Genomic DNA, 72,089 nt, shown 5'->3' on the forward strand with positions numbered 1-72,089 from the left:
GTCATCGAGAATTTCTCACTTATAAATAATTAAATTAATAAATACTGGACCGGGCAGGGATTATACATGATATAAATATTTTAATTGTGTTGGAAATTAAGCCTTTTGGTAACCCAGGAGATAATAAGTTTGAGGGTCATATTCAAGAAAATAAAATTACGGTAGAATTAGAACGAGTATAGCGTTTTATTTATCATAGATTAAATAGTAAGAGTAAGTAGCGCGAAAATCCCGTCTCAACTTTCTAATATAATAAACATTTAAATTTTAGTGACAGCCTGTGAATGTCCTACTGCTGGGCTAAGGCCTTCTCTCCTTTTGAGGAGAAGGTTTGGAGCTTATTCCACCACGCTGCTCCAATGCGGCTTGGTAGAATACACATGTGGCAGAATTTCAATGAAATCAGACACATGCAGGTTTCCTCATGATGTTTTCCTTCACCGTCAAGCACGAGATGAATTATAAACACAAACTAAGCACATGAAAATTCAGTGGTGCTTGCCCGGGTTTGAACCCACGACCATCGGTGAAGATTCACGCGTTCTAACCTCTAGGCCATCTCAGCTTGCTACTGTTACTGTTAAATTTTTGTTCAGGTCGGATTATTCTATTCCATAATTCCATTTTAATTCTGCTAACAGAGCTACCTGTAAACAGACTATGTTAGAATAATGTTTGTTTGTATAAATTTTTATATTACTCTTTATACAATTTTTGTAAAATAAATCATTTCGAGTTATGAAAAATTCAATAAAATATATATTTTAAATATTAAACTATATTTCAAGAACTATTTTCCAGTAATTCAATTTGTCTTTTATAAAAGAAGTTGTTAGTTGTTAATAACCAAAGTTCGTTTTAAAGGCATTGCGAGGGAAGCAAAGAAGGGACGCGTTTGAATTACGGTTCTGCAATTATAAAGAAATAAATTAAAGTTGAGTACGTGTGTATTTTATTACGATGGACTCTTAAATACACATAAATTCTGAAATGGAAACCTCTGGAGTATCGACGACATACATAATATCTATTGGAATTATACATATGTACATATATTTAAATCGTTAGGTAACAGCAGTAGTGTAAAGTAAAGAAACTGGCTGGTAACTCGCAAATATCCATATTGACTAAAAAGAGTGTAATTATTTTAAAATCGCAGACGAACACTTAAATTTTATTTAAATGTATAGATTTGAACTCATCCTATTATCGTGTGGTCAACAGTTAGTTTTGTCCCGATTTCGCAGTCGTATTACAGTTAAAAACGTCACTTTCTGGAGGAATTCTTGTCAATGAATTTGTAACTAAGTGTAATTTTTTTTTATAGAATAGGAAGACGGACGAGCATATGGGCCATCTGATGGTAAGTGGTCAACAAACGCCCTTAGACATTGGCATTGTAAGAAATGTTAACCATCGCTTACATCACCAACGCGCCACCAACCTTGGGAACTAAGATGTTATGTCCCTTGTGCCTGTAATTACACTGGCTCACTCACCCTTCAAACCGGAACACAACATTACCAAGTACTGCTGTTTTGCGGTAGAATATCTGATGAGTGGGTGGTACCTACCCAGACGAGCTTGCACAAAGCTCTACCACCAGTAAAAATTAATATTTCTGAAATCAAAAAGATACCAATCCACTGTCGTTTTTCATTCACGCATACTTCGTTTTAGTTTTGGTAGTGTGTTCGTAACATGTTAAAAAAGGTCTTTCTGTATTTTGATGCGTATATTATTAAAACACATGTACATATTACTAATGTAGTCAAAACTAAAATATGATTTATTGATAAAAATTAAAGCATTTCAAACTAGTTTCAAAGGCCCCTGTACTAGGCTTAACGTTGAGGTATCCATAAATATGTACCCATGTTACTGGATACCTTGATAATAGTCAATTTCGTATATCGCTTCTAAACATTACACGATCGAAATCTACGGCAAGTTTGAAATTTGTTTGATACATGTACGTCATCAACTAAATATTACGTCCCGTTTGTTCACAGATTTCTATCGAAATGAATTTTAATTCTTGAAAGCAAATAATAGTATCGAACTCAAACTAATATTATCCAACGTATAATGGCGTTATTCAATAACTTTTAAAATAAATTAGTATTGTCGCTGTAGGGCTGAAAATGGATCGATGGTGATTGATCAATTTTTTTCTTGAAAGAACGAGAGGTCAAAACCACAACCATTCCATTTTTTAACAGAAACACCCTTATAGTCAAGAATTTTTTTTAAATATGAATTTGAGTGCAATATTATTTACATATAATCTTTAAGCCGAACGCTTATAATACAAAGCTTTTTTTAAACATTAACAACTTTTCAAGTATATTTGTACTAAGCCGGGGTGGCTTAGTACAAAAATAGGTAGGCCGAAAATTCATCGTTATCTTTATATAGGTACACCTATAACAAAATATCGTAAAAACAAATACAATAAGCCTTAGAGATGTACAAAAGCATTCTGTTATTCATGAAAATGGCCCTCGTTCCAGTATCGCCAGTTACCCTTCAGGGCTTCTTTTTTACGACACATTACGCAGATTAGCGAAGTGTATTAGTTTTTATGTGAAAAACATTTGACACGTGTTTTTTTGACACGACAAAAATCTGTATTATAAATAGTAAAAACGTGGATTTTTAAATATAGAACAGGAAAGCAACCGCAAATGGACTAGCTGATATTATTGTTCAGCTCTGTCGTATGAATTATATAAATTCATAGACAGAGTCTGCATCGGCGACCATGGAATGGGCAATGGACGGGTAATATGCATTAACTCTCGATAATGTAATTACACTGGCCCACTGTCCCTTCAAATAATAAAACAAATAAGTATAAAATATTCACTATTGTCGATGGAATAACTGATGAATGGGTCGTACCTATCCAGACGACGAAGCAAAAAGCACTCCGCCAATAGAACATGAGTTTGGTTTATCGACTTCAAGAAAGAAAGAGATTGTCGGTGTCGGTGACGGTGCCGGGTAGGGTTGACCAATGAAGAAACGCCCGTTTCCGATTCGGATGATTTTTTCCTTTATAATATGCAAAATCTATGCCGATTGTGAACAGAGTTGCTATTCTTAACTTACTTCATATCTCGTTCGTGTAATTTTGAAAACTGACTTACAATTATGTTAAAAGTATTATTACTTTTCTAACATTTCGCTTTCTGATATTTAGAAAATCTTACGTAGAACATCTCTACTTTTCTCTTGATATAAATTATCTTGTCTGAATCATTTCGACTGATTCCAAAACGAATTAGGCCAATGATGTAATGAAATGAAGTAAACTAATTTCTGTCATTTATACTGAAGTCTCTTTGAACGGTCAGCGTAATAAGGGTTCATACTGCGAAAGCAAAACTACTGAGACGTAAAAGAGAAATATTATTACGATAAGATGTATAGGCTCGAACACACCGATCTACTAGACGAGAAAATTGGAAAGCCACCACTACTAATTTTTTGTCTATACAATTATAATAAATGCGAGTTACTTTGATTTTGATATTTGATTTGATGCTTATATAAGATTCAAGTAAGGGCATACTTTTTTATTTCACTCCTCGAGGGGTTATAATAGGGAATGAAGGTTTATATTTCATTAATTATTTAATTTGAAATATATAAATAAATATGATTATTATATAGTAAAAGAGTACTAGATGTGTAGATCCATTGTTTACGTAAAGTTCTAAGTAAAACAACACTACGCGATTTTTAAGGTTTTTGCTAACTTCAACCTAAAATAAACAGATAACATATAAAGATCTAATCCTTACTTCAATGTCACGGTGGCAACAATATCTAAATACTAATAAAATATCAGCCCTGTTCATAAGCTGGCCGATTGCTGGGCTCAGGTCTCTATTCAATATAAGAAGAGTTAGGCCACAGTGTACGCTAACTCAATGCGGTTGAAAGCAGTAAAGGTTTGCTAAATCAAATTTCATATATCTTCGAAAACTCTCAGACGTTCATGTTGTCTTGAGCCGCTTTTCTTCACGACTAAAGATAGCGTAAAATTACTAATTAATCCGGATGAAAAGTCACAAGTGTGTGTCGTGCCGTAATCAAACTTTCGCGTTGCAGCAGAACGTTCTCACATCGCACCTATCATCGCTTACTAATAAAAACAGCTGATAAAGCATTTTTGTCACAAAAAAAATTCCACGCGGGAGAAGCCGCTCCTTCAGCTTATATATACTTCTAAAATAGGCTTCAATATTAATCTCTTAAAGGATTAATCTTTTCCAAGTTGGTGAACACAAAACTTTGATATTTTCTTAAAGTTCTTTAGAACTCAAGGACGAAACGAAGAATGAAACAGTTAGCAAAAATATTTAATATTAAGTGGTTGTTTTAACACAACAGTGTAGAATATGATTACGTAAATTTTTGTGCACCGTTAAATCTTTTTACATAAAACCTTGCTTAAATTTGCAAATAACCCTTTTTAAGGAGGCATGACGTCAAATACGGTTATTAAAATGAAACTTAATACCGAGGCCGCTAAATGAGTTTTATTACTTTTAAGGCTATGTTAGACATTTCAATACAGTCTATTGTTGTCTGAAATATGAATATTTCTTTTTATTTATTTATCAATTCGAGTAACAAAACAAGTACTTAAATTATAATAGCAACTAAAAACTACTATGGCTTAATAGTTTATGTTTTAATTTGACATATTATTGAAAAGATCTGTAGGTATTAATTATAAGTAGCCAAAATGGTCCAGCGGCTACATCATTAGAATCTTAACCAAATCAAAATCAATCAATCAATCAACAGCCAATCGTAGTCCACTGCTGAACATAGGCCTCTCCCAAGGTGCGCCAAAGCTCCCTGTCCACCGCCTTCCGCATCCAGTTGGTGCCCGCCACCTTCTTAAGGTCGTCGGTCCACCTGGCTGGAGGGCGCCCTACGCTGCGCTTGCCGATTCGCGGTCTCCACTCTAGGACTCGTCTGCTCCAACGGCCATCGGTCCTACGACATACGTGACCAGCCCACTGCCACTTCAGCCTGCTAATTTTGCAAGCTATGTCGGTGACTCCGGTTCTTTTCCGGATAATCTCATTTCTGATCTTATCCTTCAAAGATACTCCGAGCATAGCTCGCTCCATAGCACGCTGAGCGACTTTGAATTTGTGGACTAGTCCCGCAGTTAGTGTCCACGTTTCGGCACCGTATGTCATGGCAGGTAAGACGCATTGGTTGAAGACTTTCGTCTTCAAACAATGCGGTATAGACGACTTGAGGACTTGACGAAGGTTGCCAAATGCTGCCCATCCCAAGCGAATTCTTCGATCGGCTTCCTTCTCGAAGTTGTTCCTACCGACTTGTATTATCTGTCCTAGGTAGGTATATTCACTAACAACTTCGAGAGGTTTCCCCTCGACGTATATCGGTCCCGGCACGACATGCCTATTGAACATGACCTTGGTCTTGTCCAAGTTTATACCGAGACCGACACACCGGGAAGACTCGCCTAGGCTACGCAGCATTTCGGTGAGTTGTTCCAGCGACTCTGCTATGATGACGATATCGTCGGCAAATCGAAGGTGTGAGATGTACTCGCCGTTTACATTGACTCCATACTTAGTCCAATCCAGCGTCTTGAAAACGTCTTCCAACGCGTTGGTGAACAGTTTCGGGGATATTACATCCCCCAGTCTCACCCCTCTGCGCAGTTGGATCGCCTTCGTCTTACAGTCCTGGATGTGGACAGTCATTGTAGCGGCGTTGTACAGACATCTCAGTACCTCGATATATCTCCAATCTATATGACAACTCTGCAATGAGTCGAGCACTGCCCAGGTTTCGATGGAGTCGAAGGCTTTCTCGTAGTCCACAAATGCCATACACAGCGGCTGATTGTACTCTTCGGTCTTCTGCACAATCTGCCGAACAGTATGGATGTGGTCCACGGTGCTGTAGCCTGATCGAAAGCCGGCTTGCTCTGGGGGCTGGAACTCGTCAAGTCGTCTGGCGAGACGGTTCGTGACGACTCTTGAGAACAGCTTATACACGTGACTCAGGAGGGAGATTGGTCTGTAGTTTTTCAAGAGGGTTTTATCACCTTTCTTGAAAAATAGTACCACCTCACTCCCGCTCCACGTTTCCGGGGTCTTGCCATGTTGGATGACGGAATTAAAGAGGCTTGCTAGCTCTTTCAGGACCGGAGTCCCGCCTGCCAAATACTGAGGGTAAACCCCAGGCGACGAATTAAATTAATACAAATTAAGCACTAATACCTTATTTGTATATATAATTAATCTTTATTCATGTATTTAATTAATAAAATATCAACTTAAACACTTTTGTATTTATCAGTGTATGTTCTAATACTGAAAAATATAAAAGAGTCTTTTATCATAGAATTACATAAACCAAGTGTCTTCTTAATTACAGGTGTTGCAAAATATGAGTACACAAATAGAGTTGACATTTATGAATACCTAATTTTATAATAAATAAATTTTAAATGACTTACAAATGAATATCTGCACAATTCAAATTTGCAAAAATATTAATTAGAATAAAAATATTACTAACTATTAATCTTGGGCGTAAGTCGCCTGTGATTTGAATAGTCTGCATGAGTCGAATAAAAGCATTGGAACAGCGTTTTGGAATAAGCTCCATTATATTTTCTCCTTATCAAGGAAGCCTTTTGTTTGTTTTTGAGATATGCAGACTGTTTTCTTGAATCCTTCCTATCACATACGTAAAGCTTCTCATTCTGAGACGAGGAGGTCTTTGACGGTCAGTACGATATTTACATGCTATTTTCTTGACTATTACAAATGTGCTTTTTAAAATTAACAAAAAATGAAAGTAATTCGATAGAAAATACAACATTTAATATGTGACAGTTTGACCATAGAATACACGACCATAGAGTAAACGGAAGTTATATTGTATTTTTTATGCTCATCCAATAAATGAATTCCAACTTTGTTTTGAGGCAAATATGCATTTGGTTGAGATAAAAAAAGCATAACTTATACATTTTGTTTGTAATTTATAGGGATGCTATTAACAAATCGAGATTACGCCTTAGACGGCGTCCTAATTGGGAGCGATCGTGCGATGGCGCGATGCGTTTTTCATCTCACGATCAAAGTGGTCGTGCGATGACCTAACAGGTGTCCTAATAGATCGCGCGATGTCCATCGTGTGATGCCGTCGCTCGATGGCTAGCGCTCACGCCACTTTAACGATGGCTCTTTACAGAGATGCACAGTTTTTGCTGTCGGGCAATATTGCTTTAAAAATTGCAAATGACATTGAAAAAAGGAAACGTAGACAACATAAAATACTTTATAGATCCAGGAATCTGCGCAGTGAATTTTTCAACCTTTATTTTGATGTACGAAATAGCAAAGAAGACTTTTACGATTATTTGTCCATGTCAAAAGAAACATTTGACTACATCTGCAATGGAATACGTAGCGATTGTAATCATAGAGTGACCTTTAAGTAACTTTAAAAAACCCATTATTTGATTACATGATCGCACGATCAAACGCATCGTACGATCGTTATTAAGCATTTCATGTGCTCGCACGATTACTTGCGAGGTTCAAATAGGACACTCTGATGAAATCTGTATGTTTGAACTCATCGCACGACGAGAACGCATTGTGTCATCGTGCGATCTTCGCCAATTAGGACAACGCCTTAATCGTAAACCATTGCAACATTGGTAAATTTAGAAGCTAGTTTATAGAATCGATTTAAATTTATTCCAGACAATTCAACTCAAATTTACAAGATGTTAAGCAATAATAATGACCTACGACAATAAAAACAGGGGATTTGCATTGAGCGTTAACTTTCCAACAAACCCGTTTTATGACAAAACTCCATGAAATAATAGCACATAAATTTTATAGTTAAAACTAGGCAACTTAGTAGTACTCACTTCCTTTAATTGAGAACGAATTGATCTGCATATAAGGAACCAATCAATGTGTTTTTTAGTTAATTATTGTGTTATATATATATGCATTATCCTTATGATGCTATTAAACAGGAAGAAAAAAAAGTTAAAAATTTAGTTTTTAAAAATTGAAGTAGGTTGCAGAGCTTTGTACAAGCTCGTCTGGGTAGACCCACTTATCATATATTCTACCGCTAAACAGCAATCTATAATATTTTCCAATAACTATTGTAATATAAATTTCGTTTTTAGACGTCGCGACATATATTTTTACTTATTGTTTTGTTAAATATATACTAAGTCGATTAGTTGATAATAAATATATTTTTTAAATATTATTAAACAACTTTATTGCACACTCACAAGGAAAAAAAACCGGATACCGGTCCTAAAATACACAGATTTACATTTTTAAAAGGACAAAATTTCCTATGAAGTATAGCTTGCAGTCACAATAAATAAAGCACTGGGAAAGACATTTATGTGTATCGGAATAGATTTAAGGGAATGCTGTTTTTCTCATGGCAAATGGTTTGTTGCCCTATGTAGATCCGGGTGCGGCGAAAACCAATAAATGCTAAAAAAGAAAATATAACTTATAATGTTGTATATACTTAAATATTATAAATCTGCTCTTAGTAAATATTGTTACATTCCGGTTTGAAGGATGAGTGGTTAACACCTACGCAGACAATAATATACAAAGCCCTACCACCAAATATATATATATATATATATATATATATATATATATATATATTATACAAAATCATACAATTCTATGAAAATTAAACTAAAAACGCGAAGAAAAACACCGTGAGGAAACCTACATGTGCTTAATTAAACTGAAATTCTACATGTGTACCCACCAAGACGCCTTAGCCCAGCAGTGGGACATTAACAGGCTCTTACCAATATATCCAAGGCATTGGTGCTATTGGTTCACAATTATTACTTTTTTAATATACGTCAATAATAATTATTACTTTTTAATGTACTGACTGTAATATAATAAAAACAATATAATTATACTCACATCAACACAAATGTGAAAACGAAACGATAAAGTATCATAATACTAGGTAGGACTAGGTGTGGTTCTATGTTTGAGTAGCGCTAATTAGGCTCGCCTTGAAAGCAAACAACTACAAGCATGAATATACACTAAATACCTAAACTATCTTTGATATGACTAAAAATTACTGTAAGTAAATAAGATCAAGTTATAGGAGTGGAACAAAATTAACCAAGTGAAAAGGACACGTGGAACTTAACAAATCCAAAGTTTTTTTATTTATTTATAATTTGTCTCGTACGTGATAATGTCGACAACATTGGTACACTCGGGGATCAATTCTTCTAATTTATAACGTTCCCGATTCTATCCCAAAATAACTTCGACCAAAGCACAACTGAATCGTTACATTAGTAGGAAAGAAAAAAGGTTAAACAACAATTGCGATAAAGTGACAATTTATGTGGAATAAGATAAAAAAACTTATCGTTAAGTAGAAAGAAAATTATAAAATATAGTTAAACTAAAAAAAAAACTGTACCTTAATTCAAAGACAGGAACTCTGAATCCTTTACAATTTTCAATATATGAAATACTGTAGACGTTTTATTCCCAAGGTGCACTATCATCTATAAACTAACTGATAATGTAACAATAGCTTTTAGCACACAAACGTTTAGCGTTAGTGGCAGTCTTGATATTTTCTAGGAATCTGCTATACCGTATATCCATAAAAGATTTGCTGGCTATGGCGTCAATTAAGAGACGTTTTAAGTCGATATTTGTTCTTGATACTTTTAACTTCACCACATATTACAAAACAAAGTGCCTCCACCACGTCAGTATGTCTGTCTTGTTCTTTCCGGTCGTATCGGATTATGAGAGTTAGGGAATAGAGAGTGCACTTGTGTTTACGCACACACTTGTGCATTACAATATCTCCTGCGCAGTTGACTTATCTCTCTTGAGATTGGCCGCCGTTGCCGAAATCGGTCTGGAGGACATTATTATTATGTCTGTCTATCTGATCTCGATAAACTCAAAAACTACTGAACGGGTTTTCATACGGTATTCACCAATGGACGAAGTGATTCATGAGGAAGTTATAGGTGTATAATTATACATATTAATGAATTTATTAAAGTTGCCGGAATAAATTTTGACTACTGTGAGCTTTACTGGCGTGCACCATGTAAAAAAAAAGTATATATGGATATATATATATATATTTCGTAATATTATAATATTACGAAATTAACGTCTATGTAAACCCTTATTTAAACCATGCGAAGCCGGGACGAGTAGCTAGTGTATAATAATTTAGCAAGCAATTTAGGCTAAATTCAAATACTGACTTTGACATTGACTTTATACATAATTGGTTATAAGTGGCAATATAAATTTTGTAAATAAATACCACCTTTTCATCAATTAATCTCCAGCTAAGTATTTACTTTAGCTCAATATCATAAACGTTATTTATACAAATTTATTGAAACGATAATGATATGAAATAATAAATAACGTGACGACTTTTTTATGAATTTTTTTTTTTTTTTATAGAATAGGAAGGCGGACGAGCATATGGGCCACCTGATGGTAAGTGGTCACCAACGCTCTTAGACATTAGCATTGTAAGAAATGTCAACCATCGCTTACATATCCAATGCGCCACCAACCTTGGGAACTAAGATTTTATGTCCCTTGTGCCTGTAATTACACTGGCTCACTCACCCTTCAAACCGGAACACAACAATATCAAGTATTGCTGTTTTGCGGTAGAATATCTGATGAGTGGGTGGTACCTACCCAGACGAGCTTGCACAAAGCCCTACCACCAGTAAATTTAACAATATTTTAACAATACAGTTAACAAAATAATTACAATTGTTACAGTGATCTATCTAACATAAAATATAATATATGTCAACAGAAATTCAAGAAAAATTATAATTACTCACTAATCTACATAATAGATAACTATGTAAATTTGATTAATGATCTTTTTTTTAAATCAAATTTGAAACAGTACCTCCCGATCCGCACCCGACGTACCCATAATGCAGGTCGCATTTCCACGCTGTATGGAATTGACAACCTTTGTGCCAAGTAAGACCCAGAGCGTCTGTCAAATCCCCTCTCTCTAAGGCGACAGCCAATCTCCCTGATATTTACAAATTGGGATATTTGTATTAAATAATCAACTGTTATTCTACGTTTATTGTTATTAAATTTATCTTATTAATTCTCGGTCCACCTGATCCACCTAATCCACCTGAGTGGGCCAGATTTCTAGGGTATCCTTAATATCCTTCAATACTGACAGTGAATATTTTTAACATATATTATCGCTTAACAGAAGCGTTTATGGGTTAATTCTAATAATACATTTTGTTAAATATCGCAAAAAAAATCCAAAAAAAATCAATAACTGATAAAATAATAAATCTTTATTAAATTTCATTTATTTCAAAAATACTTCGTTTACTTATTATTAAAAAGGCTGGAATAAATGCTTAAAGAATAAATGCTAGTTAAATTTGTAATTTATTAATTGAACTATTCAATTATTTCTCAAGATAACAGTGATTGTATTACTCAAGGACCCTCAGGCCCATTGAGATCCAAAGCCCTGAAGCGTTCTCTTAATTTGCCTAGGAAAGACAATACATCAATAAATAAATAGACAGTAACCTAAACAAGTCAATTATGCTACGTACCATGTTAAGATTTATTATTGGAAATAACTGGAATTCATTTCAATATTAAATTTAAAAAAAAGCAAAGAGATCAGAAAACAAATGAATATTTAAAGTCTAAAGTGTGATACAAGGAATACGATATCGTATTTGAATATGGAATGCCAAATGAATATAAAAAAACGAGCTTCAAAGTCCGTATAACTTTTTGTTTATAAACCGAATTTTAATAGTTATTTTTGCGATATAATTTGGTATTGGACAATGTTAAGCATTTTTTTAAAAAAGGTAGGCGAACGGGCCATTTGCCTAGTAAGTGGTCACCATATACATTTGTAAGAAATATTAACGAATACTTATATTGCCAATGCCAATCATGGAAACTAAGATGTTCCCATGTGCCTCTAGATACACTGGCACACTATTTGTACGATTTCTGGAAGCGATCTTTTATTGGAGATAAAACATTCTTTGTAAATCATTTAATTTCATTGTATGTAATTGTTAAAGTTATGTATATATGCTATTTTTATGTATACATTTGATGGTAAAAGTAACAATAAAATTATCAATTCAAATACATTTTTATATCAAAAAATGTTCTACAGTTTTACATTTTTGTCAAAGCTCTACGATTAAGTAAAGTTGTTTTGATTCTTACCCCCATTTTACCACTTTACACCGAAATCACAAGCTATAAAAACATAAAATTGCCAGTAACTATACAACTTCATGCCGTTACGAGTCCATTTCTTAATTGCTTTTTTATTAGGTTATGGCCATTACAAAATATAATAATCGATGAACCAAGAATTTCATTTATTTGCCAATACGATAAAAATCCTTTATATAAGGTACTAGCTGGCCGTTCCGACTTGTGTGCGGGTATAAACAATTTGTATTTTTCTTTTTAAAAAAACGTGGAACGCGCAGTGCCGCCTAACAGATCCAATCTAAAATACCCATGGATTCAAATACGCACAAAAAAATCATCAAAATCGGCCAGCATATAAGGATATACTTTGTAATATAAAGAAAAAACATTTGTTTGTTTGTAATCGATAATCTCTAAATCGATTATAACATTATTTTACAATTAAAAAAAAACTTTATCTTGATATACCATAGACAATTTTTTTTTCAGTAATAATAAGAACGAAAAATATATATAAAACGCAAAACTAATTTACTTGCAGTTAATATCATAAAAAAGAGAGTCGACATGAGCACGGACTAAAAATATGAGGCGCTTGATTCTATCAGCGTTATTAACTAACAGGACCTAGTAAATTTTTTACAAGAATGTTATCTCGAAATCATATATTTCTGCGTCACATTGCTTATACCAAGATTTTTAATTGAATTAAGATCTTGGAAGCATAATCTACGTATATAATCATCAATTAAAAACAACTATTGCGTGAGTTGCTAGAATACAAGAAAAGGGGAATGAATGAATTTCTCGTTATTCATTTCGATTGTGATGATTATATTGATTGATTGAATAAATAAATGTCACCATATAAGTGTGTGTCGACACTTGTTTCATCCAAGGTTAAGGGAATCTAAGGTTGTTGCTCAAATGAGACTATTAACCCATATATAATAGTATATGTATAATGTAATCATAATTTTTGACAAGAATAAAACCATTAAACTGGCTCAAAAAAATCACCTGCTTGTACACTTTGACTTGGACTTAAAATTAGGTATTGTTTGTATGTATGTATATATTTAAAAAACAATAATTTTAAAAGTTTTTCTAATTTTATTCATGTAATTAAGAATGTGTATAAGATTTACATATATTATTATATTGCTTGTTGAATATAACATACAAGACACTTTATTTACATGATTTGATGAAGCAGTTATTTGAAATGAATAGTAGAATGATCGCCTAATTTCGTATGAATAAACTTGATTCTTATCTCGAAAAACTCGTACACAAAATTCTAAAGAACGAATTAGAATAACGTCTGTAATCGACCCAATTGGTCAAATTGACGTCTATATTTTGGACACAATTAGATTGCTTTCTAAGTATTACTCTTGGGAAAAAATATACAACAGTTTGAGTTCATTTTAGTATTGTTAAAAAGGAAAAACCAAAGAAAAAAGTTAGTTTATGTGTATCAATAGAACTAGCCTAATAATGCACAAATGTGTACACGAAAACAGTTGCACTCGCTATTCTCTCACATTCAAAATCGTCATATTGGGATAGCAATGCGACTCGGTCGGAGAGAGATAGATAGAGAAGGACGTGTGTTGTGGTCGTGACACTGGTAATCTCCCAATTCAGTGCTGGTACTGGGATTTTTTTATCAACAACAATAAATTATTTTATTATTCCTGGTACTAGAATTAGAAAAAAATGGCATCCATATAAACTAGCATCTAACCAGCAAAATAAGGTTAAACAAGTTATAACAAAAAATAATTCAACCCCAAAGAAGGAAAAATTTAATCTGATTAAATAAGATTGTCAAAAGTTTTCAATGTGCAAATTCGTATAAAGAGTTAACAGGAAAATGTGGGGTATTTTATAAATTTATTTTTATTTTTGCCAATATTTTTGAGTGAATTATAAGCTGCTTAGCATGACCCTTATATTTTTTACTGTTGTCAATCCACGTCTGTGTTTAGATGATAAATTATACAATTAAAAATAAATAAGAAGGTAAGACTTCTTTTTTCATTTATAGACGTGGTATGAAAATGAATGCTGTTACATAATTTAATGAAAATTTGTTACATTTCTCTCTTCCTACTATAAAATAAAAAAATATTTTTATTTCTTTTATTATAACCGTAAGTATTTATTTAAAATTTTTCAGTTTTAGCATCATCCAATCTCGAGCACGTTAAAATAAAACCTCAGTCGCACTAAATTGTTAAATAATAACAAAAATCATTCGTCCAGAAACATCATTAACATATTCAAAATCACGTCTCAACAATTACATAGCATATTCCTAACATAAACACGATCCGGCTTTATTTAAAAACAACAGTATGTAATTAAATTATGTTTTATATCTGATTGAACGTGTTGGCGCATAGTGTAAGTTGTCAGTATTGTAGCAGCAGCTGTTTTTATACCAGTTTTTAATTGCCATCCCGAAATTCCAATTAGCCGCTAAAGCTAAAGTTAAATTTGCTGTTAAAAGTAAATGTGTACGTAATCCCAAACTTACATCAAAAATTGTGAATCTTTTATTTATAATGCTTTTATTGTGTAAATGAATTTCTGCAATAAATATCAAACATATTTATTTATCAAAGAATTATAAGTATATCTTGCTTTGTAATTTAATAGTAAAATGTATATTGTGACTTGTACCTTTATAACGCCTTTGTAATGCCTTTTAATATTTAATTTAATAGTTAATTTTTTTATAGAATAGGAAGGCGGACTGATGGTAAGTGGTCACTAACGCCCATGGACATTGGCATTGTAAGAAATTTTAACCATCGCTTACATCACCAATGCGCCACCAACCTTGGGAACTAAGATGTTAGAGAGAGTTGGTACATCCTGGCTGGCCTAGGCCAGTCTGGGTACGGGCCTCGGGGTTGCCCCCTTTACCCGGGCTGTTCCTCCTCGACGGTTTTGACCGTCGCGTCTTTTCATTCTGGCCCAAAGGGCCAGGGTCTCAATGACCCAGTGTCTGTTAAAAGTGAAATGAAAGAAAGTCCATTCTCCGCGTCTGTCTGTATGTCTGAACTCTCTAAAGTCAAAAAAAGTGGTTCATGAAAGTAGGTGTGTATTTTTTGTTTATATATTAGGTATAAAAAATAGGCATATGGGCCACCTGATGGTAAGTGGTCACCAACGCCCATAGACATTGGTATTGTAAGAAATGTTAATCATCGCTTAGATCCGTGATTTATCCGTGCAGTGACGGAGAAAGAATACATTTCACTGCCCCTCTCTTTCCCATGGGTGTCGTAAGAGGCGACTAAGGGATATCTGAGCGACCATCTGCTCATGTGGTGGTAGGATGCTAACATCCGCCTGGCTTGTTACCACCGTACGCATGGTGAAAAACTCGTGAAGTGGCTTGCAGCCGCGTTTCGAGGTCAGCCAGCGTACAGCCAGTGCCCGAGCGAGTATTGCCGCGATGGGTGTTGGTCCAGTGGAGACGGCTGTTGAACCAATGCCGGGGGAAACTGTATTGACCTGCCGGACAGGGAGACCCGAAGAAACGGCTGTTCCGCTGGCCGCCCGTGGCATAGTACAGGGGCCCGAGCGTGCCTAACCAGCTCGCGAGGCTGCCCCACCAGGCCACGCATAATCTCGGGGTGGACCGTCGTGCCGGTTGGTGACCGGAAGGTGGGGTCCCGGCGGCTACTTCCGGGGGGGTTCGGGGGCCCTTCCGTCCGGCGGATCAGTATATTTTCCTTTTTGGCAAACATTTGGGAAAACACGCCTCCATACTTTGCCCATCCCTATCGTGGCAATACGTCGCTCGCTTCACGTCTCTTTTCCTAACTTTTCCAAATGGTAGCGCAAATAAGAAATAACGGTCGTTCAGCGGTGCACACCCCCACCATACCCTCGCTGTTTGAGGTCGAGTTCTCTAACATCCGAGGACTCCACGCTAACCTCAACGCTGTCCACCATCTCCATCTCGAGACAGCACGGCCAGCAATGTTGTTTCTCACGGAGACGCAAATACTCCGCCCTGCCGACACCAGCTACCTTAACTATCCCGGCTACATGTTTGAAGAATCTTTTAAAGCGAAAGCCGGAGTATGCTTGTTCGTCAGGGCGGATGTTTGTTGTCACCGATTGCGCTGCTTGGAGGACCCCTCCTTCTCCATGTTGGTGGTACGTGTGGACCTGGTTCGTCAGAGTCGAGTCTACGTGTGCCTCTACAGATCCCACAATGGTGACTTGGAGACAAGCCGATTATTCGACCATCTTAGTCGGGTGGCAGATGCTGCGCAAGAGCAGTTTCCTAACGCGGAATTGGTGTTTTTGGGGGATTTTAATGCTCACCATGAATCATGGTTGAAATCCCTCAAATCTGACCATGCTGGAAGAACTGCTCATGCTTTTGCTCTCACACACGACTTGACCCAACTGGTTGATCAGCCCACCAGGATCCCAGACATTGATGGGCAAGCGCCTTCTCTACTGGATCTTCTGCTGACTTCTCACCCGGTGGAATATCAGGTCGTGGTTCAAGCTCCACTTGGTTCTTCGGATCACGGCCTTATATCTACCAAAGTGCCACAGGCCAAGCTGCCGCCATCAGCGGTATGCAAACGTCGCGTTTGGCACTATAAGTCGGCAGATTGGGACGGTATGCGCGATTACTATGCGTCAGTCCCTTGGAAGGAACGTTGCTTCAGTGGGAATGACCCGACAGCTAGTGCCGCTGCTGTTGCTGATGAGATCATGTTAGGAATGGAATACTACATTCCTAGCTCAGATCTCATCAATAGGGGTACGCGTAACCGTTGGTTCACGCGTGAATGTGCCGACGCTGTATCATCTAAGCAGGCGGCATATCGCGCGTGGATCAACGGCTGCATTAGCGGGGCATCTGATATTGACTCACTGAAAGCAAACTACAATAAAAATTCCAAGTCCTGTAGGAAGGCATGCACAGCGCATTGTACAGATTGGTCATGACCTTATTTCGCATCCTAGGGGCTCCCGTAGCTTCTGGCGTCTGACCAAGTCTGTGCAAAACAATTTCTGCCAACCTTCGCTGCCACCGCTCAGAAATCCGGACGGATCGCTAGCTCACAGTCCGCAGGAGAAAGCCGACCTCCTGGCTTAACTCTTTGCCGACACCTCTGTGATCGATGATTGTAGTGCGCAGCCACCAACAATACCTTCATGTGGCCACACGATGCCTGACATCAAAATCAGGCAACGTGATGTGCGTGCGGAGCTGCAATCACTCGATATACGGAAAGCTAGCGGTCCCGATGGAATACCAGCCATTGTGCTGAAGAAGTGCGCGGCGGAGCTGTCTCCTGTGTTAACGCGCCTGTTCCAACTTTCTCTCTCTTCGGGATGTGTGCCGGAGGCTTGGAGAAGAGCTAATGTGCAAGCGGTTCCCAAAAAAGGGGATCGGTCTGACCCGGCAAATTATCGGCCAATAGCTATCACCTCAGTACTTTGTAAGGTGATGGAACGGATTCTAAACAACCAACTGATCCATTACCTAGAAGATCACTGTCTAATTAATGATCGTCAGTACGGGTTTCGACCAAAACGGTCCACAGGTGATCTTCTAGCGTACGTAACGCACCTCTGGGGTGAAGCTATCGACAAGCATGGAGAATCGTTGGCTGTCAGCCTCGATATCTCCAAAGCTTTCGACAGGGTCTGGCACAGAAGTCTTCTCTCCAAGCTACCGGCATATGGTCTGCCTGCTCAGCTATGCACCTGGATTGCCAGCTTCCTACACAAGCGTAGCCTTCGTGTTTTAGTAGATGGTTGCGCTTCACAATTCTATGTAGTGAATGCAGGCGTCCCCCAGGGATCTGTGCTATCTCCCACACTCTTTCTTTTGCATATCAATGATATGCTCTCTCTTGGGAACATACATTGCTATGCAGATGATAGTACAGTGCATGGTGGATACCACGGACGCGCAGTGCCTGGGCGGGCGGAAACTGAGGAGAGGCGGGAGAATCTTGTTATTGAACTCGATAGGACATTAGAGCTCATCGCCAAATGGGGTTCTGATAATCTTGTTGAGTTTAATGCCAAGAAAACACAGGTGTGCGCTCTCACAGCGAAAAAGTCACCATTTTACCCTCATCCCTCCCTCTGTGGCACACCGCTGATGATACAAAGCAAAATCGCCATGCTGGGGATGGACGTTCGCTGCGACCTTAGTCCAAGGGATTACATCGAGGCTATTATAAAAACAGCTTCACGGAAACTCGGAGTTCTGAACAAGGTGCGGCGTTTTTTCACGCCACAACAACTGTGCCTGTTATACAAAACACAGGTACGGTCTTGCGTTGAATATTGCTCGCACCTTTGGGATGGCTCCGCTAAGTACCTACTGGAGGCCTTGGATCGGTTGCAGCGACGTGCAGTACGCATTATTGGCGACGTAAAGGTCACAAACACCCTTGAACCTTTACAATTGCGTCGCGAGATAGCAGCACTGAGCGCTTTCTATCGTCTGTATAACGGCGAGTGCTCTGAGGAATTATTCTCTCTAATTCCTGCTTCCCCCTTCCTTCTTAAGTCCACGCGACATCAATTCCATCGCGCACAATGAAATTTGGCAACTCCTTTCTTTGTCGCACTACCAAAAAATGGAATTCCTTACCAGCTCACGTGTTCCCCTCCTCTTACAACCCGGGTTCCTTCAAACGAGGCGTGAAGAGGCATCTTGCGGGCTGGCAAGGCGGGGACGGCTAGTACAGAACATTCTTCCCGACTGTACTGGCCGCCGTCGCGTTTGGACTCTACTACCACTTACGTGGTGGTGGAGTAGAGTCATTTGCCATCCCGGGGCATATAAAAAAAAAAAAAAAAAAGATCGCCAATGCACCACCAACCTTGGGAATTAAGATGTTATGTCCCTTGTGCCTGTAATTACACTGGCTCACTGACCATTCAAACTGGAACACAACAATACCAAGTACTGCTGTTTTGCGGTAGAATATCTGATGAGTGGGTGGTACCTACCCAGACGAGCTTGCACAAAGCTCTACCACCAATAAAATTAGTTAATATTAGTTAAAATATTTGCATGTCATAAACATAGTGACTAAACATGTACGTGTTTAAAGCAAATAAATTGAATTGCATTAAAATTTATAAATAAATAACCGATATATGTGACCGATACAAATCGTAGACCGATTATACTAATGAGGCTCTCGCTTATGTATTGCTAGAAATTTCATAGAAATTCTCATAATCGTTTTTGCGATACTAAGTTATTAAATATACAAATATAATGTGTACTTATTTTATTATTTAGTAGATAAGTGTCGTGAACAATGTTTTAGTGATAATAATGTACCTTACAAAGTTATATCTCGTTAGCGAATTAATTGATAATTTGTAACATTGTGTTACATGCCTAGTTCGAACCAAGCGACCTAGTTAATTAACTATTAATTAACAACTCGTGTATGCTCTTTACTTATCTTTACAATATATATGTTACCATATATATATAGTACTAGATATTACAGTATAAATAGAGGCCTCACACTTTTGAAAATCAGAGAAAACTGATTTTTAAGCCAATAATTTCCTTGATGGTAACGTTAGTTGGAATCCCCTCGCATGAAAGAATCTAACGAATCTCATTCTAAAGTATTTAATTCCAGCTCTTTAAGATCTCTGAGGCCTTGTCTAAATATACTCAGACAAATTTCGAAAGGACGGCGGCACTTTGGACATGCATAGAAGATTAATTTGTATATAATATAGATAAGAGCCTAACAGTAAGTAAATTAAATTAACAGCGCCTTGCCCAGCAGTGGGCTAAGGCCTCCTCTCCTTTTTGAAGTGAAAATTTGAGGCCACCACGCCACTTCAATGTTGGTTGGTGGATACAAAAATATTTAATATTTGTTAATTCAAATATATTATGTATAACGTCACCAGCGTAATAGTTTTCGGGCCGCCTAGCGATGTAAAAGTTGCTGGTTCGATCCTGACCTCTTAGGCTTTTGTCGTCCCCACTCCGTACGCTTAATTGGAGGTATAAATAGGAATATTAATAATTCCTTAAAAACGGTGATTGCTGGTATTATGTTTACTACCTATAAAATTAATTTGTTTATTAAATAATATTTTTCACGACAGATGTTTCGTTAATTTTACGCTCTACATATCTTAATCACCACGTTCCATAATCTTCTTCTTAATGAGACGCGATGCGAAAAATATTCACATTAATTTCGGTCCATTTCTTTGTTAGATAGAAATTATGCAGACTTGCTTTTAACGTTAGTATGAATATGCAAGTAATGGTACATTATGATATGGCTAAGTAGACAATACGACACTTGTATACATACACTTACAGTTACATTATTACTAAAAGTGTTTTCTACATAAAATTTCACAATATTTGAATTTTCTTGAAAAGAAAATATTTGTAATCAGAACTAAGAAATAAAAAATTATGTAAAATAATATATTTTTTAATGTCATTTTTATATAATACAAATGTTGCTTATGTCAACATTCTTCATGCGAATGTCCTGTAACTTTAGAATGTATATATTATTTACTTTATTCAGCCATTCCGGCTGTTTTATTATATAATATTACCACTAAGAGATTTTAATGAAAGGAACATCAAAGGTATTACAGTCCTTAACAATTTGTCTATTTCATCTGTTGAGAAATTGTCATGAAATTTAATTAAATACAAATTAAATATATTTCAAGAATATTGCGATTAAAAGAATATAATACAAGTGGTACAATATTTAAATAATTACTATTTTGATTTAGAACGTTCTACTTTTTCTTTATTCTCAATAGCATTGAAAATTAAAGTACACCTACACCAAAGTACATAACGGCTACACTTCTAATCTGGAGGTATTAAACCTTCAGCAATCATTTTTTGTCTCTTTGCTTCATCTTTAGCTCGTTTTTCTGCCTCTTTCTTTTCCTGTTCCTCACGTTCCTCTTGAGCCTTCTTTATTGCCATCGCAGCCAGTGTTTTCTGATCCAACTTAAAGTAATTAATTGGCTCTTGAATATATTTTTCATCTTTGGCGTTCATATTCTCAATAAACTTTACGTAAGCCAATGTTCCGTCTTCAGGATTATACGTTTTATCCTTAATGGCTAGTCGAAGCCAATCGACAAATTCTACCTCTAATAATGGTTCTCCCCAAGTCATGAGCTCTTCACGTAAAAGTTCCAAATCAACATGACCAGTTTCATCATCGTCATGACCTAATACAACAAAAGCTTTAGTTACTGCTAATTCAAAGTCATCACCCCAATTCATCTTTGCTTCAATCATGAATAACCATTCATGATATTCCACTGTATCGACAAGATCGTCTTCAAGAAATAACCGGAAAAGTTCTTTTATTTCTGCTCCTTTCGGATTGAAACCGAGTTTTCGTAACATTAACGGAATCGCTTCCAATTTAACCTGCAAATTGTTAATTAATAAAATGTTTCAGTTTGTAACATCGAATAATACTTAAAAATACTTTTTAAAGTACAATATAAAAATTCTTAGCACCCCCTGCTCTGCCGATACCGCGACCGCTACCTTGGTCAGGCCTAGCGGGGCTTGCTGGTAACTGGGGGCCTTTTTTTGGACGCATCTGCCATTAAGGAGGGTTTGCCCATACTCGCCGCGCTGTTGGCGAGCGCAGGGGGGGTAAGTTGTTTATGGGGGGGGGACGCTGGTGCCCATCCCCCCTTTTCCCCGTCCCTCAGTCGCCTCTTACGACACCCACGGGATGAGATTGGGGGAGTACTATTCTAAGCCGGTACTCCACGGCGTCCTGTCTTACAAATTACAAATCCTGCCATGGCATACGGTGCCGAAACGTGGACACTAACTGCGGGACTAGTCCACAAATTCAAAGTCGCTCAGCGTGCTATGGAGCGAGCTATGCTCGGAGTATCTTTAAAGGATAAGATCAGAAATGAGATTGTCCGGAAAAGAACCAGAGGCACCGACATAGCTTGCAAAATTAGCAGGTTGAAGTGGCAGTGGGCTGGTCACGTATGTCGAAGGACCGATGGCCGTTGGAGCAGATGAGTCCTAGAGTGGAGACCGCGAATCGGCAAGCGCAGCGTAGGGCGCCCTCCAGCCAGGTGGACCGACGACCTTAAGAAGGTGGCGGGCACCAACTGGATGCGGAAGGCGGAGGACAGTGAGCTTTGGCGCACCTTGGGGGAGGCATATGTTCAGCAGTGGACAACGATTGGCTGTTGATTGATTGAATATAAAAATATTTAAACAAAATAAATAAATAATTAAAGGTCATTAACATATTAAAAAAGCTATTGAACAAAGTTATTATAGTTTCTCTGACGTCTTTTAGCCACCATTCTCACCAAACACTAAGCCAAATGCTCAGGAATTATTATTATATTAAAATAAAAAGTCAGTAACACAACAATATAGCTAAAGCTAGCTAGACTATCAAGCCAATAAAATCAGCGAAGGCAAGTTCAGAAAACAATATATGTAGGCAAATTATACATACTTTGTCAATATTTTCTTCGTCATGAGCCTTGAACAATTCTTTAAATTTAGCTAAATCTTCAGGACTAAAGCAAGCAGGTGGAGGTGGAGGTTTCTTTGGTTTTGGTGGAGGTCCCATTGTAGCTTTCGCTGGGGCTGGTGGCTCTTTGCCTTTCTTTGGTGGCATGTTGATATTAAATAAAAAATAAAACCTAATATAATTAGAAAAAATATATATAATTTACATTTCCAAATATTTGTTTGCACGTAACCTATAACATTTTTATGTTATATATTTCGTCAAGACTGATGGATGTGACTTTAAGATTTCACTGTACAGATTATTTAGAAAATCAATATACCAAAGAGAATATATTATATCAAAGATTGACAAGTTATTTTTGCTTTTTCCGAACTATTCGGAAATAGCATTTTTTAAGTGTTCTTTATTACCTATATAACCCTATTGACATTTTAATAGTTTTATTTGCTTTGTTATGCACCAAGAAGTATTTTTTTCCAATTTAAAATTCGAATCTAACTGGTCTAATTCAAACGTTCCACATCGAAATAACAATCACATTAGACTAGCGCGTCAAACCACGGGGCCGATCCAACAAACAGCCCAACTGGAAAATAGTGCTGGTCATTCCCAACAAATCTAAATGACCACTTTACTGAGAGCTCTAATTGTCCACAAACCTTATGTATTAGTCGGCTTAGGCAAATTGGAAACGTTGGGATTGGCGCGGTTCTTTAATTTGATTATCGTGGATCGTGGCTATAACATCTCATTTTGCTTGAGGTCAATGTGTAATTATAGTGAATAAGGCTTAATAAATTGGTAGGTAAGTCCAGTGGGTAGCTAAACTGTCTTACTGACAAAACTAATAGTAGTTTGTGGGGCATACATTACATGGACTAGTTATTATTAAAAGGTTAAGTACTATTAATACATTATTGGATTTTTTTCTATCGTTAGCAGTTATTACCGTCTACTAGATATTTATCGAATAAAATAATTGACGCATCGATAGAATGTCGATAGTCGACTGAAATTGATTAGATTTGAGTAAATTTGAATTGTATAATTAATTATCAGAGAATCGGTAACCAAAGGATTTTAAACCACGAAACTAATCGGACATAACTGTTATTAAAAAACCTCCTTCGTTTCATATACAATTTTACATTGATCTACTATGTGTATTATTTTAGATGGATGAAAAATTATAAAAAACTTGCGGGTAAAGCTGGTCTTTCAGTCGACGTTTCGGATTTGGCTATCATTAATTTAATCTATATTTATAGGTTCAGTCTGAAAAATTAAAAATATATGTGTTTATTCAATATTTCGCCCCAAGCAAACTGACTAAAACCAGACAAGTAAGTGAAAGCTGCAACTGCAACTCAATAAAACAGAATATGGAAGATGTGACAGCGATCTCATGCAGGCAAGAGTCACGGATTGTTACATGACATAAATAAACAAATAAAGACGCAGGATGATAAAAAAATTTTTTTCTATATACTTTTGTAAATAAATATAATTTAATGAAATATATAAAAAGAGAGCAAAATGGAGCTTCATTAATATCTTAAACGAAGCAAATAACAGTGCTTTTGCTTTTAGAAGAAGTAAGTTCCACTGACGATTAGTTTGAACAGCTTTCAGTTAGTATGAAGTAAAGTGAAGAAGGCTTAGGGAACTTAATTAAATTAATAACTACGAATATGATCTTAAGAGTAGTAATCGTTAAACATTAAATTTAAATAGAAAAAGTAGATAGCAAGTAAGTGTCGTTTCATAAAAGTTGAAAGCAATTTTTATGAAAACCATCTCCTCAAGCTATTGCATCGTAAAACTGTCGCTCTTAGGCGGTTGTTCTTATAATGTGACCATTAAAATTTAAAACCATAAAACATACGTTGAACTACAGATTTTGAAGTAAGAATACCAACAATGTAAAACCTTTTTTGTTGCTAGATTTTTTATTCGTGGTTAAGTATTATTACTTGCCCTTAAAATAATGATTTAAATACAATTCTTTAAAAAAAACTTAATATACTTTAAAATACAAAAGAATACAAAAAAAATCTTTCGTAGAAGAATAGTACTAGTAATAGTACACTGGTGGTAGGGCTTTGTGCAAGCTCGTCTGGGTAGGTACCACCCACTCATCAGATATTCTACCGCAAAACAGCAATACTTGATATTGTTGTGTTCCGGTTTGAAGGGTGAGTGAGCCAGTGTAATTACAGGCACAAGGGACATAAAATCTTAGTTCCCAAGGTTGGTGGCGCATTGGCTATAAGCGATGGTTGACATTTCTTACAATGCCAATGTCTAAGGGCGTTTGGTGACCACTTACCATCAGGTGGCCCATATGCTCGTCCACCTTCCTATACTATAAAAAAAAAAAAAAAAAGAATAAGGGACAGGGGAATAAATTTCTATAATATCACTATATTTTATTGTTACTCGTTTGACATAGACTACATTACCTTAAAATAGTATTTTATATCAAAATCGTATTTAGCGTTTGTCTGTTTGTTTGATTGAAGTAATGAAATTCTAAGCTACACTTACGCTACACAACGTATTTTTATTTAAAAAAAGGAATACAGGAATGAATCAAGGTAGTAACGATTTTATTCATGAGGTGATGAATGATCATTGTACGAGAATGATTGAAAAGTTGTTTGTGATTTAACGGTACCCGTAGGTACATAGAGTAAAACGAATTATATGGATATTGGCAAAATTTGCGGACAATTTTCAATGGGCATTTATCTTGTAGGAAATGCAAATTAAAAAGTTTTTAATAAAGTACCATTGAGAGGATCGACGTCTTCGACGTGCTTTACAAGATTTAGGTGTAGTTCTACTTACTACGTGTGTTTCATAAGGCACTAATTAAAACAGATGTATTGCTATTGCCTTACGTATAGTCACAGTAACTGCCTGATTAATGTCCCTCTGCTGGGCTAAGGCCTCTTCTCCCTTTTTGAGGAGAAGGTTTTCGAGCTTATTCCACTCCGCTGCTCCAATACGGGTTGGTAGAATACACATGTGGCAGAATTTCAGTGAAATTAGACACATACATCTTTCCTCACGATGTTTTCCGTCAAGCACGAGATGAATTATAATCACAAATTAAGCACATGAAAATTCAGTGGTGCTTGTCCAGATGTGACCCCAACATCGTTGGTTAAGATTCACGCACTCTTACTACTGGACCATCTCGGCTTCTAGTAGCAACTAAAGACAGAGTTGCATACATAGTTTGTATTTTCTTCATTTGTAAAATAATGAATAAAATATAAACAGGTATTTATAACAGGTACAGCGATCGGTAACTCTAAGATACAAAACGCTGTTTTATTTTAGATTGTTTCTATTTTCTGATATTATTGAATGTAATAATGGACATATATGTGTGAAGTAATAAGTTTCACCGGTTAGCGCCACTAGCGAGTAAGGTCATATTGTTGTCGTTAAAAAGTATTTATTAATGCGACATTATTACAAATAAATAATAATAACCAAATATCCATTTAATAAATTGTTCCTCTATGTAAAAAAATGGGAGCAGTTTCCCGCGGATCGCCTCTTGCATTGCTCTCATACAAACGTAACAGGTCTTTTCGGTTCTTACTAGAAACTTTCGGCTTCTGTCAAAACTTCGACCCATTTTGGTTGAAGACGAAGCCGAAGGTTCGGTCGGACACTATATATTGGACTGTATAACACGAATGTATGTTTATTTAATTCTTTTAATGACAATATTATTATTATTTTATATAAATAACATATTAAATAATATGTAATTGTAAGTTCATTTAAATAATATTATTTTCTAATTGTTTAATCTTATTTTTAAGTACATACAATAAATTAAGAAAATAAATGTCATGAAAAGTTTCTCAATTTTTATATTAATCAAACATAATATAAGAAAAACAGGCGTCGGTATTGCAATTATGTTAGACCCATAATTTCTTTTTTCTCTATTTATTTAATTATTTATTATATTATATTGCTTAGTAAGACCATAATTAAATATATTAAATACTATGAAAATATTACTTGGGAACAATATTATGTTACGAATACTATCTTATATTATCTATAAAGTGTTACAGGGAATAAAATGAGAAAGTACCAAGAATTACACAGTAAATAATTTAATTGGTTTCAAATTTTAGGCTTAATGACAATATTTATACAGTATTTCTTATTTTCATTAGTACCAGCTTCCGGAACAGTTTCGCAAAGTTCGATAAAGAGACAGTTATAGAAAGATAGTGGCAACACCGCCTGACGCCAACTTTGACAGTTGTATTGGTGCCGCAAATTCCTCGTCGTCGTATTCATTGTTAAATAATTGATAAAATCTATTATAATTTGTAATAACTAAGATAAAATCTATCGTAAAGAAAATGGTAGCACGGGTAGCAGGAGTATTTGATGAGAAATTGACGGAGGCTATAGCAAATTCCAAGATTCTAGTTGTTGGTGCCGGCGGAATAGGTTGTGAAATACTGAAGAACCTTGTTCTAACCGGCTTTCCTCAAATTGAAATAGTATGTTTAATATATATTTACTAATTTTTAGTGTTTTTTATAAGTATATAATATTACGTATAATTTTTAGATCGACCTTGATACAATCGACGTAAGCAACTTGAATCGTCAATTTTTGTTTCATAAGGAACATGTTGGGAAGTCAAAAGCTCAAGTGGCTAAGGACAGTGCACTTAGCTTTAATCCAAATGTTAATATTATTGCTCATCACGATAGCGTGATCAGGTTAGTAATTTTTACTAGGTTATAATTGACGTAAAGGTAAATGAACCGAGTTCCCATGTCACTAGCATTCATTATTTTTTTACACTATATAATATTTTATATCTTTTCGTAAACAAGATTGATAAAATATAATGATATTACTTTATAATATAATCCCTTACAAATAATAAACTTTTTAAAATGGTAGTATACTACTTTAAGCAACATAAGGGCTTATAATTTATGATTAATAATAATAACATCCTGGGACATTATTCACACACGGCCATTTCATCCAAAACTAAGCAAAGCTTGTACTATGGACACCAGACAACTGATATACTACATATACTACTTTTCTTTTTGTAAATACATACTTATATAGATTATAATGTGTTTTAGCAATGATTATGGAGTCAGTTATTTCAAGCAATTCAATATTGTGATTAATGCATTGGATAATCGGGTTGCTCGCAATCATGTAAATAGAATATGTTTAGCTGCTAATGTGCCGCTTATTGAAACTGGAACTGCAGGCTACTATGGACAGGTAAGAAATTATTTTACACTTCTTTATATGGCAAAAAAACAGGTAACAATCATAATAATTGAAAACATCACAAACAAAGTTATGTCATAAATACAATATAGCCAACATAAAACATTTATGATAAATAAAAAAGAAATAAATTGATACATAGCTTATTTACACCGAATATCCAAAAATATAATTATGAATTAATTACACTACAATGGACATACTTAAAAATTGTATTTAATATGAGTTTAAAGATGCTTTTTATTGTAACTAAAATATTTACTCTTTATTATTGTCACATGTGAAATGTAATAATTAAAAATACAAAAATTCCTTGTTATATTTTAAAAGTATAACAAAAAATCTAAGAAAACAAAATTTTTGTGTAATATAATAATAATTAAAACGTAAACTAAGCTCTAATCATGAATATCTTTCTCAAAATATTATCTTTAAAATGTTGGATCCTATTATTAATTACTTTAGTAGCAACAAAATCAAACTTTAGTTTGACAAACTACTTTAAACATCTGTAGTTAACTGATATACATAAATAAATTGGTATTATGATGAATTATATACCATTTTGTTGAGTCAAATATAGATATAATAAATTAATGTGGAACTTGTAATTCCACAGGTGGAGCTTATCAAAAAAGGTCTAACACAATGTTATGAATGTCAACCAAAAGCCCCACCAAAGTCATACCCTGGCTGCACCATCAGAAATACTCCATCTGAACCCATTCATTGTATTGTTTGGGCCAAGCATCTCTTCAATCAGCTCTTTGGTGAAGAAGACCCAGATCAAGATGTAAGCCCAGACACTGCAGACCCTGAAGCAGCAGGAGAGGCAGGTGCATCCGCATTGACATCTGAGGGCACAGCATCAGGCAATATTGAAAGAAAAAGTACAAGAGCTTGGGCTTCAGACACAAACTATGATCCGGAAAAGTTGTTCTCAAAGCTCTTTGGCGATGATATTCGTTATTTGTTATCCATGGAGAATTTGTGGAAGACACGTCGCCCACCCACACCCTTAACATGGGATAACCTGCCAGGAAAAGATAATGCACCAGCACAACATTCAGGATTACCCGATCAGAGAGTGTGGACAGTACATGAATGTGCACAGGTGACTTATATTAATATATACTACTGTTTATTTATATTACGATTTTAGGATATATTTGGGCAAATGGGCCACTACAGTAAGTGGTCACATTTATTATGCTATTTCAGTACTTTTGGAAACACTATTTCTAGTATGAGATGCTTAAATAATATTCTGCTTAATATAAATTAATATAAATAAATTATAGTAAACATTTTTGTGATAGATTAAATTATGGTAATTTTGATATAGATTTTGAAGTGCTCAGAAATTTATTATAAAATTGAGAATATAAGAGAACATAATAAAAATATAATTTGAACAATTCGAAAATGCCTTGTAAATATTAGGCTTAGCTGTCTCTGCTTAGCTCTCTCTCTCTAGTTATTATTAAACTGCACACTGTTTGTTTGTTTCTTGTCATTATTGTACACACAACATGAAAAATATCAAATATAAAAAATACCTCATGCTATTTTAAATGATACATGTACAAAGTTATCCTTAGTAAGGGATCTCTTCCATAACATATTTTGATTAGTATATTAAAAAAGCAATCACAACCAAAAAGACTCACAGGAGAAATTAAATAAGATTGTCATTTTTTTATAATTTAAATTTACACAGGTATTTGCTGCCAGCTGCAAAGCATTACAAACAGATCTGAAGAGTCGTCCTGATGGTGATCATCTTGTCTGGGACAAAGATGAGAAGAGTGCCATGGACTTTGTGACAGCCTGCGCGAACATTCGTGCACACATCTTCAACATACCGTTGAAGTCACGTTTTGAAATAAAATGTAAATAATACTTTAAAATGAACTTACATATTTACTTTTTTATTATTGTCTGGTATTACTTACGTTTCATTTATTATGATTCGTACAGTAAATTGAAAAAAATCTTAATCTTTAGCTTTGTAAACATAAATCAATTGTATTATATAACTTTCATTTTTTACCTTAACATATATTTTTTTTAGCAATGGCGGGTAACATTATTCCAGCAATAGCAACGGCTAACGCAATAGTAGCGGGGCTGGCGGTGATACGTGTTCAAGCCTTGCTCAAAGGAGAAATAGAATCCTGCGCAAGTGTTTATTTGCGACCCAAAGTTAATCATCGTGGACAATTATTTGTACCAGAGAAAAGTGAGTAGAAATGCCTTTAATGCCTTACTTGGTTAGTTTTTATAATAACTTTCGCTCTAAGAATGAACGAAAGTGTGATGTGGGACGAGAAAGTAGATGCGATTAATCAATGTGACGTGACGCAACACTGTAAGTAACTATATTGTTACTTTTATTGTTTTACTAGTCTCCGCCGACGGTTTCGCCCGCTTGTGCTTTTGGTAGGTTTTTGGTTTTTTTTTCAGCTTATCGCCGTGGATGCTGGACGAAAGGTATTGGGAAGGTTACAGGGACCCTATTTTCTTATCTGTATAGGGGTACCACGTGTATGATAACTGAATGAGTATTTGAGAGAAATGTGAAAGAGTAACACTTGAACATTTAACATAACTCAGCTTTGCATTAATAATATTATTAAGGATTAGCTAAAACGTACATATAATAATCGAGGTTTTCTATATACTATACAATTATGAAATATTTTCTGGTCTAATTACTCTGCAATATACAACAATACTTATTTACAAAAGATGCTTATAATTAATATGTTTATTGTTAGTTTATATACTAAAAAAACTTGAACTAATATAGTTTTTTTGTCGTATCTTTTAAAATTAAAAATGTTTACTGTTAATAATTTAAGTCACCAAATTATGTATCTATTCAGATGTGCAGACTAAAGTTTTGTAGCAATAAAAGGAGTTTTGTCATATAATTATACATGTTATATATTATTAAGCAGCAACAAGTGCTTAATAATATAAATAAATTGAACACATAATTTTTTTTTCAGCTTTAACTGCACCAAATCCTAAATGCTATGTATGTGCCCCGAAACCAGAAGTTGGTCTTGCTTGCAATATCAAACAACTCACTCTAAAAGATCTGAACACTGCTTTCAAAGAAGGACTTCATATGCAAGCTCCAGATGCAACAGTTGAAGGCAAAGGTCTTGTTGTGTTATCATCGGAACCTGGTGAAACAGACCACAACAATGAAAAAACTCTTGAAGAGATAGGACTCAATGATGGTTGTGCTCTATTAGTTGATGACTTCTTACAAAACTATGAAGTGCGCGTCAGATTACAGCAAGAAGACGATGAGAAATCATGGCGCCTTGTACAAGATACTGATACACCAATGCTGGCTCCAAAGGAAGACAAAACAGCTAATGGATCTAACGGAGCCAAGGAACCGAAACCTGGTCCATCACGTTTTAAAGAAGATAGTGATAGTGACATGGAGATAATTGAGGATGATGATGGTGGTGAACCAGCGCCAAAACCACCAAAGCGCAGGCGCACAGAAATAAGTGATGAAGTTGTTGAACTCTGCTAGCTAAATATCACGATCATTGTGTGTAAATTTTTATTTTTACATGCAAATGATGGTAACTAGTATTTATATTGAACTCTTTAAAGTGTAAGTACAGTAAAAATATATTTGTAGTGATTATATCTTTGTAAAAGTATTGTCTAAGATTATACATTTACTATGGTTATACCTTTCTACGAAGTATCAATATCTTGTATTTTTATGATATTCAATTTTATTCATCAATTCCAAACTAGAATTGTTATTTATAATATAACTTGCAAACACATAGTTTGCCTTGAAGATTTGAAACAAGTAAATTTTATACCTTCATGTATAGTTTTTCCTATAGTTTTTCATTATAGTTCCAATTTAGATAGCACAAGTATTTCAAAATCAAATAACAATAGAATTATTCTCAAATACAAATTTTACTTTAATAAGTTCAATTAAAAGTTTAAGCAAAATATTTGTAATCTACTGAATGAACAACTCATAATTTATAAGAATGTCTACATGTTACTTCTCAAAAATAAATAAATACAAAAATATTTTTTTCTTATTTCATTCCTGCTAAATATTCAAAGATTCTAAATTTAAACTACATATGTAATAAAAATTTAATTCATTTTGGTTGATTTTCCTCCTACATCCATAAAACAATGGTTGTACAATAAATTGTCTAATTTTCAAGTTTTTTTATACCCAATTCAATTATTATAAAAAAAATTATTACAGATGTGTCAATTTCATTATGATTAATTAATTTAAATCTTTTTTTTTTTGCCTTTCTAAAAACATATTCTATATTTAATTTTCTTAATCATTTGTCAAATAGTTTACGATAGAAACCTTAAGAGCAATCAACTCATTTTTGCTTTTAGGAAAGTTGGTCTGATAATTAAATCCAGATCACTTATATGTTATGAAGTGACTTAAGAAATTACTGCAATGAAACAACTTTTCCTTATAATATTTATTTAATATTCACTGACAAAAATTGGTGGGTTAATACTTAATGTATACATAAATTATAAGATGTACCTTATTGAATAATAAATTATTTCCAATTTGAAATTGTTACAACCATACACATATCTAATCCGACAGTCATTGCCTGCACCAAAGCATATAAGATTGAGACAATATACAAACACAATTCATACATACAACAAGCAAAACTTTTCCATTACAATCAGTATTGCTTAAGAAAGTGAATCCTAGAAAAACAAATATTTCATAACTCAAGTGATACAAACTTTAAAGTGAGAAATTATGTAACTTAATAATTTAAATAGCTAAATAAGAAGAATTAACTTTTTATGACTAACTTAAATAAAACATAAGCTATTACATTAAAAATATTTAATTTTAATTTTTTTTTTGTTACAACACTGTAATTAAGATGTGAATTTATTTAAGTTTATTTATGTGTATCTGCTACTAAAGAAATAGGTTTCGATTTTTTTTTAAATATAAAAAAATATATCTTAAATGTTATAAATATTAGTAGACATACAACAAAGCTACATTTAATTTAAGTACATTTTTATTTATAAGCAATATCATACAAAAAACTTAGTTTTCTGGTAACATTCCATACTCTATTAAAAATTTCTCAACTTCACATGCATAAAAATCTTCACCAAGTTCATTTACAAGTTTTACAAAGTTACCAATAATTTGTCCACCTTTATACACTAATAATGCTGGTACTCCATCAATGCGGAAGTGACGACTCAGTCCGGCTATATCAGCAGCTATCCTACAATACTTCACAGCTTGATAATCTGCTGCTAATATGTTTAGACAGGCATCCATACTCTCACATGCCCTGACACCATTATTATAAATATGTACAATAATTGTAACTTTGCTATCTTCCTTATCAATAGCATTTAAAAACTCATCTTGACTGTTTAATGTGAGTACACACCCAAATCTAGGTGGTTTTTGTAATTGAGCCATTAGCTCTTGCATCCTCTGTTGCTGATATTTCATCAAGAAATCTTCATCCAATAACTCATTTAATTCATCATCTAAGTCATCTTTTTCTTTTGCTTCTTCTTCTTCCCGGGCTGTTTTCACGGTTAGTGTAAGTTTTTTAGCAAGAGCGATACGCTCTTTAGCCAGCTGTTTGCGGTTTTCAGCTTCTAACTGTTTAAATCTCTTCCAATCTTCAAGTACACCCTTTGGACCGGTGTTGGTTGCGGAACCGTTCCACTTATTAACAGGTTGAGGTTCTGCGCGACCCGAACACATTTTAGAAGCATTTCCTTCCTCATCACCGCTTTGACTGTCTTCATCACCCGAATCCTCATCTTCACTGCTGCTGCAATAGTTTTGCAATTTTTCACCCAAAATTTTATCTTCTAAAGTAGCCATAATTTAAGAAAATTATTTAGAATTCACCAATAAGTAAAATCACGATTATAAAATTAATTCGTGTAAACAGGAATGTATTAAGTAAACATTATTTACTGAAGTATTTATTAGTAATTAGCAGTACAAGCTAATGCCAATTGTCAATTATCATGCCCGTAGGAACTTAGGATTAGGAAACATTAGGTATAAATTAAGTCAATCAATTTAATTCTTTTGCTGTGCCATTTAACACCTGGGCACAGATTAACTATAAAAAGTATAATAAACTCTCTGGTTAATGCTGTAGGAGTAGGAAAGATAAACATATTAAATTAGACATATCGAAGTTAAATGAAGATTTACATCCATTACGGGTAAAATTGTTCTGCGAAATCACACACTTCATTCATTTTTTTCGATTAAATTACAAGTTCCACATTGGCTATTTAAAATAATTTCGAAAATTAACAAATTATAACTAATCAATTAATTATTTAAAGTTAGCATATAATATTAATAATGAGGTCGTACGAAATATGTGTACCGAGATTTAACAAACATATGAAAATTCGAAAAAAAATGGCACTTTGAATGAATGCGATATACTTATTTGTTGTTGCGATAAATTAAGGTATATGTACTCTGTGATTATTTATTCTGTGATTATTACAGTACTGTACATTGCTTGTCATTGTCAATTTCTAATTTTTGCTTCTATACAAAACGACGCGGCGTTTAGCATTTCGCGGCTTTTAGTTCAATAATACTAAAGTAGGATTTTTTCTAAATGTTTAAGCACTGTTATATAAAAATAAAATTAATAAAACTTTTCCTTTCAGATAAAACACTAACATGGCGGCGGCTATGCCTATTAACCCTAAACCATTCCTCAACAGCCTTACGGGCAAGTCAGTTCTTGTTAAATTAAAGTGGGGTCACGAGTATAAAGGCTTATTGGTTTCAGCAGATGGATACATGAATCTACAATTAGCCAACACAGAAGAAATTGTTGACGGATCATGTACAGGTTAGATTACTAAAATTTTAATAATTATTATAACCTCTTATTTATGACAAAATTAATACTTTCAGGACAAAATTTTTATGCGTAGAATTTCTAATTGATGACTAACGATCGATGGGCTTTAATTTTAAATTGTTTGTTTTGCATATATTTAAATACAATAATATAAGAGTTATAGTTAATACAGAGTTAATGCTTTCTACACCAAAACAATGATTTAAACATTCTTTTATGTATATTATATATATAACTTGTTATATTTTTTTTCTAGGTAATCTTGGTGAAGTTCTTATAAGATGCAATAATGTGTTATATGTTAGAGGAGCGGAAGAAGAAGATGAGGAAGGTGAAATGAAAGAATAAATTTAGATATTATTTTTCGTGTAAAATTAAATAAGGAATGTACATTTAAATATTTCTATCCATCCCACTACTAAATAGACTTATAATAAGTGAGAAAAATCCTAAACTTCTATGTTACTATCTGATGGACAAAAGTCTAAATACCAAGTTTTTAACAAAACAATAAGAATGGTTATTGCAATTGTCAAAATAAATATTGTAAGTTGTTAATTAAGGTCTTTTACCAAAAGTAAAAGTAATTATAATACTTAAGTTGTAACTCATTTCAATTGATATATTGAAAATGTGATTTTTCCACCTAAATATAAGATTAAAAATGGTTTATTTTTTTTATTACTACCCAACACTAGACAATTTATTTATTATCTTGTGATATTTTTTAACTAATACTTTTAGACATTTAGATGAAATTGTAAGAAAAATGTTAATAATTGTTTATCTTCCAGTTCCCTGTGGAATTCATATTCCAAACTGATAGCAACTGCATTAACTTACTTATATGACAATTCAAAATGCTTGTGAAGTTGATGAATGTTTAATACTTTCATTTAATATACTTTGGGCAAGAAGAATTTGAAATGAAACAAAAACCAAACTCAGTTGAAGTTGTATAATATCATCAACAATTATTTACAGAGATCACAACATTTATGGTCACACACACAAGGGTTATGAATAGGTATTCATTTATAAATGCATTCAATCACAAACATATTCGACTCAAGTTATAAATTTTAAAATTTGAGCTTGCAATTTCAGAATATCAATCTACACTTTTTCAAATACACATATCAGACATGTAGCGTAAGTGCCAATAGGCTATTTTCAAATTTATAATTTGTAGATATAAGTGCGGTAACACTTAAAATAGTACACATAATATTTGACACATGAAAATTAAACTCTACAGTGCATTACCATATATTTCTGCTAGATATTTTTTTTATCTATTTACTAAATGCATGTTGAAAAAAATTGGATAGACAATAGCTTAAGAATTGCTTAAAAAGACGTACATTGCATACTGTTTAATATTCAATAAAGAACAAATATAGCAAATCTTTATATAGATATAACTTGATGATGTTCTTAATTTATATTAGTATAGTAATCTTATTTCAATCTAATTTCCAAACTTTTAAGGCAATTTACATATTATTTTTATATTGCGATATACAATTTCTATTTATAAATATATTTATTTATTTTAAAATATTAGGTAAGAAAAAACAAGTGTAAATCCTTTTAGTATAGTTATTGCTTGTTATTTTTTATTAAAATAAAAAAATGCGTTGTTCAATATGTATAGACAAAAAATAATCTGTAGCAACATTGAGGTAATATAAAAATATTTTAAAATAACACTATATTCATATATTTATTAAGACAGCTTAAATGCAGGTAACTCGGAACATTACAGATCTATATTAATGAAATAGTTATTTGAATATATTTTATATCCATTATTTATTAATTATAATGGATTAATTTTGATTTTGAAATACATGTATTTTAGCTACTGTTTTAAACCTTTTTTGTTATTTGATATCTTTTTGTATGTAATCATTTAAAAATTGCCAACTTTTACTAATTAAAATATTACGAGATTGTTAAGCAATTCATATAAATCGATATATTTGATAATGATTGATGAATTTCAGTATAACAATTATTACTAATAAAAATAGGCAGTGAGAGCTATAAATCTTCTATCTAAATAACTTTGTTCTACCTCTACAGAACCCCCAAATTCTTGAGCTATGGAAAGTATCTGAAACAAATAGTTATAATTTTTTAGGTCATCAGATAAAACAAGAGATATATAAATTTATATAATTAAAAGTAATTTGCTGTTACCATAGTTGCAAAACTCAGTCATCTATTTATTTAAATATATTTATGTTTATGCATATCTAGTATGAATAGTAAGAAAGAAGCAGGAATCAATAAGTTCTGCCATAGGAGCTGAAGATAATTATATGAAAATACTATAAAGGGAACATCATCATTTCTTTCTTTTGTCTTTCAAGCTTACTTGACACCAAAATGGAATCAGTGGCTGAGCCTTTAAAGCATAACAGACACAGTTATGTTTGTATTTTCAATATAAGTGTAGATAATCTTTTTGGACAATTGATTCTTTCGTTTTAAAAAGTAAAACAAAATTATTTAAATAAAAATAATAACCTGATCCATTCTTGTATTTCTCGGTAAGTACAATGCAATGTTTGAGTTGATTTCCCGAGCAATCCTCATCAATTCTGATGCTGGTTTGGGTACCAGCATAGTTTCTATATCATATTCATAATTCTGAAATATACAATAACATGATTGTAAACTTAAGCTGTACTTATAAATTCTAAAGAATACTTTGTATTGATTTAATCTGGTTTGAAGGATTAAGAAACCAATGTAAGTACTGGTGCAAGTATTTTTTAAACCCTTTTTTTTTTTTTTTATTCCTTTTAAACCCTGTCATATGAAATAGATAGCAATTCATTTAGCCCCGTCCTGTTTGGTAGTACGCAAGCAGCGCACCTATTTTATACGCTAATTAAGTAACAAAAGTTAAACAATATTATTATTACTCACATCAGAATAATTCGGTCCTCCCCAAGGAGGGCTTAAAAACACCATGTCCGCCGTTAGAGTTGGTGCTATTTCGAAAAAGTCTCCCACTATAAACTCTATCCGATCTGCCACACCATAAACAGCGGCGTTGTGTTTCGCCATTTCTATCTTCGCTGGATCAATGTCTATGGCGGTTACTGAAAATGTTAAAAAGGGTAGTAATAAATACAGTAACATTGCATCCTTTGGCTAAAATTTTTTATCAGGGATAATTATTAATATTTATACAAAAAAATAAAAAGATTGAAACAATTATCATGATTATTAGTTTGTATTGTTAACACCTGGAATATTGTAGTACATATAGATATATAGGTAGAAGATATAAATGGGCAAATGTTAACTCCAGATAATACTAGTTGATAATTAAAAAACAATAGGAAATTAGTTATGACTTGTAAAGTAGCACCTCTCTTGCACGTGAGTGCGAACTGTATGGTGTTCCCGCCGGCGCCGCAGAAGGCGTCCACGACGTGGTCGCGCCCGCACTTGTCGGCGATGTGGCGCGCCACGCTCTCCGGCGTCACGCTGAACCAGCTCTCGCGGTCCAGCTGGATGCCTTCGTCGAAGCTGCAAGTGTAAAGAAGAGTCGTAAGTGTTCACGACCGCCCATAAACAATAATACTATGTAGTTTTATATATTTAAGATGAGTTGGAGGTACCTATCCAGACAGGCTTGCACAAAGCGATACCACCAAGTAAATTTCAGTCGCAATACATGTTTTCATATGCAAATAATTAGTTTGCCATAACATTGTTTATATGAAAAAACTTACCGATGAAATAGCGAATGTCGTTTCTTCCAATACTTAAACATTTTTTCATCTCCTTTAAGTTCAATCGGCATGTCTGTTGTATCACAATCTTCCATACGAGAATATCTTTTAGGTCGACGCCTGCGTTTGTTTAGATCTGAAAAACAATACATCCGATTTACAATATTTGTTTAATTAAGACAATATACATATAGAAAACTCACTTGTTATTTCGACATGAATATCTATCGGTTCATCCTTTTTGCTTTCAGTAACATCACTTTGCGGTTGCTCTATGTCTTCTCGTACAATTTCTGCAGTATCTTCAGATGTAGCTTCGATTTCATTTACATTATTTTTAGATTTATTGTTATTCTCTGTATTTTCTGTTTCAGTCGTTGTAGTTTCTTCTAATTTATTGATATCTAAGTTATTTTTCTCACCATCTGACTGCAATTCTGGACCGTCATCATCAGTAAGCATTTCGCCTTCATCTTGTGACTCTTGATTCTGAAATGTGATTATCTTCATTCTCTTAACCATTTAATTGGGAATCACCACAAGGTGTGATCCCAAATTAGTTGGTAAGGTAACTGTGCAATAAAGATTTAGCTGCCTGGCAACTGGCCATCTTTACGCCAACCCTTACGAATGCTAGTAAATGGTTCACCACTAATTAGATCGTTTATTCGAGGTATGTGCTCGATTCGACGATGAAAAATATACTTAAACTATTATGTTAATCAAACTAAGAAAATAATGAATTTTAACCTGTTCCAATTGATACGGTTTCCCTTCATCATCAAAATATGTTTTCTTTGAAGCACCCGATCGCTTGTATCTTGGTGGACGCAATCGCACTAACCGCTTTCTATAAATAAGCTGACCCTTCGGTATCTTTTCCGAATCGAATGAGAAACCCATTATTTGGAATGTTGATTTTACTTTCTCGGAATTCACCTTTTCGTCGTCGATTTCGTGACTGAAATTTGAAATGATATAAAATGATTATCTTAATTATATACTTATGAAATAAATTGTTTTAAATATTTTTTACATGTAAATTTTAAAAAAATAGCCTTGCTTTATTTCCAAAAGACATTTTAAATCTTTATTATTACCAAAATTTTGAACATTTTATAAAGTTACTTTCGTAAATTACGTATAGTGTAAAGAAAAATTACACTCTAGGATAGTTTTTTTAAATAATTATATCTTTAAAATTTACCTTCTCTTCAACGATACTGGCTTTTCTTCGGGTGGATCGTCATCTCCATCATAATAATCATGTTTGGAGACATTGCTATTGTTTTGTGGATTGTTTGATCCGGTTTTGCTTTTATTCGAGTCCAATGCTACTGAATCAGACTTTTCATTATCAGGTGTTCCATCTTCACCATCAACGGCTTCGTCGAATGACTTTTCTTTTTGTTCTTTTAGTAAACTTTGTAGTAAAACACCCACAGAGCTTATAATACGATTACTTGCATTCTTAGTCCTCCTCTTTGGCTTGACAGCCTTTTCTTCTAAATTAATTTTGTCGATTTTTGTTTGAACTTCTATAACAGAAGGCAGTTCTTGTGAATTCCCTTCACTATTTTCACATTCAATATCTAAGCTTTTCAATTCTTCTATTTTACTTTCATGTACATTCAAATTAGATATTTCTCTGTTTTTTATTTCATGACATTCAACATAATTTGCATAGTGCAAAGCATATTGTTCACCAAAATGTTTCTTCCATAGAAATTGCCAATATTGTTCGGTATCTAAATCATCAGATGGCATTTGTTCTGAATTATCATCAATGTTTACAATTCTTGTCTGATCATTAAATTGATCATCAGATGTTGATGTTGATGATGAAACACTATAGTCATCTGTAGGAGATGATTCAGATGTTACGTGACTGGAAGTAATATTATAACTTGAAAGAGTTAGTTTAGTTACATTTGTCATTGAATCTGTCCCTAGAAGTGTTCTGGGACTTACAATTCCATCGTGTTCCGAGCAAGATCGTCTTCTACGTGTAGGAAGCCACAATTCATCTTTATCACTTACTTTTTCACTCGGTTTATCATATTTATCATCATAATTCTGGCCTTTACTAGACTTTTTATATGGATTGACTTTTGAATCATAAGAGAATTTACGCTCTCTCATAACAATACCGTCATCATGTTCTTTATAATCAACAACATTATTACATAATGGCTCAACTGAGTGCTGTTTCGGAATGTTGTTATCATCAAGAACTAGGTCATGGTTTTCATCTAGATATGTTGGATTAATGTAGTCGCTGTACTTCTTGATCCAGGAAGCCCAAATGATTCTTTCACCATTAGAAGCCCAAAATTTTTCCCATGTATCATCTGATAGATAATTTTCATTGCTTTCAGTAATATCTTGTTCCATTTGTTCTATTTTGTCGAGCGTGGTGTAGTCTGAATGACAGTCCTGATATGTGAGGTCAGCACCACTATCACTGGGTTGCAGAGCATGGGAAGGGAAACCATGTACTTGAGTAGGATCTAGTTCATCAGTTGAACAATAGTTGTCTGTATGAGATGCACTACAGTAGCAACTGGCACCTTCATCTTTCTGTGAATAGATGAAATAAAATCATTAAGGAAACAAATATTAGAATTTAACATAAGGTATGGACCACCTTTTGGAATAGAGTGCTTTAATATTAAAAAATAAAATTATTTTATTTAATTATACTTTGATTAGAATAAGCTATAGATTAAATTATCTTTAGAATTAAGTGTCTACAAAATTTCTCCCAGTTGACACACAGGTGAAAAAATTCAATTCACCTAGTTTAAAAATTCAAGTGCAAAATTAGACCCTTAGAGCTAGATTAGATATATATACACTAACAAGTAAATTTAACTTAAAGCTTATAAGAATCAGAATTATTAATAAATACATACCTCACATTTTGTCTTGTATGAAGTATCTACAGAAAAATGTACATGAGAATGATCTTCTAGATCCTGTGATTGAGAGTCGGCTGCAATTTCTGCATCACTTTCACTGCCATATTCCTTTTCAGCATAGTATGTTCTTACTCCATCTCTACAATATATATATTTTTAATCTTATTAATTTGTTTTAACAGAATAATCAGGTTATCTCCATATTACGAAGATATTATCTACTGTCCACATTTATGTTTTTAGTTATGGGATCGCATTAGAAATTTGCATCTCAAATTTGGGGTTGATAGGGGTTACTTTTATAGGGGTTGGTTGCCCCTTTTAAATAACACCCCCGCGGAGGCGCGTATTTTTTTTAGGACTTTATAGTTATGTGCAACGGCACATCCTTTTGGGTTCACATGTGCATTTTTAAAATTCTAGAGTAATGGAACATTATTTTGTAGTTACATATGCATTTTTAATGTTCTACAATATGAATATTTTGTTTAATTGGTATATATATAGACTAATGAATAGGAGCCGATATGATTAGTTGAAGTTAAAAGGAACCTTGCCTAAGGACCTATATGTCTTTGCCCAATTTGATGTGTAATCATTTGGGTACCCCAAATTAAATTTTGGCTTCATTTTAATAGAAATAAAATAAAAAATACTTTATTAAATCATAATGAATTATTATAAAATAACATTAAATTATTATAAAACAACAATAAATAAAAATAACTTTACAAATGCACATATAAATAAATAATGTTCTGTTACAAGTAACTTCAAACTCATATAAAAAAAACTGAGAGGGGCAAACAATCTCTACAAAAAACAATTCTTATCAACCCCAAATTCGAGATGCGAATTTCTAATGCCAATCTTAGTTTTGACAATTATTCGTCTTTTAGATAGTTTGTGCAATTTTTTTTAGAGTTGTTTGTGAGAGAGTATGTCAATATGACCAATTTAACTAACCAAATTATACAAAATAATGCTAATATAATTTTTTATATTGACTAAAACTTAAGTACTACTATAATAAATGTCCAAAACTAATATGTATGGTACATGTTCTAAGCTTTAATACTGAATAAAATACATAGCAGAATATTATTGAAAGCATTCACTGATACGCAACAAAATATGAAGATACATAAAAGTCATATCATATTAAAGTTGATTTCAAATTTAAATAATAAAATGAATAATATAAATACACAATGACAAACTCTATTAACAATCGTATCCAGTATCGATTACTTCGAAAATATAATAAAAAACATAGTCTATATCATGTACTAACCTTATTACAGCTCGACTACATAAACAATAAACGTAATTGTCTTCATAAAATTCCTCATCATCGTCAAAGAAGAAATGAAATTCTGCTAAAGGCTCCCAACGGTGGTAATGATCGTAATACTCCGACATCATCACTAAAAGGAAGATATTTATGTGAAATTTAATGATATAGATTACGTTACACTTATGTCTTCATATTATAAATTAACTATACCCGAACTTGCCAAATTCTCTCTTAATAAACTCCCTTATTCGTACTACCAGTGGAAGTAGCTGCTTCTTCTGTTATTTGACAGTTATTGACAAAAATAATGTCATCTATATATTCCACAGGTTAACTCAACATTTGAGACTCAAGGAAAGACGTCAAGAACCATAACTCAGGCTCATGTCGATCAATACCCAAAGGGTAATTTAAAACAAAAAGGAACTTCATACATTTATGAAGTAAATTTTTTTAACTATTTTTTTTATTGCATAGTTAGGCGGACGAGCATATGGGCCACCTGATGGTAAGTGGTCATCAACGCCCATAGACATTGGCATTGTAAGAAATGTTAACGATCGCTTACATCGCCAATGCAGCACCAAGCTTGGGATATAAGATGTTATGTCCCTTATGCCTTTAATTACACTGGCTCACTCACCCTTCAGACCTGAACGAAACAATACCAAGTACTGTTTTGTGGTAGAATATCTGATGAGTGAGTGGTACCTACCCAGACGAGCTTGCATAAAGTCCTACATCAAAGAAATTGTTCTTATTTTCTCTTGCAGACTTTCCTTTAAACTAAACCATTTGCACTTCCTTTTACTCTTTTCTTCCTTTTTTATCAAACAGCAGACAAACGAAGGTATGTCATAGTATTTTATTTAACTTTAGAACGAAATTAAACGAAAAGCAATTAAAGGTTAAAAGTACGAATTACAAAGTTGAGATTCATAAAAAACTGAAGAGCTCCATGGAGTTGCTTATTGCAACAAGCTGAACAGAACATTTTTACTCATCAAAGAGCTAAGCTACTATATTTCTGATTTGAGACTATAAACAATTTGTGTTGGTGTGTGTCAATTTCAAAAATTGAAAAATAAAATATTTTTAGGTTCACTTGTTATGAAATATTAACTTATCATTAATTTGTTATATACAGGCACCAAATATTATCCCAAAATAGAAACTGGGTGGTAGATTAATATAAAATGATTAAAAAGTACCTAACTTTAACGAAATATAAGAAAATAGGAGCATTATTTATGATTTTGCCATTTTGCAGTACTATTTTTCTCCCCATTTTTTCGTTAATTAAATATCACGTACATATAATTATTTGTTTAAATTTACATGAATTATTGCTATTACGAAAAATTAAAACGAGGTGCTTATAACAAACAGTAGTTGAATGTCAAGACTGTCGTAAGTAACTTGACAGCTGACAGTTTTGATAATCAGACAGACAAAATGTTATAATTTAGACATTAGTAAACCACGTTTATTTTTAACAGAAAGTTTTTCTAAGTTTATTATCGCATTTTCAGTTTGTTTCATACAATGGGAAAGAAAAATAAAGAATCACTCGGTCGTGCTCTTATTAAAGACAGATTTGCTAAAAATCGACATCGCCGACATGTAGAAGACAATACGATGGTGAATTAATATTACTTATTAAAACATTTAAGTTTTTACCATACACAAGCGTATATCTAAGAAAGAATAAAAATTACAAAATAGCTTATTATAAATTAATATATTTCCATTTATTTAGTCATTTAATTTATTTTATTTTTGTCATTTTTTGAAATAGCTCCATACGACGGAGGTCCAGGATGGATATGATTGGGGTCGTCTTAATTTACAATCTGTCACAGCCGAATCTTCACTCCAAGAGTTCTTGTCAACGGCAGAGCTAGCTAACAGAGAGTTTATTGCTGAAAAAATGAATGTTAAATATGTTAAATCTGCCCCATGTGAAGTTGAATTGGCTACCTCACAACCAGATTTTGATGAGCCGCTGACAGTTCCAAGAAGGTAAAACTATAGAAATGAATCTTATAAGAAAATAAAAATAATAACATATATTTAATAATATCTATACTTTTTTCAGACCTCAATGGAAACCAGGTATCACAGCAGAGGAACAGTTAACAAAAGAAAGAGATGAATTCCTTGATTGGAGACGTTATTTAAATGAACTGCAAACCAAACTGGGTGCAGCAGTAACACCATATGAAAGAAATTTAGAACTCTGGAAACAGCTGTGGAGAACCTTAGAGAAGTCTGATATAGTTCTAATATTGTTGGATGCAAGAAATCCACTTTTGTTCAGGTTAAATACCGTCATAATTATATCACTTAACAAATTAAAATAAATTTAGATAAGCCAGTCGGCATGGTTGGTAGATACTTGCCTTTCACGCCGAAGGTTGTGGGTTCGATTCCCACCCAGGACAGACCTTTATGTGCATGAACATGTCTGTTTGTCCTGAGTCTGGGTGTAATTACCTATATAAGTATGTATTTACAAAAGAAAAGTAGTATATGTAGTATATGAGTTGTCTGGTTTCCATAGCACAAGCTCTGCATAATTTGGATCGATTGGCTGTGTGTAAAAAAAAATAATTAAAATAAATATCTTAACTGAAAATAAAAAAGAAAAAAACTAAAAGAAAACAAGACAATTGAAAAAAAAAGCATGCAAATGACAGTATTATCACATTAGGTTTTTTGTTATTTTTAAATAGAAAGTAATGTCTGATAGTTCATAATTGCTACGGCTGCAGTACATAATTTTACGAACCAATGTCTATATATTAGCTAGTAAGAAATATTATTCCTGACATTGTTAATATTCCACCAACTAAGATGGTAATGGGAATTTAAAATGTTTTAACTGGACACAAAATATTTGACGATGAAATTCTAAAATATATTTTATATGTGTATTGTAGATGTGCAGATTTGGAGAAGTATGCGACTGAACAAAAATGCAAGATTTTTTTGTTATTAAACAAAGCTGATTTAACTACAGAGTATGGGAGAAAATGTTGGGCAGAGTATTTTGCTAAAGAGGTAAAATATATGTTATATTCTTCAGATATAAAAACAGTAATATTGAGAGTATATATTAGAGTTAACTCTCATGAACCTTTAGTTAAACTAAACTAATTTGTCAAAAATAATGGTCTACAGAAGTAAAAGTGTAGGAGATAATAATACCTAATAAAATAACATATACAAATTATCCATTTAAAGAAATTTATATAAATTGTTTGTTTAGATAAAAATATGCAACTTTGTATTTCATAAAATAATGTTTGTGCAATTCACATCTTTACGTTTTCAGTCATTATGATGTTAATTTTTAAATAATATTGATCAGAAGTTATTTGGTAGCTACATAAGATATTATATATTTTTTAGAACATTTCAATAATATTCTTCTCTGCTGCAAAAAGTACTAAGGAAAGGAAAATATCTGAAGAAAGTAATGAAGCTAATGGAGTTGATGATAATCATGACTCAAGCGCAGAGTCTGTTGATTCTGAAGAGGAAAGTGAAAATCATAATGCTTTAAATGAAACACGAGATGACATTGAATTGTTTAAAAAGCAATTGGGAGATCTCGGTAAAGCAGTTAATGATACGGCTAATAGAATAGATGCCATTCAAGAAGCATTAGATAAGGTACTAGAAAATTTAAGATTGGAGAAACCAATAGAAACTTTTCAGAGTATAGAATTAACACTTACACAGTCAGCAGATAAATCGGAAGCAACAAATACAAATTCTGTTTCAGAAGAAGCAGATAAAATAAATGAAAATATTGACCAAGTAACAAATTCACATGAAATTTTCGACCGGGATAGACTGATACAAGTTCTTAAAGAGCAGAAGATTGATAAATTAAAGAATCCACCAAGACTGACAGTTGGAATGATCGGTTACCCCAATGTTGGAAAATCAAGCTCTGTTAATGTTTTGATGCAAACTAAAAAGGTATATAAAAAATAATAACTACATTTAGTACATTTATTTAACTATTTGGAAAGAAAGTCCAATTAATTAACAAAACAATATATACAAATAAACACATATAAATCATATTGCTCAATTAAATGCCCAATATTTAATTATGATTTTTCGTATTTCAATATTTTTATACAATACAAAGGTAAAGTGACAGCTTCTTTATATCCCAATGCTTTAGCTATCGAGCAGATGCTTTATCCCCCAATTTCATTTTCATCAAATTTATCGACATATTTTTGTCAAAATAAGTCTTGGAGATTATTATACTAATGCGGATTGGTGGATATACCATGTGACAGATTTTTATACGAGTCATTCAGGTTTACTCACAATTTTTTCTCTCACTGTTAGGTATGTGATGAATTTTAAGTACATAAAAACTCAGTGGTATTTACTTATAATAATTATATCAATAATAAGACCAACTTTCTTTTCCAAACATGTAATTAATTTTATTTTGACCATGAATTAATGAGTGTGCAATGTCTACATTGAATAAAAGGTTTTGAATTAGATTATTAATCTTCATCAATTCTTCATATTAAAAGGTTAGTGTCAGCTCCATGCCGGGTCACACAAGACACATACAGTCCCTGATATTGGATGATGATATAGAACTGCTGGACTGCCCTGGACTAGTATTACCGGCATATGCCGTAACACCAGATCTCTTGCTGACAGCTGTTCTGCCCATTGATCAAGTAAGTTTAATACATATATAGTCTGTTGTGTAAACTTAAAAGCTTTAGAAATATTGGTTTAAAAGAAAAGTGTAATCATTCATTTAAATTTTATGTTATTTTTATATGTATTTATTTACTCAACTTTGAATATGTCTAAAATTCTAAATAGTCAGTTGTGGTAATTGTACTACAGTATCATCAAACAAAGTTTAGATATTTTAGGTTTTGGCTTGAACGCAACGGATGTTGCTTGTATTAAACAATAATAATGAATGCAAAAACAACTTTTGGTCTAAATTTGCTAATGCAGATAATTATCAATACTTACTCGATGTAGAAATATCTCAAGTCATAAAAGTTATAACTAATTTCAGGAATTTGACAAATATATTTTCGTACATATGTTTTTTAAGTCACTAATTGTGTTCTTATAAGGCGGTTTTTCTATATTTCATGTACAATAATAATAAGTATTTGTTTTATATGTTGCATTAAATAGATAAATTGTTTTAGATGCAATCTCACGATGCAGCAATGGCGCGTCTGTGCCAGCTCGTGAGTCGATACACATTCCAGCACAAATATGGACTCCTTCTACCAGAGTATGAAGGCAGTGAACTTGAATACAGGAAAATATTGACCGCGCATGCTTGTGAGTTTTTCATCCTTACTAATATTATGAATGCCAAAGTGAGTTTTTTTTATTGGTTTGTTTGTTACATTTTCACGTCTTAACTACTTAACCAATCATTATGAAGGTCTTATTGAGTTACTTTTTACTATTCAAATCAAATCAAATCAAAATAATTTTTATTCAAATGAACTTTAACTATGAATCGTCAAGCGCTACCAACGGTTCGGAATGTGGCCTAGCAGAACTTACAACCAAACTTGCAACTTTGTCCAAAAAAAATGATAATGATATAATTAATATTTTAAATTCTAAAATTATTATCTTTTCCAGTTAATAGAGGCTTCATGACAGCCGCTGGTCAGCCAGATCAATCGAGATCAGCTCGACTTTTCTTGAAAGACGCTGCCAGTGGTCGCTTACACTGGGAACAATTACCCCCTGGATATGAACCAGCTCCTGTGGATGATTTGATAGAAGAGAAGAAAAATGAGACCAGGAAACCAACACCAAGAGAGGCTAGAGCTGTTGAGGTAAGTTTTAATGGTAGTAGGGTCTTGTGCAAGCTCGTCTGGGTAGGTAGCAACCAATCATCAGATATTCTACCGCACAATGCAGTACTTTGTATTGTTGTATTCCGGTTTGAAGGGTGAGTGAGCCATAATTACTAGCACAAGAGATATAACATCTTAGTTTCCAAGGTTGGTGGCGATGTAAGCGATGACAAGGAAACCAACACCAAGAGAGGCTAGAGCTGTTGAGGTAAGTTTTAATGGTGGTAGAGTCTTGTGTAAGCTCGTCTGGGTAGGTAGCAACCAATCATCAGATATTCTACCGCACAATGCAGTACTTTGTATTGTTGTATTCCGGTTTGAAGGGTGGGTGAGCCATAATTACTAGCGCAAGAGATATAACATCTTAGTTTCCAAGGTAGGTGGCGATGTTAGCGATGGTTAACATTTCTTACTATGCTAATGTCTATTGGCGTTGGTGACCATTTACCAGCAGGTGGCCCATATGCTCGCCCGCCTACCAATTATATAAATTAAAAAAAAGTTTGTTTCATATGGTACTATGGTATTTCTATATTGAAATTGATGTTTTGGATTTGTGCTGGTAAGTCTATATGATGTGGTCTATTTGACTGCCTGGGTGGTGTAGAATATATATATAAGGCCGCAGATCTCGAAGTCCTGGATTCAAACCCCAGGTTGGTCTGATAACAAGACTTGAGTTTTTCTGTCGAACATTTTCAGTAGTAGCCCGGAGTCTGGGTTGAAAGTGTGTACACTCCCGTGCCTCGGACAGCACGTAAATCCGTTGATCCTGCTCCTGAATTCTTTTCGGTCTTGTCGAATTACCGTCCCATCGGATTATGAGAGTTAGGCAATAGATGTGTTTCCACACTTGTGTACTATAATATGTCCAACGCAGCTAGCTAAACTCTCTCGATCAGGAGGACATCGGCATCATCATCATGAATTGGTTATCTAGAAGAATGTGACGTTGTTCTTTTGACTGATTAGGTATTAATCATATAAAAATATTTATCATAGAGCAAATTGCAATTTTTTTAATTAATTATTTAAAAACCTACTGGTATTCGAAAAAAGTTCAAAATATAAGGCAATGAAACTATTGAACAGTGAAACGGGTTATAGCTTTTAAATATATTTACGGACATAAAAAAACAAATAGTTGTATATTTCGCTTCTATTGCTATTAACAGAATGTAAATACCTCATTCTAAGGCTCTCATATCTGCTAACGATAAAGCTTGGGATTTATTCCATCATGCTGCTCCACTGTGTGATATTGGACATATTTATGGCATTACTTTATCCGGAACAAGCAGGTCGTCATGTAATATCTTCTTTCACCTTCAAATATAAACCATAATAGTTAGTAATATAAAAATTTTGTCGCATACTTATATTGTGATCTTCAGGTGTTTGTAGAGCCGAGATGGCCTTGTAGTTAGAACACGTGAATCTTAACCGATGATCGTGGCTGATCGTGATGTACCCGGGCAAGCACCACTGAATTTTTATGTGCTTAATTTGTGATTATAATTCATCTCGTGCTTGACGGTGAAGGATAACATCGTGAGGAATCCTGCTTGTGTCTAATTTCACTGAAATTCTGCCACATGTGTATTCCACCAACCCGCATTGGAGCATCGTGGTGGAATAAGCTTCTTCTTTCCTCAAAAAAGGAGAAGAGGCCTTAGCCCAGCATTGGGACCTTCACAGGCTGTTACTTTACTTTAGTTGTTTGTGTTTCATTCAATGTGTCATCAATGATCTATCTTCGTTCATTGCTATGTTATTGAAATAATTTGGGAATGAGTCACGTGATTTTTAGCACAAGACTTTATTAAAAAAAACACCCACTTTAAACACTCCATCAAACAATTTTATTACGTAGTTTATCAAAGGTTATTTTATTTAGAGATGTAGAACAACCTTGGTTCATTTTAACTGAGTATTGAGTGATCTGTTTAAAAATTTAATGTTTTTTTAGGGTTGGATGAATAAGTCAAAGGAAATCGACAATACGTTTTTCGCTATGCAGAAGAGTGGTGCCCACGTTAAAGGAAAACCAATTTTGGGGTATGTATTGAAATGAGTATTTGGAAAATGTTTTTTGAATGGATTTTTCTTGTAATAAAATTTTATGTAACGCATTTCGTTTGTATAGTTTTAAAGACGTTTAAATTTTGAGAAAAAAAAATTAAAGCTGAATATAGCTTATGTTCTCAAAGTTGCATTCCGACTGGAACATCGTTTTCAATCTTCGGATTGTGATTCTCACGGGTGTCGTTGTAAGGTAAGGTAGGTCTAGCGTCCACGGTTTTCATTTCATCATTGTATTGAACAAAAGATTTTAAATTAATTGTTATAAGTAAATGAAACAAGTATTTTCCAAGTAACGTAATACGAAAATATAACTGTAAGATTTCCTCTAGAGGGTTTGTCATCCGTCCCATCGCGCTCCACTAACGAAGATTGCAGCCGGATCTCAGTTCTTTCGTCAGATGCCAAAGCTTTGTAATGTTTTCAAAGTCATTAAAAGATGAGAAATTATGTTTGTTGTTGAATGAAAATCGTGCACTATCCTCACGATACAAATCACTCGTGCTGCTCTCTGAGAAAATACTCACTACCCGTCTCGTTCTGCATTTCGAAGTTGATTCTACTCTCCGATGCTCAATTGAAGTTCAAGGTGCGATCAAATATATTCGGCATTGCCGCTTTGAAAACCATGCCCATCGTGACAGTGGCTCGCGATGAGGTGGTCCTAGTGGGTTCAGTTGCAGCACAGTCTGCCTGAGTAGACTATTGGAAGCGTACCCCAAGTACATGGATGTTAGGGTGGGAGACGACGGGTGATAGGCGAAACACAAATCGCGGCCCTTGCAATTTCAATTTTGACTGGTTCTTGCGAGTAACCTTTATTCTGTGCGTATCTGGACGAGAAATATAGTTTCGAGCCGCATTACAACCAACTTATAATTGTCGCGGCCGCCCTGTATAATCTGCTCAATGTAGGAGGTCCATATTCAATTTTATTTACGAAACTACGGCATAGTGCGGTTCAGGGCATTGCACGTGACACTCATATTGGTGGAAATTCTCACCGCGAAAAATAAGGGCTAATCCAAGGTCTTGATAGACATTTGTCATGTTGGACATCTGCTTACGTTTTAGAATCATTTTGTTTTAACTTATAATACATTAATGTGACTCTCTAGTGGCTAGAGGTAAGACCGCAGACCGGAGGTCCTAGGTTCAAATCCCAGGTTGGGCCAATAAAATGTTTTTGAGTTTTTCTGTCGAAAATTCTCAATAGCAACCCGGAGTCCGGAAGATGTTAATATGTACACTCCCGTGCCTCGGAAAGCACGTAAAGCTTGAACTCCTGAACTCTTTCTAGTCGTGTCGGATTGCTGTCTTATCGGATTATGAGAGTTTGGGAACAGAGAGTGCACCTGTGTTTGCGCACACACATGTGCACTATAATATCTCCTGCGCAGTTGGCTAGTCTCTCTTGAGATTGGCCGCCGTGGCCGAAATCGGTCTGGAGGACTATTATTATTATTACATTAATGTGATTAGAATATTTTATTATTATGCTCGAAACTCGCATCTCATGTTTCATGATTTTGAAAACTTGATTTCTGAAGCAACGATTTAGCTTTTTTTTCTAATGTTCATTTTTATATTTATATATGTATTATTTCACTATAAAACTTTTATTAAACTTTCTTCACAAAAAGCTTGTGTGTGAGATATAAGTATTTATATTTATTTGTTGTAGCTTTAAGTGATAAGATCGCCTTTGGATTTACGTTATATGCAACAAAGTGGAGTTAAAAAAATATATACAAAAGATGTGTATTATATATAGGGTACATATTTTATCCATACAATTTTCACATTCTAACATAAGACGTTGCACACATTATTGCGTCCGTATTTACTTTAAGAGCAATTTTCATGCTCGTTAACTCCGGGACTACTCGTAAAGCAGTTAAATTTTATGAATTAACGCTTGGCCTCGGTCCAGGGTGACTATTTCGTCTCCGGGAAGTTTATTTAGGTTTCCCTTAACTAAAATTGATAATTTTCGGATGAGATCTCTTTCATCTCGGTTGTGGAAATATTTTATTGAATCACTTGCTGTGTTGCGAAATTTGTATTACAAATTGTTTTCTTAATAATTATATTAAACGATAATATTATGATGCTCGCTTTATTATTTTGTTTTTTTTTATGTAATCTTTTTTCGGTATTAATTGTTGTTGTATTGAGTGATTGTAAATATTTTTTATTCATTCATATTAAGCAATAACGATTTATTATTGTAACACAAAAAAATTGATTAAAAATTTAATATTTTTTTTTTAGTGTCACAGCGCCATCAGAAAAGCCGATTGTTAGAAAACCCTGGAAACTTGAAAAGAAACATGCAAATAAAAACAAAAGAGAAAAGTTGAGAAGAGTCTATGCTCATTTAGATGAACATTGAAGACCACAGATTGAATATTATAGAGTTCAGAAAATAAATATGTAGCATTAATTTAAAAACTTGAGTACATAACGAATGTCGATATTTAATAAACTATGTTGCATTGTAATTGCTTTTTATTTATTATATACTGAAGTTGTTTTAAGTATGAAATGTATCAATTGTTGGTTGTTTAGAATATATGCTTTTTTGGCGATAAAAACTTAGTATTGAATGAAATAAAGTTATATTGTCATTCTTCTATCCATCCGTTGTAGGCATTTTATACCTAGAACATCTGATCCTGTCACTCGACTCATGTACCTGTAAAATGGTAATTTTTTTAGGCTTTTTCTATTACACACAATGTAAAATATACACTATAAACGCGGCTTACCTGTGAGATTTATTACGAGTCTATGCGACGTCGCATTATTTTTTTTTTATTTGGATTTTTCAATTTTAACTACATAGGCTGGCCTATCGAACGTGTGCTCGGAGCTTAATGTAGGAAGTACGTTTTATATCTACGATTTATTTAAACTGGTCCATCTTGGCATATTGAGTGCCACAGATACTAAATTAAATACATTTATAACATATAACGGTAACGATCAAAATAAAGAAATATATATTGATCAATAAAATGGCTACTTTATGTGGAAAGCAAACATCGTAATTTAGTTGGAAGTGGTGCTTATAAAACAAACAAAGAATTTAAACGTTATAAATCTATGTCCGACGATAAATAATGGGGTTTACGTCATACATACATATATGACATGAAACTTTGGGCGTGTAAACTACGTTAAATTGGGCGGGAAATACTTTAAAATCAATGAAATTCTGTAAAGAAATAATTTTAACGAAAATTTTATTAAGTAATTACTTCATACTTATTAATTAAACTTTTTTTGTGAAAGAATGATTTATTAGTTTAACTTCATCGTAGCCTAAAGTGTGGTATCAGACATACGAGTTGCGAATGTGAAATCGAGCACTTGTCTTAAATTAGCGGGCGTTGTAAATCAGAAGATTCGGGCCAACGTTACGCCATAGGATTCCTCGAATATTTTAACAGCTACGCACTGAAAATGTTTATATTATGAATGGCGGGCTCAGGGTTAACCTTATTAAAATACTTAAATCTGTTCGATTTAACAGACTGCAATTTTCACACCAATCAATTATTATAAACATGGAATAAAAATGTTTTGTAAAATTCATTTCTATGGAATCTATACAAAATTTAAAACTGAATTAAAAACACTTGTTAAATACTTTTTAAATTATCAATTGATTTATTGTTTTCTTAATTGAAAATACCACATAATTCTAATATTAATTATGACAGACCATTTTTTTGTTATCTTTCACTATAACACACCTTTTCTTAAAAGCTAGGCTAAACTATTGTATTTGCTTTATATTATAGTTTGTAGGTAGACTAGGCTGTTATTTTAAAAAATACATATATTTGTGATTATCACAATGAATGGATGAAAAAGATAATAAATATCTTATTTTATTTTTATCTTGTATACTAATTAATCTTGAAAATGTTAAAACTTTGTAGGAACATATAACATTTCATTGAACATAACTACTAATATCAAACTATAACAGTGTAATTCGACATTTTGTAATACATAAAAAAAAATTTGTTCTTTTCTGGCGTGTATCTACAGTATTTGAGTGCAAAATATTTTGCCAATGTCACGTATAAAATAGATGACATATGATATCGGATAATTCGGTTTCAAATTTTGAATCGTTTAATGATGATGAGTGAAAACTATGTAATTCTACAGTAGATATACATACATACAGAACAATATTATAATTAAATGAAATAATTATTTAAACACGACATATGAATAATATAAAAATATAATAATAATGATAATTTTAATTTATTTCTTACAATACATTTAATTAAATATTTAATAAATGGTGAGTAAATTAATGTCAACAAAAATTTCATGTTTACAGAAACGTTGGATGTACATAAAAACATATTATACATATTTTTAGGTTTTTGAAAAAACATTAATTACATTTACAGTACACAGTATAATATAAAACAATATGCAATGACAACATGACAGTGACATTTCAGGCACACACAAAAATGTTTTTAAACAACTTTAATTGTAAACGTGTTGCAAATGAGTTGAAAGACGAATGACAAATTAGAAAAATAACTATGTTCTTCCACGTGTCCAAGTAGTATAATTTTTCAGCGGCGATTTTCTGACGAAGGGCATATTGTAGCAAGTTCTCATAAAGGAGACCTTTTCACTTTGCTGTTGACATTCTATAACCATCAGCAGCAAAGCGGAAAAAGACAATTCTATCGAGAACTTTATATTTTCTTTCTTCTAATATTTTCATGTTATTCTCTTCATTGTAGAATCACTTTAATCTTGCGCTTTTAAAAATAGTTAGGGCTATAAAAAACATGTACTTTATAATATTATTCAATTAAATTAAAATGATTTGCAAATTGATATTAACCGATTCATTTAAAAAAAAGAAATATTACCCATTCCTTGCACCGACAAACCATGCGAAGAAATATGTTATGTCCCGTTGAGATTGTTTTTATTATCTGTACCAATAATCTTAATAATGTCTTAATAAGATTTTTGAAATATTTAATTTGTAGAAATAAGAAGTAATATGTTGAACATTAACAAAAACAATCATAAAAATAATTATTTTAATTACCGTTTACATTATTGTTTGCCTCATTTCATAAAACAATAAATTACCTACAATTCATTCTAAAAATAAAAACCTTTTTATTTTTACTAACTAATTATTTTAAGCCACTCACACAAAGTTTGTACTTCTTTATGCAAGTAAAAGTACTTCCAGTGATCATAGTTTTCTACAATAACTAGTAAAGTTGCTTATGATTCGGTTTATTTCAACCCATATGTAGTAGTAAGTTTTAATTCCAAAAATAATTAAGTAGGTACGTTGCAATTTTATGACAGCTGTTTTAGGTTTTCTTGTCTTCCGAGTTGTACTAATTTTATTATATGAAATCATATTATATATATACACATATATAAAATATCGAAAACAATAGTATTAAGAATAAGAATATCCCTCCCCTACTACTAAAATTATAGCATGAAATACATAAGTACTAGCTAATTGTTTTCTACGGTTCTTAGGTCTTTTAGTCGAGTCTTGGCAAAGGATGTTGGTTATTTTAAACCTACCTATATCATTGCCTAGAAATAACATAAACAAAATTTGTGTTTATATAAATAAAACGTCCAACTTCCAAAGCAGAATGTTGAAACATTTGAGTCTTGAATGTCGTTTCTATTTAAATATGATTTAATTTTATATCTATAAATGTTTTACCGTATAATGTTTTAAGCCGGATACCATATAATTAGGTCCTTAACCTTACTAAGTAGAATGTTATAGACGCGTCTATGAAGAACATAAGTTGACTCAGTATTTTAGGATTTAAAAATACTTAGGGCATAGATACTCGAATCGTATTTTTATAGACAATGATACTTTTAATCTGAAACACAAATAGTTAGGACTTATCCGCAAACTAGGTAATATTTAAACTCACACACATGTAACTTTTTGTTCTTTCCTTTTTGACAAGAACTCTCAAAAAGAGTTCGCAGTTTGATTTACTGCTGAAATTCGATGTGGATTTGATTAAAATTACACTTATTTACTTTGTACTCATATTAGTTTATTTTCTTTGTGTTTTTCATTCTTAGATGAAGCTTTGCATTTTGTAACTTTTCATGTGCTGAAGAAAACCATATTATGAAAACATGCATTTATCCCACGCCACTTTGAACCCGGTATCTGTAGTTCTGAGTTTCTTTCGCGCTATATTGAATGAAAATTTTAAGATTGACTTCGTGTATATAAATCAAATATAATATACAACGGTATATATAATGTACAATGGTACGTCATAGCAAAGTTTGGTATCTTTATGTAACTACATAAAGGTCAAAAGGTTTGTATTTACTGATTTCTATACAGATTTTATGCTTGATAATAAAAAACCCTTCTAGAAATTACACTATAATTAATTACAATATAGAAAGCGCAACCAAATTTTTGATATAATTTAATGATACATATTTCATAGCACAAAATAAAGAAATTAAGTAAACTTAGGTTTACGCAGTTTATATACCAAAACCTTTCTCATTAATTACTATGTTCATTTGTGAAAAACATGAAAATTCGTTCGATAGTTTTTGAGTTTATCGCGTTCAGACATCAGTTAGACAGATGCGGCGCTTGACTTTGTTATACAATGTGTAGTGATTTTTGAGAAAATACTAATCTTTCTCTTTTGAAAATACCTTTCAATGTTATTGTAGTAGAATGAACTGATAGATAGTTCTTGGCAAACGCTCAAGTAGAGAAATCAAACATTGACTCGGGAAACAAATATGCGTATGAACACATTATCTATTGTTGTGGGTGTTATGGGAAGGAGTTTTCCTAGAAATAGTTGATAGACAAATAATAATTCGGAAACGCTGGATGCTGATTGACAGTACCAGTTAGATGTGGATAACTTTTCGTATAAAAATATACTTTGTTGTATACGACTCTCTCAGTTTTCTTCTACACAAAATGGGTATATTAAATACTTTTCTGTTTTTGAATTATTCTATGGCTATATCACCCAACTATTCGTTTTTTTATGTTTGATTATGTGTGAGTCTCCTACGTTACAGTAGCATTTCATAGAAGTATGATCCGTTGATGCTTTGAAGTTGGTTTAGCTTATAGCAGATTATTTTTATGCGTAACTATATAATAATACGAAATCCATGCGCACGAAAACGAAGCAAGCTTCGAATAAAGGTACTTACAAACTATAAAACTGTTCTACGAAAAATAGTTTTTAAATGACTCAATGCTACGGCTTTTAACCACAACTTTGTCAATCAATCAATATCTGTAAAAAAGTGGTTAAGCAGCGCCATATGATAATTATTGTTGAAACTGTATTAATTTCGCTATCTACTTAGATCCGATTAGGATCGATTTTTATTTACCCTTGACAATCAATAATCAAACTAATTAGTGACCGTCATTCGTAGAAAAATATCGCAGAATCGATTGTTCAAACTTCTCCCGTCATTTGCTATTCGCCAATCGTTGATCACATAACATTTTCTCTTATACTTAAATAGGTATACATCTGTTAGGAATATGTCTAATCAATATTAAAATTATAAACGTAATAATAATTGTCTATGGTTTATTTCAATACTTATGATAAGATGTAGAGCGATAAATGGACTATAAGATTATAATATTCCGACCGTCATAAAACCCTGTTTATACCTGCAGGCAACATACATATAGAAATTATGTTCGTCTAATATAATATTTACGCAAAAATATTTGTGCGATTTTATATATACACATTTGCCCTTCATTTTGAATTAGTTAATATATTTATCGTTTTACAAACAGCAGAAACGAAACGAGCAGTTTTCAGGCTACAAAATTAAAAGAATTTGCGTTGAGTTTTATAAAACAAAGAAAGATTTTTTATCACCTGTATTTATTAAAACAGACAGTTTAATGAGCTGCTGAAAAAATAATACTGTAAAATGTCGTCGGAATTTATTTGGTTGTGACGAAGAATCACGTCGACTTTCACGACTAATTTAATTCGATTAATGTTTACGATTTGTCTCCAGGAAATTCGAGACAGAAGCGTAGTCGTAAGTCGACCTCCTTCTGACGCCTTAGGGAGATTTTATTTTTGTTTAGGTAGGGGCCGCCCTTATTAAAAAACTCTAATTTTATTTGTAACGAATGACAAATTTAAAATATCCAAAATTACTGTTCAAGTAAAGCGTTTAAAATTTATTTGAAGTTAGTAGACATATCTACATTTTGTCCTACATATTTAGGATGTTGTTTATTATTAGGTGGAGGGAGGGAGGGGTATTGGTATTCAAAGTTAGTTGTGAAAACGTAACAGATAGACAGAGTTATTTTCACATTTATAATATTAGTGTAGTATCTTTATAACTAATCCAAAAATACGTATAACATGTAATATGTATAAAAATCAGATTAAAAAAATTATTACGGACTCCACTTTGGCTTTTGGTACTATATTAACTACAAGCCACTATGCTTGTAGTTCAAATCATATTAATATAACATTTTAAGGTAATACAATTGACAATGAAGCGATAAAACGAGAAGTCTACCAGAGGTTAAGAGAATTAATTATTAACAAAATATCGTGTTTATATTTCAGCTAAAACGACCTTTTAAACGAGCTTTTAATTAGCTTCGTCCATACTTATGACTAAGAAAATAAATAGATTAAAGTCGTAGACTATTATCAGAATCTACAAATCTGAGTCAGTTACAATGTTCAGATGAATCCCAAATTATAGTTCTTATCAACTGGCTTTTATCCAAATCGAACCATTACAGGTGTCGGTTATAACGCATCATGTCGATTTTATTCGTAAGCTTTTAAATTTGTTCGAATTATACTTTAGTTTGCGTCTGTTTTATCGAGGGTAGAAATAATACAAGGTCAGTCTCCAAATAACAAACAGCTGCGAAGAAAAGCGTAGGATTTGTAAGTGATATGAAGTTTGGGAATCAATTTGCGAAAATAAGCAAAAACTTTTATTTTTAGGATAACGAATGTGATTACATTCATCGTCATCATATAACATAATTGTATAATTACTATATTAAGTATTCAAGTGCATGAATAATTTGAAATATATGATGAGATTTCTATTCGCCATTCGCTTGTTTATCTATGTACTGAATAGGTACAAATACGTTAAAACTACCTACCTCAATTCCGTAACAGCCTGTGAATGTCCCACTGCTGGGCTAAAGGCTCCTCTCCATTTTTGAGAAGATATGGAGCTTATTCGAACACGCTGCTCCAATGCGGGTTGGTGGAATACACATGTGGCAGAATTTCAGTGAAATTAGACACATGCAGGTTTCCTCGCGATTTTTTCTTTCACCGTAAAGCACGAGATGAATTATAATCACAAATTAAGCATATAAAAATTCAGTGGAGCTTGCCCGGGTTTGAAGCCACGATCATCGGTTAAGATTCACGCGGTCTTACCACTGGGCCATCTCGGCCCTCAATTATTTTCTGCTATTTTCTAACTTTGAAATGCGATCGTTAGTAATTATTGTATTCCTAGTAGTATAGTTATATTTATTATATTCCTCCTAACAAATTTTTCTATCATACTTTGGTATTTGATAAAAACATATCTTTACAAAAGTCTATACGGAATACTAGAAAATATATATCCAAGTTAATATAAAACTAGTTTAACAAAAATAATTTCTTAAAACTATTTTAAATACTATCGAACTATTTATAATTTCTAAAATGAAACTTGCGTCATTAGCAGTTTCCTCTGCAGCATTGCCAAAACATAGGAAAGAGCCGGAAGCTTTGGTAATTACTCGATTTGTGTTAAGTAATTAACATTTTTATAGAAATGCTGTATGCGTGACGGTTTTCGCCAAAAAAAACCAAAATTATTTAATTTTACTAAAATGTTTTCAATTTTTAAATTAATTCCTATTTAAGCTTAACTAATATAATAAAATATTTTACTACTCGTAAAATTAAAGGTTTATTTACGCCTAAAAGTATAATTAAATGTAATTGAGTAATTAATCAATTAATAAAAAAAAAAGCCGAGATGGCCCTGTGGTAAGAACGCGTGAATCTTAAGCGATGATCGTGGGTTCAAACCCGGGCAAGCACCACTGAATTTTCATGTGCTTAATTTGTGATTATAATTCATCTCGTGCTTTACGGTGAAGGAAAACATCGTGAGGAAACCTGCATGTGTCTAATTTCACTGAAGTTCTGCCACATGTGAATTCTACCAACCCGCATTGGAGCAGCGTGGTGGAATAAGCTCCAAACCTTCTCCTCAAAAAGAGGAGAGGAGGCCTTTAGCCCAGCAGTGGGACATTCACAGGCTGTTACGGAGTAATTAATCAAAGCAACAAATTTTATTAGAATTTCCAATGTTCTAAAGTTCACGCATAAAATTATAACATTACAGTTTTTTCACTGAATTACATGTCCAAAACTATTTATATTGAAGACAAGACACCATTTCAGTGGCAATAAAATTTCCAAACCATAAACTACGACAGCGGATGCGTTTGTTGTTATAAAACATTATTTTGGGATACAGTTTTGGAAAAACGCGAAGTTTATTCATTTTCTTTTAAATTGCATTGTTTTGAATGTACATTATGTTTAAAATAGTATTCTGAATTTCTGACGCTTGCTTATCCAGCAACCCGCATTTTAAAACATAGTGGAATAAGTTCTAAATATTCTACATATGAGGCGAGGAGGTTGCCCAGTTGTGAGATAGTTACTGGCTGTTACGAAATAAAATAAGCACTGTTTTGTCTATGGTTATGCTAACTAATATGCGAATTGCGAAAGTGAGTTTGTTTGTTATGCTTTCACGTATTAAATACTCAACCAATGATCATTTAATTTACCATACACTTTGTAAGGGTACAAAAAAGGATATAACCTATATAATAGCATTTTCCCCGTAGACACTCGTTATCTATATAAAATATATACTATATTAGTATATTATTGTATTATATTATGTATATATTAGAATATATAATTATTTATATACATATCCTAGACCTATCCATCGTAGACCGTGACTATTCTTAAGATCAGGCAAGTCTACGGTCAAGCGCAAGCCTATTAACTTTAAAAAAAATATTACTGTTATCACAAAAAAAGAAGGCAAGGAAGATAACTCGAGGGGTATTAGTATTTTCCTTATTTTTTTTAGACAAGATGAAGACTAGAGATAGCACTATCTAAGTCTATCTGTTTAAAACTTGCTTAACGTTTATTCTGTGTAATGAATTTGTCTACGATTGGTTAAGACAATATTGTAATAATAAAGTCATTTCATTACAATTGTATTATTAATAATTCCGCTAATATTATGCTCCTAGATTAAAAATACCTACTCTAAATGCAAAACGTATTTTTTTGCCGTCTAAAATTTAAAAACATAAAATTTGTTTTAATGTAGGTGATCCTTTAAAATATCTCGTAAAGTTTGTTTTTCTTTACTTTTAAAGTGACATTTATAGACCATAATGTGGTGATACGGCACCCATTCGTTTTCTCGCCGTCAGAACTTACTAACATCAATTTTTATTATATTTTTTGCAATACTTTAGATACATTTTCTATTTTTCACCCAATAAATTTATCAACTGAGTGATATTCAAATCAAAACATTTTTATTTTTTTAGAGGCAAATAATACTTAAATAACTTACCTGATGGTATGTGGTCACCACGACGTCACGGTCACCGAATATTTTGTATTGGCGATGTAAGAAATATTAACCATTCTTTACATGGCCAATACGCCACCAACCTTGAGAACTAAGATGTTATGTTCTAGCTCACTCACCCTTCCAACCGGAACACAACAATACTAAATATTGCTGTTTAGCGGCAGTATATCTGAAGAATGGGTGGTACCTACCCAGACATTTTGGCACAAAGCCCTACCACCAAGTGAAGTTCTTATTAAGGGATAAGTAAGCTCTAGGTTAAAAAACTTAAGTGTTAGAAATTTTATCAGCCGTTAATTAGCTGATATATAATTATTATCTATTCGATTAGATTTATAAATACGTAGGCGTTAAAAAATATATCTATTTTAAATATTATGAAAGAATGGATTCAGATGTTCGACTTACAAACGCTGTCAAACGAGGCTAATGATGTCGTTACGGATCTCGAGTTATATATTAACGCAGAAAGTTTAATTCATTTTGAATCGTCTATATCTCAGTGTTTACTGATTTATATGCATCTAGTTTAGATTCGTAGCTTAGAAATGTTTACAAGAGCTCCGACGCTCCACTTTACGAAAATACACATTTGAAAATCGTTTGAAAAATGGGCTGCCGAAATTCGGTCTGCAAGCCCTCATCGACGGATGTTTGTGTGGTTTAAGAAAACGTTCTACCGACGCTGGAGTTCAGTAGTATAACCTACTTTTTTTACTTTATGGAGTGAGATTTAACACTATGTAACTATTTCTGTGTATTTCAAAGATCATAAATGTTATTTTAATTTATATCTTTAATCTGATCGTTATTCATTACTTTGAATTATTTAATACCGATCTATTTTAGTATGCCTGTATGTGTTTCTTAGATATACACATGTAATGCTGGATATACCTAATAAAAATGTACATAATAAATAATAAAATATATAAATAAATAAATGGACATCGAATTGATGTTGTTTATTCAAGATTGTGGTTGTCTGAGAGCACAGTAAATCTTTTAAAGATTTTTTTTTATTTCGTATATAAGGCTATATTTATTAGTGTAACAATAAATACCAAAGCTGTCTTCATATTCCTTTACAATTAATGATAATATTTCAAGCTTTCCACTAAATTACGTACCTGGCAGACAAAATCGCTTTAATTCGGATTGTTTGTCTTTCACACGAGACATACGATGTGGAATCTTTATTTATACCAATCTATACGCACGATGTCTCGACAACGTATTATTTAAGTATATTTATTAAATTCTTAAATAATGTACTTTTCATGTCATGTCAGAATTAGAACAAATCTTATTACACGAACATTAAACATTATTTATTTTAACCTTTTGTAATAAGTCTACACGTATACATAGTCATTTCATCTACAATGAAACTGGGTCTTCCTAGTTTAGGGAGCCAGGGTATCTTTGAATGTATCTACAAAAAACTATTTTAATAAAGTTTTTATTATTATTATGTGTAATATTTCATTTTTTATTTTCATAAAAAATCTTAAGTGCGTTACTTATTTTCATGTATTTCCTATTGTAACGGCATCCGGCATAGACCCGACTCACACAGCCCTCTAGCTTGCTGACAAATATATAAATAGTATCTGATTGTAGATATAAAGATATTTCCTAAGTCAAAATATACTTTTATTAATTAGGCAACCACTAAAAATAAAATAAAACACTGTTATGCCTTATTCGGTGACTAGGTACGACTAGACAAGATGAGAGTTTCAATGACTACATACATTTGTAATGCCAAATTTCAAATCAATGAAGAAATATTATTATAGTAGTAGCAGTGTGCCGAACAGATCTCACGATTTAAATGCGCCGATGTTAACCGAATCAGTCTCACCCAGACCAGACGATAAACCTCATTCTTCAACACATACATAGCCATCTAAAGATTCTAAATCAAGGCGAAATTGTATTTGTAGGACAGGTAAACGAAATGATTCGTGTATAAATAAATAATTCTAAGTAAATAGTCCTGTTTTCATTTTCTTTATTTATTATTTACTTCACGGATATAAATATTTATATTTGAAACAGGATTTTGATAATTGAACATTCAATTCGATGTCGAAACTAAAAATAAAATATATTGAAGTTGCCGCAAATACAGTACACTGATACTGAAATTCAAGATTTTGCCAGCGGTTTTATTAACTGATGTTACACGTGAATATTAGAATTAACATCAATGATACGATTTACTCATATGTGTTGCATTTAGAAGTGTTCAGGATACAGATGATGGAGGAACTTTAAAATTTGTCGAATGACTTATTGTCGAGGCTGGAAAAAGCAATTTCTGAAAGAATAACGATTGAACTGCTGGCGAAAGGACTTGAATAATACGAGTGAAAGCGCAACTGCGTTTTAAATTAGAGACGAGCATTGAACTCGGTATTTAGCCTCTCTCTTCATTTAATTCTAAATAAATAATAAAAGTGCTATTATATAAAACTAAAGTATATAAATTGGCAAGATAGTTGGTGAGTTATATGTTCAGTGACAAAACTTAGTGTAGAAAGACCTTAAAAGTGATCAAAACTTTAATACTTATTATTCAACAACTAGTGAAAACAAAGTTAAGAGTGTGGGTCTATTGGATTCATTTTTCAACACCACCCGCTTTTACAAATATAATATCAATCATACTTTACGAGTACAAGCAACTAAAGCAGAAATTCACCGATTCCACTAGCAATCGGCTGGTCCAGCGGTGCGAAACTTGTTGATCGCTCCCAAGATTTAGGGTTCGATCCCCAGTCCTGCCGCAACTTTTTCTTTATTTTAAAATATCTGCCATATCACTAATTAGTATTCCTCATTGAAAAATGACAGAAACAGTGTTATCTTGGGGATGTTGCAATGCACGTATAGGCGATGATGAATACGTTCAATGCTCAAAATGTAACGTCTCATATCATTGTGGTTGTTTGGGTATTGAATTTAATACAAGAACTCGTCATAATTGGAATTGTCCGAAATGTTGCGGAACAAAACCAAAAGGCGTTAGAAGTGATGAGACACCAGTACGGTCAAGTAATCATCGCAGTAATGCCCCTATAAATGAAACCAATGTCACAAAAAGATCGCACAAAAGACAGGCACTTAGTTCTCCAACGTCACCAAATGAAACAGCATCAATCACTCAAGAGCAGGTTCGCATTATTATTAGTGAAGTAATTGAAAAAGAAATATCTTCTCTAATTGATAACATTAAAAAAACCATCACCTCCTCCATCAGTACTCATTTAAAAAACTTAGAAATTAAGATTGAAGATCTACAACAATCAGTATCATTTATGAGTAATCAATATGATGATATGAAGAAACAATTAGACTCATACTCCGAAATAACTCTAAAACTGCAACATGAGAACCAGTCACTACAGTCCGCTGTCTTGGATCTTTCTTACAAAGTTAATCAAATGGAACAAAGAGCGCGAGCAAATAACATTGAAATTCAGTGTGTGCCCGAGTCTAAAAATGAGAACTTAATAAGTATCGTAAAACAATTATCCAATACTGTTGGCTTTAATATTGAAGATTGCAACATACAAAATTGTACGCGAACTGCAAAAATGAATCGTAATTCAACGCGACCGCGATCTATTATCTTACAACTAAATTCGCCATCTGTTCGTGATCAACTATTGGCAGCAGTTATAAAATTTAACAAGAAATATCCAACTGCAAAATTAAATAGTTCTCATCTAGGTATTGGAGGAAATACTGTGCCAGTATATGTATGCGAACATTTATCTGCAGCCAATAAATTACTACATGCAGCTACGAGGCGCAAGGCAAAGGAATTGAAGTACAGACACGTATGGGTACGAAATGGGCGTATATTTGTGAGAAAAACCGATAATTCTGACTACAAAATTATATTTAACATGGACTCTCTTGATAAGTTAAATTAGTCATACTACTTTTTGCATGTTAACTTGATTTCAGTTGTGTAAAATTCAATCGATTAAATATTTATTATCAAAATGTTCAAGGTTTACGAACAAAAACTAATGATCTATATAGAAATATTTGTTGTTGTACGTATGATTTAATAATACTCACAGAAACCTGGTTATGTGACAGCATTCTTAATTGTGAGATGTTTGGCTGCAATTATAATGTTTATAGAAGGGATAGAGACATGTATAACTCTAAAAAAAAACATGGGGGAGGAGTGCTGGTTGCCGTGTCCAATAGACTTATTTCTCGAAGAATGGTCCACTGGGATAGTTCTTGTGAGGATTTGTGGATCGTTCTAGAAATAAAACCATCTATAAAAATTGCTATTTGCGCAACCTACATTCCTCCACCAGTTAATAAAAAAGTCTTGGAAACATTTATGGACAATTTTAATCGTGTTACAGAACAAACGAAATATAACACACTAATAATTGGCGATTTTAACTTAAGTTGCATTGATTGGAACTTGGCTGATGGTCCCCATGATAGTTACCATACGACTACTTTAGCTCAATCTTTAATAGACTTTTCCCATACTAATTGTCTTCGTCAAATGAATCGCATTAAGAATGTAAAAAATAAAGTACTCGATCTAGTGTTTTTTAATGGTGAATCGTTAACGGTTACAGTAGATAATGCCCCTAAAGAATTAACTCGCATTGATCCACTACACCCACCCCTTAATATTGATATTGTCGTAACACACAATTTGCAGGAAAACTTGAGGATTAATCAAGATATCAAAAAATATAATTTCGCTAAGGCCAATTTTGTAGCTATAAATGAATTTCTTAAAAGTATAGACTGGAGTGAAAAATTTGCAGAGCTTCATGATATTAACACAATGGTTGATTACCTATATACGAAGATATATAATTCTATAGAACTTTACACGCCGAATTTCAAAAGAACAAAATCATTAAAATATCCACCTTGGTTCAACAAAACTCTAATAAAGAGAATAAGAGAAAAGGAAAAACTAAGATTGAAATTTAAAAAATACAAAAATGCTATGGATGGTTTGTCACTTACGCTCTTAGAAAAACGATGCGATAGACTATCTATTGAGTGTTACAATTCTTATCTTAACTTTGCAGAAGAAAAGATTAGATCCAACAGTAAATTTTTCTGGTCATATATGAAAAGCAAACGCGATAAAAATGTTAACACCTATCCAACATTAATGAAAAATGATGAAACTGTAGCGTCTGATGGCTTAGCAATTTGTAACCTATTTGCGTCACAGTTCTCTTCGCTGTATGAAGAAAACGAGAGCAAGTACGATATGGACAAAATATTGCGAACCATGGATGCTACAGTCAGTTGCAATAATAGCCTACCTTTGATCCAGCTTGATGAATCCGAAGTCATTAATAAATTAAAGAATTTAGATATAAATAGGGGTTCTGGATCTGACAATATTCCGCCTAATTTTATTATAAACTGTGCCCAAAGTCTTGCTGTACCACTAACAATTATTTTTAACAAAGCATTAGTCACCGGAATATTTCCTTCTAAGTGGAAAACTGCGAAAGTAGTCCCTATTTTCAAAAGTGGAGAAAAAAATTATGTAAAAAACTATAGGCCTATTTCAATCCTTTCTATCTTTGGTAAGGTGTTGGAGTCTCTAATATATCCATATATTTACAGTCATGTTAAATGTTTTCTTAGTACCCACCAGCATGGCTTCATAGCCGGTAGATCTACATGCACAAATCTAGTAAATTACTCCGAAATCTTATTTGAATCTGTTGATAGGAACAAGAGAGTGGATGTTATCTACACAGACTTAAGTAAAGCATTTGACCTGGTTCCATGTTCAGTACTAGTCTTGAAGTTGTCCAATTATGGTATTGTCGGATCTTTACTGAGATTTCTAGCATCATATCTTACAGAAAGACATTTTTATGTTGTTGCCGGCGGTTATGAATCGGTTGAATGCGATGTAAAATCTGGAGTCCCACAAGGGTCACACCTGGGTCCGCTGCTCTTCAATATATTCATAAACGATCTGCCTAATTGTTTTAAATATTCTACACCATTTCTGTATGCTGACGATGTCAAACTTCTTAAAATGATTGAAGAACCAAATGACACTATTCTTTTACAAGATGATCTGACAAGATTATACCATTGGTGTAATGATAACGGCATGAGACTTAATTCAGTAAAATGTTCATGGATATCATTCACCAGGAGTTTAAAAGAATTTCAAACGAATTATTACATAGCTGGTGCCCCTATTAAATCTGTGGACAGAATTTCAGACCTGGGAGTAATCTTCGACAAAAAACTAACTTTCATACCTCATATTGATGGTGTAATTAGCCGTGCCTCGAAAATGTTAGGTTTTGTAATAAGAAATGGAAGATTATTTCGAAATCCTAGAACAAAAATTATTTTATTTAATAGCTTAGTCAGGAGTATACTGGAATATGGAAGCGTTGTTTGGAGGCCACATTATGCAACACACTGCCTAAGACTTGAGAGGATACAGAAACGTTTTCTTTATCATCTTACTTTCTCGTTAGGTAAAGGGAAAATACTTCCTTCTTACAAAAAAAGATTGGAATTTTTCAAAATTCTTTCACTAAGTGATCGGAGGGATTTGTTGGATTTAAAATTTCTTTATAAAACACTTAACAACAACTATGATAACTCGTTTCTGATATCAAAAATTAAATTGAATGTTCCCATTAGATATCCACGTAAACCAATAACACCATTAGTAAGACCTTTCCGCAAAACTGTTTTAGGAAGCAATTCACCTGTATCTCGCATATGTGGAATTTTGAATGAGCACAGTGCTGTTTTAGACCCTTTTGGAGACTCATCAAACAAGTTTCACAAAAAAATATTGTCAAAATTGTCAGCTAACTAATTTATTTTGTTTATATTTGTATTTTATTATTTTACTATTATTGTTAATTCTTGTCATTTTTAACCTTGATTTACTAACAATTAATTATTTATAAGTTTGTCATCTCCAACTTTATCTTTGCAAGTGGTATTCACCTTAATAGGTAATGCATTTAGTTTTAAGTTGTATTAAAATTGTATACCTTTGTACGTGTTGATGTATTTACCACTGGTGAATCTTAAATAAATAAAATAAAAATAAAAAAATAAGTCGAAATAATTATCATGGTATTTTTTAATAGAAAAGCAGTTGAGCTAACGATATCTGATGCTAAGAGATTTCTCTTTCATAGACTCTAACACTGTAAAAAATATAAACCACGTGAATGCGCAACCACCACGTCCTGTAAAAATATGATTTCACTTTCTTGATCGCCATAATAACAAAATGTATAAACAAACTCAATACATTTCTGGTAACGACATTAAAATAAATTATTTGGCTAAATAAAATCAACGTTAAATATTTATTTAAAATAAGTTTTTTATTTCAAATAATTAATATGCGGTGTTTTTTTCATATCTGGACAGAAAAATAAATAACAAGTTTCAAAAAACCGAGACTTTTATGGAAGTTACTCAATAGGACGAGGATGTAATATTTCTGTTAGTTATATTGTTGGTACCTATATATTACTTTTGGTTTCTTAGATTTTTGTGTATTCCTAATATAAGGATAATATAAATTTTAAAAACCGATAAAGACCAAAAATTAATAATTTTTGCATAAGCAGTTATCACGTTGTGCTCCCATTATTTATCAGTTTAACAGTCAGTCGTGATGTTGCTATAAATAACGTACGTCTAACTGCATTCGCCAATAGCAATTGTCGGATGAATCAATTTCTTCGCGAATGTTTAGTTTCAGTCTTCGGTCTTTGCTCCATCATTATGTAAATTTTCACGATAAGCTTGTCAAAGGAATATTTTATTTAACATTAAAGTATAAAATTTTAATGTTTGTATAATTCGTATGAAACATTTTCAATTATATTTACCATTTAAAAAAAATGATATTAGTAATAATAAAATGAAAAATGATAGAGTAATGTTCATACAGTAAATTTTTATGTTGGTTTTAAGATAATTTACTTCTCAATGTTTATTTAAAGAAAACTTAACTAAAATAAATGCCAAAATATATATTTCATTGGATGTATTAGTCTTAGCGGTTTAAAGTGACAATATTACATAATTTCACTTTTTTTTAAGCTACCGATTTCTATATTATACTTATATACAAAAAATATTTAGAGCTGAAAAGTCTTTTTATTAGACGAGCATGTCGAGTTAGTAACCGGCACAGTGTGAATTGAATACCCTTGGAAGAAAAGCAGTTATAATTAAAAAAAATATATTACTCATAAAGAACTTTCTCAATTGACAAGCCAGATAACACTTTTGAAAAATATACATGTATGAATTTATCTTTCCTTATTTGCGTTCTCCAAATAAACCTCAAAAATCAGAATTAACTTATTCATCCTCTGCATACTTGATTAGGCTGCAGAACAAATGTCTACCATTTACCATTTACCAACAACAGAAAACGATCAGGCACACGCGAGATTTATTCTATAATGGTTTCGTTTTTCTATTGGAATCATAGAAATTTTACGTTTGTGATGTATCCTGTAACAGTTTATTTTATATTCGTTGCTAGATTTTACTGCTAGCACATCATGCTGAAAATCTATTATGACTGTGTTTGCAGATCGTTATCACAAAATGTAAATATGTAGTATGTAGTATATATTAAGCGCATAATCTGAGACCTGCTACGGGCTATTCTACATATACATATTTATTATGAACAATACAATACTTTAAAAATGTCGCAGCAGGAAATGCTAGAGCGAACAAACAGCGCAAGTAGTTATAGTCGAAACACTTAAATGTTGGAGTAATAGTGCAAAAACATTTCTAAAATATACAACAGCCCTTCTTGTCGCCTTAGGTGATAGGATTACTGGTGACTTTTTTGCCTAGAGAATCGTAATGTTGAATTCAACAGGGATGTGCTGCTATTCTTGCCACCATTCCGATCTGTCACGATTTGTGCAGTAGCTATTTATACTTTTGCTTTGTATAAACTTGCTTATGTCCTCAATGTAAAATGATTTATAATATACTTATCGAAATAAATAACATATTTATAACATGCACTACAAACAATCATACCTAAACCAAACTTATATGCTCAGACGTGTTGATATTGTTTATTTTCATCAATTTTGTTGCCAAAAATGTTCTAGAAATATGGTTTCAATTTTAAAACGTTTAAATTTTGAAAAGCGGTAAAGTT

General features: G+C 32.9%; 6 protein-coding genes across 6 annotated transcripts; 3 read left to right on the plus strand and 3 right to left on the minus strand.

The window, feature by feature from the left end:
• Positions 1-20,913: 20,913 nt before the first annotated feature.
• LOC126774493 (myosin light chain 3, skeletal muscle isoform-like) lies at positions 20,914-23,050 on the minus strand. The gene is made up of 2 exons (XM_050496055.1): positions 22,886-23,050; positions 20,914-21,813 (listed from the first exon to the last, which is right to left on the minus strand). Exons 1-2 carry the CDS (start codon positions 23,048-23,050, stop codon positions 21,235-21,237), a joined length of 744 nt encoding a protein of 247 aa, XP_050352012.1. The 3' UTR covers positions 20,914-21,234.
• A 4,147-nt stretch (positions 23,051-27,197) lies between these two features.
• On the plus strand, positions 27,198-32,302 carry LOC126774462 (SUMO-activating enzyme subunit 2). Its single transcript, XM_050496016.1, has 7 exons — positions 27,198-27,450; positions 27,521-27,675; positions 28,057-28,204; positions 28,833-29,327; positions 29,934-30,105; positions 30,288-30,455; positions 31,228-32,302. Exons 1-7 carry the CDS (start codon positions 27,307-27,309, stop codon positions 31,770-31,772), a joined length of 1,827 nt encoding a protein of 608 aa, XP_050351973.1. The 5' UTR covers positions 27,198-27,306; the 3' UTR covers positions 31,773-32,302.
• A 432-nt stretch (positions 32,303-32,734) lies between these two features.
• Positions 32,735-34,358, minus strand: LOC126774489 (phosducin-like protein). Its single transcript, XM_050496050.1, has one exon. The coding sequence runs from the start codon at positions 34,131-34,133 to the stop codon at positions 33,327-33,329; it is 807 nt and encodes a 268-aa protein (XP_050352007.1). The 5' UTR covers positions 34,134-34,358; the 3' UTR covers positions 32,735-33,326.
• Positions 34,359-34,787: 429 nt separating this feature from the next.
• LOC126774500 (small nuclear ribonucleoprotein F) lies at positions 34,788-35,815 on the plus strand. Its single transcript, XM_050496065.1, has 3 exons — positions 34,788-34,883; positions 34,952-35,139; positions 35,408-35,815. The coding sequence occupies exons 2-3, from the start codon at positions 34,965-34,967 to the stop codon at positions 35,497-35,499; spliced, it is 267 nt and encodes an 88-aa protein (XP_050352022.1). The 5' UTR covers positions 34,788-34,883; positions 34,952-34,964; the 3' UTR covers positions 35,500-35,815.
• A 279-nt stretch (positions 35,816-36,094) lies between these two features.
• Positions 36,095-43,407, minus strand: LOC126774452 (trimethylguanosine synthase). The gene is made up of 11 exons (XM_050496000.1): positions 43,335-43,407; positions 43,122-43,254; positions 41,822-41,966; positions 40,114-41,486; positions 39,657-39,867; positions 39,110-39,395; positions 38,907-39,042; positions 38,540-38,700; positions 38,092-38,267; positions 37,687-37,809; positions 36,095-37,270 (listed from the first exon to the last, which is right to left on the minus strand). The coding sequence occupies exons 2-11, from the start codon at positions 43,250-43,252 to the stop codon at positions 37,175-37,177; spliced, it is 2,838 nt and encodes a 945-aa protein (XP_050351957.1). The 5' UTR covers positions 43,253-43,254; positions 43,335-43,407; the 3' UTR covers positions 36,095-37,174.
• Positions 43,408-44,566: 1,159 nt separating this feature from the next.
• LOC126774460 (large subunit GTPase 1 homolog) lies at positions 44,567-53,593 on the plus strand. The gene is made up of 10 exons (XM_050496014.1): positions 44,567-44,765; positions 44,923-45,146; positions 45,223-45,444; positions 46,067-46,187; positions 46,539-47,114; positions 47,696-47,848; positions 48,344-48,482; positions 48,795-48,994; positions 50,985-51,073; positions 53,372-53,593. The coding sequence occupies exons 1-10, from the start codon at positions 44,670-44,672 to the stop codon at positions 53,490-53,492; spliced, it is 1,941 nt and encodes a 646-aa protein (XP_050351971.1). The 5' UTR covers positions 44,567-44,669; the 3' UTR covers positions 53,493-53,593.
• The last annotated feature ends 18,496 nt before the right edge of the window (positions 53,594-72,089 follow it).

The sequence above is a fragment of the Nymphalis io genome, chromosome 16 (assembly GCF_905147045.1).
Source record: "Nymphalis io chromosome 16, ilAglIoxx1.1, whole genome shotgun sequence".
Classification (NCBI taxonomy): Eukaryota; Metazoa; Arthropoda; class Insecta; order Lepidoptera; family Nymphalidae; genus Nymphalis; species Nymphalis io.

What these genes read in the sequence shown, in the direction of transcription:
- LOC126774493 (XM_050496055.1), bottom strand. Translation starts at nt 23,050, where the DNA reads ATGCCACCAAAGAAAGGCAAAGAGCCACCAGCCCCAGCGAAAGCTACA. An exon ending in ACGAAGAAAATATTGACAAA is followed by an intron (nt 21,814 to 22,885) that starts GTATGTATAATT and finishes AACAATTTGCAG; the next exon opens with GTTAAATTGGAAGCGATTCC.
- LOC126774462 (XM_050496016.1), top strand. Translation starts at nt 27,307, where the DNA reads ATGGTAGCACGGGTAGCAGGAGTATTTGATGAGAAATTGACGGAGGCT. An exon ending in CATCACGATAGCGTGATCAG is followed by an intron (nt 27,676 to 28,056) that starts GTTAGTAATTTT and finishes AATGTGTTTTAG; the next exon opens with CAATGATTATGGAGTCAGTT. An exon ending in CTGCAGGCTACTATGGACAG is followed by an intron (nt 28,205 to 28,832) that starts GTAAGAAATTAT and finishes GTAATTCCACAG; the next exon opens with GTGGAGCTTATCAAAAAAGG.
- LOC126774489 (XM_050496050.1), bottom strand. Translation starts at nt 34,133, where the DNA reads ATGGCTACTTTAGAAGATAAAATTTTGGGTGAAAAATTGCAAAACTAT.
- LOC126774500 (XM_050496065.1), top strand. Translation starts at nt 34,965, where the DNA reads ATGGCGGCGGCTATGCCTATTAACCCTAAACCATTCCTCAACAGCCTT. An exon ending in TGTTGACGGATCATGTACAG is followed by an intron (nt 35,140 to 35,407) that starts GTTAGATTACTA and finishes TTTTTTTTCTAG; the next exon opens with GTAATCTTGGTGAAGTTCTT.
- LOC126774452 (XM_050496000.1), bottom strand. Translation starts at nt 43,252, where the DNA reads ATGATGTCGGAGTATTACGATCATTACCACCGTTGGGAGCCTTTAGCA. An exon ending in GAGGACCGAATTATTCTGAT is followed by an intron (nt 37,810 to 38,091) that starts GTGAGTAATAAT and finishes TGTATATTTCAG; the next exon opens with AATTATGAATATGATATAGA. An exon ending in GAAATACAAGAATGGATCAG is followed by an intron (nt 37,271 to 37,686) that starts GTTATTATTTTT and finishes TATTTGTTTCAG; the next exon opens with ATACTTTCCATAGCTCAAGA.
- LOC126774460 (XM_050496014.1), top strand. Translation starts at nt 44,670, where the DNA reads ATGGGAAAGAAAAATAAAGAATCACTCGGTCGTGCTCTTATTAAAGAC. An exon ending in ATGTAGAAGACAATACGATG is followed by an intron (nt 44,766 to 44,922) that starts GTGAATTAATAT and finishes TTTTTGAAATAG; the next exon opens with CTCCATACGACGGAGGTCCA. An exon ending in TTTTGATGCAAACTAAAAAG is followed by an intron (nt 47,115 to 47,695) that starts GTATATAAAAAA and finishes TCATATTAAAAG; the next exon opens with GTTAGTGTCAGCTCCATGCC.